The sequence below is a fragment of the Lampetra planeri genome, chromosome 37 (assembly GCF_965212315.1).
Source record: "Lampetra planeri chromosome 37, kcLamPlan1.2.h2, whole genome shotgun sequence".
NCBI classification, from domain to species: Eukaryota; Metazoa; Chordata; class Hyperoartia; order Petromyzontiformes; family Petromyzontidae; genus Lampetra; species Lampetra planeri.
In genome coordinates this window covers 150,192-222,280 of record NC_136143.1, presented here as the reverse complement: position 1 = coordinate 222,280, position 72,089 = coordinate 150,192, and the positions used below count along the sequence as shown (strand labels likewise).

Sequence of the window (72,089 nt, the reverse complement as noted above, 5' to 3'; positions counted from 1 at the left end):
ACGGCTGCGGGTCCTTGCTCTGCCGTCCTCCGTCGATGGTGACTCGTGCGGCAGCGACAAGATGGCGTCACTCCGCAACGTGTTCAAGATGGCGGCTCCCCGCGGTGGAGGGCGTAAGATGGCGGCTTCCCACCGTTCCTCCTCGGCCACGCCCAAGATGGCGGCTTCGTGCCGCGTGGTGGAGAGGGCTGACGGCGTCGGCAAGGCCCCGGCTCGCTGTTCCCTGCTGGGCCTCTCCGAAGTCGTTGCCGGCGTCACGAGGTCGCACAACTGCGCCAACACCGCTTTTAGTGCCTCCAGTTGGGCCGCCACCTGTCGCCATCCTTCGTCGGCGTCCACTTGCGCGGATGGACCCACCGAAGCGGCAACGTCCTGCACCCCCGGACCGTCGCTCGTCCCTGCGTCGCTTCCCCCCTCCATCGTCGGTAGCGCCACCGCTGGAGGGAGGTCGTCTTCAGAAGATGTTGAAGAAGATGGTGCAGGGACGTACTTTCTTCTGAGCTGTTTGACATGCCGTTTCACTTCTGACACCAGTGTAATAAGGGACTCTTTCACAGGGTGGATCTCCGTTGTCCTTTATTTGGGTTCATGTAAATCTCGCTCCCACGGCGTCCTCGCTCAGGCCCACGTCTCCTCCGTCGAGCACTCCGCAGCCACACTGCTGCTCCGCCAGCAGCCACCCTGCTGCTCCGCTCTGCAGCCACACTGCTGCTCCGCTCTGCAGCCACACTGCTGCTCCGCTCTGCAGCCACACTGCTGCTTCGCTCTGCAGCCACACTGCTGCTCCGCTCTGCAGCCACACTACTGCTCCGCTCTGAAGCCACACTGCTGCTCCGCTCTGCCTCGCTCACGGCCAGCCTTCCACAGCCCGCTAGCCCCCCTGCGCCTGGACACCGATGGCCGACGGTGCCGAGTTCTCCCAACACGTGGCGATCACGCCACCCTCCCAGTACTGCCCAGCGTGGCCTCCTCCCGTTTCCACTCCGTCTTCTCTCCCCGATCCCTTCCGGTTCTCTCCCTAAATCCTCTCCCCCACGTGACCCTAACTCCTCCCTCTCCTCACGTGACCCAGACTCCGCCCCCCTCAATCCTTGCTCGCATTACACCCGTATGTCTTCCGTGCAGTCGTCCCATGTCAGTAGACTTCCCAAGTATACAAATTCCTTTACATTTACAATGTTGCTGCATTCTATTATTACTTCTTTCTCAATGTCCTTCCTTGCAAACAACATTTGGTGATAGTGGATCTCCCTGTCTCATACATATTGTTGTTGAGAACCATTCCCCTATTTTCAGTCCAAATATTTACTGCTGACCCAACTCTATAAAACTAGAAACAATGTTTTACTTTACGAGGAAAAGCCCACTGAGCTATTATTCAGAAGCGGCCTAGCAACAAATTAATGAAGTGGCTTCTCGTGTGGAAATCGATAGCAGAAACCAAATACTCTGAACGCATGTTAATTCTAAATAAGGAAGGGGAAACATGAGGATCCACAGAAAATCCATGCAACCACAGCGAGAGAGAACACGCAGATTCCAAATATACAGACATCGTCAGAGTCGGGGTCGAACCCACACACTCCTGCATACAAAGGCAAGGAAGATACCATCTCGCTACCGCAGCTCGTGGGTTTTCTCCGGGCTACTCCGGTTTCCTCTCATACGTGTGTAGTGGGCCCAACTGAGTCGCAGACGTACTTCTTAGAGGCAACACATTTATTACACAAAACGAATACACAAAGGGGTAGCTGTCCCTTTACCAGATAACATCCTATGGTGGTGGACCACCCGGCTAACTACACTAACACACTGGAAGTTAGCTACAACGGACCGGACCCTGGCTCGGGTTCTGGACCACGTCTTGGAGACTCTCCTGGACTAGAACGTAGATCTTCAGATGACGGTAGCAACAACCAACCCCGGTCCCTGCGGGAAACGGCTTATATGCTCCCGGGTCAGGGCCGGCTCCGCCCTTGACCCCGCCCACCTCCGAGAAAGCTCTGGCTCCCTCTCGACACTTCTTGAGACAACTTTGCCGGACACGTGACCACCCCTTAGCCCCCAGCTGGGGCCCCCCCTGTAGATTTTACCAGTCACGTGCTTTCGGGGCCAACCAGAGTGTCATGGCCCAGGGTAACCCTGTCCCTGGGCTGACACTCTCCCACTCCCTCCGGTGGGAGTCCACACTGCACGACACGCATGGTGCCACTGCACTATCCCAGCGCTCACCAAGCCCTCACTATGCTGGTACTACACCCACCTACGGGGTGTCCGCGATGACGGTGCATCGCACGCCGTGCCTTGGAAGAGCCGGCAATACTTGGTGACATGCACGATGCTGCTGCATACGTGGTCCGCGATGTGAGTACATCGCACGCCATGCCCCTCTAGGGCCGGTACCATACAGTGACATCCGCGATGTCACTACACGTGTAATACTTACTCATTGGAGTTGGCCAAATATCCCAACTCGGACAATTTTTTCGCAGCCGTCTTTCTTCTATCTGTTACAAACGTTCTGTCTTCTCTGGGATGCATTCTCAATATAACTTAAGTTAAATAAATAAAAACATGGCGTTTCCAAAGCATGACTGGTTCGGCTGCTTTAGTCGTGGTTTACATTCCAACATGACAGGTCGCTTGCGTTCTGAAATAATCGGATAATTCCAGAAATGTTCATGTGCATATGAATACTGTACTGTACATGTGTAGGTGTGTATAAACATCGCCACTCGGAAGACAAAGGGGGCTGGGCGTGGTGCTGGCCACCCACCCCCTCGTGTGCTATACTTGCCTTCATAGGCGATGCTCGCTAACAGCTCTTGCCCGGACAGCTCGTTACAGGCTATACGGGGGATGTTTGTCTCTGCTTGGGTCAGGTTTGACTCCAGTTTGCTCCCAACATGGGCGGGCAGAGCAGGGGGCGAGGGAACAGGTGAGGCTGGAGATCTGGTCCAGGTGAGAGACTCTGAATGAGATACAGGGGCGTGAGGGGAGGGGTTGTGGAGGTGAGCGGTGCGATCCGGGTGAGGTGAGGCTTCCACGAGGAGTCTCTGAGTCGAACGGCCATGAGAGGCATCTCCTTCCTCGCGTGCGGTAAGAGCAGGGCGATGGTGGTGATCGATGGCGGCGGCGGCGGTTGGTGATGGCGGTAATAGCGATGATGGGGGTGATGGGGAGTGTAGCTGCGCTACGAACCCGGCGACCCAAGTTCAATTCCCGCTCACGGCGAACACCAGTGACAATTATCTGAACCGGTCCAAGGTCGACTCTGCCTCAAATGAGTATCTCGTGCGGTGTGTAAACACAAAGGCGGCCGAGCGTGGTGCTGGCTACCCACCCCCTCGTGTGTTGTGCCGGCCCTCATAGGTGCTCGCTAATAGCACTTGCCCCAACAGTCTGTTAAGGCTATAGGGGGGATCTTTGTCTTTAGTGGTGGTGATGATGGTGGTAATAATGGTAATGGTGGTGATGGAAAAGGTAGTGGTGATGTTAATTCTGCTGCTGATGATGTTGCTGATCATATTTTGTTAAAAGTGATGCTCTTGCTCATGATTGTTGCTGGTTATGACTGTTGCTTCTGAATATGACAATGTTGGTGATGGTGTTACTGCTGATTATTTTTTTGCTGCTAATGCTACTGATGACAATGTTGCTCATGACGATGTTATCAGTTTTCGGGGAACAGGTGGCTGACCACCCCGGTTCCAGGTTCAAGCGGATCACCGCAACTCCGCCTTCTCCTCCTCCACCTCTCCAGCCAGGTGCCTTTAAGAGTCGACACTGGGGGGCGTGTCACAGGGGCTCAGAGTCGTGAGTGGCGGGGTGGCACCCAGAGTGAGAGGGGCCCCCTCTGTAACCTGACCCTTACTGTCAAGGAGGCCGGGGGGGTATACTCAAGCATTATAAGCCACGTCGTTGAGCTATCATTTGTGGCTAGCTCGCTTCTGATAAAGAGGTCATAGTTCTCTGAGCTTTATAGGATGAATTAAAAACTCTTTATTTTAAGAGGACGACTCATCCACGCACACCTGTATCTCCACATTTTGTTTACATCCCATCAGTGAGTGCTTGTGTGCAGCGTTTAGCGCCATGCGCTACGAATCCGGCGACCCGATTTCGATTCACAGCCAATACCAGTGACGATTATTGGAGCCGGGCCTGGGCCTCCCCTATGTCGACTCAGCCGCAAATGAGTACCTGGTACGATGTGTAAACATCGCCACTACAAAGACAAAGGCGGCCGGACGTGGTGTTGGCCACCCACCCCCTCGTGTGCCGTGCCGGCCTTCATAGGTGCTCGCTAACAGCACTTGCCCCTATAGTCTGTTAAGGCTACACGGGGATCTTTGTGTGTATAGAGCAGAGGTGTGGACTCGAGTCATGTGACTTGGACTCGAGTCAGACTCGAGTCATGAATTTGATGACTTGCGACTCGACTTGGACTTGCATAACAATGACTTTGTCCCACCTCTGGTATAGAGTGTTGGGAGCAGTTGTATAGTGGTTAGCGGTTAGCACGCTGTGCTACGAATCCTGCAGATACCCGAGTTCGATTCCCGCTTACGGCCACCACCAAAACACCAGTAACGTTTACCTGAACCATTCCTGGGCCTCCCCTCGGTCGACTCAGCCTAAAGTGAGTACCTGGTGCGATATATTAACATCGCCACTCGGGAGACAAAGGTGGCTGGGCCGGGGGTGGTGCTGGTAACCCACCACCTCGTGTGCCGTGCCAGACTTCATAGGTGCTCGCTAACAGTACATGCCCCAAGAATCTATATAGGCGATACGGGGGGTTTTTGTTGTTTTGTATGTGGAGTAAGTATGTTTCTCCATGTTGTGCGTGGACTTCCTCCGGGTTCTTCGGTTTCCTCCTTTTATAGCTAAACCCACACAAACAGTGGAACCGTGTTATATATGCAGGCTCTTACGACCAATATTTTTATTACGTTTATTTTGAGTTAGATCGTGTAGGTATGTAAAATTTCACTATAAACTAAACATTTATCAGGTAAAGCCCAGTGAGCTATGAGCTCTTGTTAAGCAACGTGGTCACACGTGATAATATCTCATAACAGCAGCAGCGGCTGATATCATCAACACATGGGAATTTATAGCAGCAGCCAAAGTATCTGAACAAATGTTTCCTTAATTTGGATGAGGGCAAAACCAGAAGAACTCTGAGAACGATTCACGTGACCAAGATGGGGACGGAGATCACGTTGACTGCAGACACAGGTTTCCCTCGCTTTGTGCGGTAGATGGGTACCAGAAACAGGCGCACAAAGTAAAACTGTACGAGGAGACTGCTGCCTGCCGATTACTGTGTACGATGACAATTATTCGCCGCATAGCCTCTAACAGGTTGTTGGGTAAAATGCTGTTAGTGAGTAGCAGCACCTATAAAGGCCGGCACAATCCCAATTGAATCATTTGCATGGGATTTATCAGCATTGGGGATGTTGTTTTTGCGATTACCTGGTGCATTGTGGGTGGGTTTAGCTGTGGGAAAAGGAAACTCATCCACTCACTCACAAACTCACCTACTCAGTCACGAAAAAATCAACTCAACATTTGTACTGTGTCAATAGCAACACTGTGTGGCCTTTGTAACAGAAAATATGTTTAAATTGGGCTACGTTTTGGGAAATGAGTAACAGGTAATACATACCCTTCAATAATCAACAACATTACAGTACTACGACTGCATAAGAGTAATTATAATAACCTAATTTGCAATCAAAGTTAGTTCATTGATAACAATCATATTGAGTATTTTCTGTTTTAAGTGTGGGGGGGGGCATACAGTCTCTGGGGATCACAATACAAACATCCCCCCTACTGATGTCTTTTTCAGAGGCTGTGAAAAATCTCTTCCCCCCCACCCCCTTTGAGAATCCGATCAGGGTGACCACATGTGTCGTTATGACCCCGCCAGCGTCAAACCCAGAGAAAACGACAAGCGGAATGCGTGGCCACATGATACGCTCTCATTGTCACTGCATTGAGCACTGAAAGGGGTCGATCCCTCCATGTCAGCCATTATCTTTGGTGCTTTTGGTCTCTGTGTGAGTATCTGAGTCTCTGTGGGAGGCTATTTGTCTCTATGTATGTGTAATGTGAGGTTACATCTGGATGATAATGGATGGGCTCTGCCGGCCTCAGCCCACAACCAATGGGGAGTCGAGCCAGGGGCGTGGCCCTGATGTAATGTGAAGGCTACACCTGGAGGATGATGATTGGCTCTGCTGGCTTCAGCCCGCAACCAATGGGGAGTCGAGTTAGGAGCGTGGCCCTGGAGCTGTACAGTGGCTTCTGGAAAGTTCCATGGATGTGGCTGAGGATTGGCTGCGGGGCATCACGTGGGCCAGGGATTAAAAGGGGCGGAGAAGGACAGCACGTGGTCAGTGTGCGGAGGAACGAAGGGGGAAGCTACGCTGGTGCCGTGGTCCGGAGCCTGCCATGTGGCAGGCCGCGGCAGTCTCTCTCTCCCTCTCACGCTGTCTGCCAACAGCGTGAAGGAGCAATAGGAGTAGAGGAACGGATGTAGTGAGAGCTGTGGACGAAACAATAAAGAATTCTGAATTCCCGACGTCTCAACGGGGTTTATTACATATGTATGTATGTTTAACTTCTTTCGCACCGTATGCAGCAAACCTGGCTAATTGGTGGTGCGTGGGAAGGACAAACTAAACGTAAAGGAGGAGTTCCAGACGGCCGCATAAGTACATCTGAAAGCACGCGATGCAGTGACCGTCTTTATTCGATGGTTAGCCAAAAATCGCTGCAAGAATGACCGGAGTTTGCGTGATGGTTTATGCTCCTTTACGAGATCCGCAAGATTTTGTGGCAAGCACTTTGTGTGTAAAGAGTGCAACCTAATGTATTCGTTCGGCAACCGGAAGTCTATGCAGCTCAGCGAGCACTGGACGGACATGATTAAATCTTGCAGTACTCGTCGCAACAAATAATCTTGTACACGCTGCAGATTGGTAATGTTTTTCGCCAGACGTCTTGTAGAGAAGTGAGTTACAATAATCGAGACTTGTTCATACTATTCTATACGCCACCGTGTTGGCTGTGTCACGATTCAATAGTGGTCGAATGTGCCGTAGAGCCCTGATGTGAAAATTGCAGGACCTGACTATATTCTGGTCGAGTATCATGCCGAGGTTCTTTAGATCAGCAGAAAATTGAATCCTGGAGTCTAAAATTGCCACACCTGATGTTTTCCCACAAATGTTTTCACCTGATCCCGAGTGCCAACCAGCAGAACGTCCGATGCTCCTGGATTAAACTGCATTTCGTTTGGTGCAAACCACACGTGCACCCACCTCCGATTACCACGGTTGGCTATGTAAGGTGTGAAAGAAGTTGAACTTACATACATGAATCCCTCGCGCACAATATTCCAGGTTACCAAAGCTCTCTATATCTAACTATGACTTGACTGTGGTGTACCATTTTCTATTATCAAAATATTAATGGCACTGGATGTCATGCAATGAGAAAATTGGAAGGGCCCAACTAGGCATTGCATAGGCGATGACTGTTCCGTCACCCAGCTCGACGAACTGTGATCGACCATGTAGCTATAACTCAATACACCGCAATGTCATACTCGAACCTTGAAATTAGCCGTCCCATGAGCATATCCCATGGTCGATAGTATCGAAGGCAGCTGAGAGATCAAGGCCAACCAACGCTGCGGCACACTGGTCATCTACGATCTTGTCGAGGTCATCAGATATACTGTATTTAGTACAGCTGTCTCAGCGGGTTGAATCTGGCTGTCACAGTGACGTGGGGAAGTAACCGCTTCAGAGAAATGTGTTGTATGGCTCAAGCCAACTTTTTTCAGAAGCGGTGTTACCGATGCTATTTTGAACCAGACTGAGATACAGTCCTTGCTGAATGAAATATTTGCCAGGTAGACAATCAGTGGCGCAAGCACGTCTGATCATGAGTTGAATCGATGTGTGACCATTGTCGAGCAGTGATGTCTTATTTGGCAGCCGTGCAATGAACATCGTCACCTCCTGCCACCGACCTTGGTGCATTGGTTCCAAGTTATTTAAACTCAGATGGCAGACCTGGAAAATGTTGACTTCAAGTTAGAAACTATCATCTTGATCATCAAGAATAGCAGTGATGTCATTTTCTAAGTGAGCTGCAAATGAATCAACCATCGATGCAGAATCTATACACGGCGATCATGGTAAGATCTACGGATGGAAATCATCATTGTCCAGGTCTTTCCAGTCTCTGTATGATATCATTGTGACGGTCGGTCAAATAATATAATCTGTAATGGCGCTTTGCACATCACGAGCTTGTGATGTGAAATATCCACGTCTTCAATAACGTTTGGTCAAAGTTATGGCATCGGCAGATATGATAGATATGATCTGAGTGACATGATACTCCACTGACGTGCTGGGTTAAACTGACTGTCGATAATCTTGGCGCGATCACTGTGGATTTCACCACAATAACCAATCGGTCAGATCACCACAGAAAATTCAGCGAGACCCAAGTGATCCACAACCTAGCAGAACTGAAAGCTCGGAAAAGAATTCCGAGAGTGGTCGATAGATGACAGTGGATCATAAGCCCTCGCATCCTGTTCGTTGTTTTCACAAGCAGCAGCTCGAATGACGTGATTGTTGAGTGGCTCAGGACTTTCACACGTATTCACAGTGAATCAGTGCTATCCCACCACAATGCGGGCTGCTGGTGCCAGGCTTTTCGCAATGGTGCTGATGTGCAATAGCTTATCCGTTAAGTGCAGCCTCATGCTTAATTACGTCTTGTGAGTCATCATATCCAGGTTTCGGTAACGGCCAATATTTCTAGTCGACAATCGTTGATCATATCGTGTATCCGCGTTGTTTTATTGACCATAGAGTGTGCATTGACCAATCCATAGTTGAGCCCTGGTCAAGGGTATTTATCCATGCCCGACAGCAGTATGGCGATGAAGGTGATCTTACGTGATCGTGTGAATCTAGAGGAGTCGAACTGACGAGACCTGCAGCACAAAAGTGTGCGAGGCATTGCAACGAGTGACGAACAAAGTCGGTTCGGGGTTTGTATTTCCACAGCGGATCGTAGCACAGTCAGTGTGGAACTCGAGCAGTTTGAACCAGAAGGTCGGCAGATCAGCACTCCCATTGGATGCTGGGACAAGTCCGCTAGTGAGTCCCACCACAGTATCGGCGACATTTGGGTCAGATACAATTGGTTCGTCGATCCAAGCCAAGGGAAATTACTGGTATGCCCCCCCCCCATTCTCCAGAGAAGAGGATAGGCATTGCTTGACCAGACCGTTCGGTTCGCTCAACCAGAGTTCCGCAAGTTCAGGACCCGGCCGGAAGCAGCTGGACAACAGCAGCAGAAGTCGCAGTGTTGCCATCGCAAGGTTGCTATTGTTGCTATTGTTGTTGCAGTTATTGCTTCTGTTATTTGCTGTTGCCACTGACGCTTCTGTTTCTGCTTTTGTTGCTGTGTGAGTGTCTGGGTTCCTGTGGGAGTCTATTTCGGTCCTATGTTAGTCTGAGGGTCTCTGAGAGTCTGTGTCCTGAGTGAATTGATGGGTGTCTATGCGAATCAATGGGATGTCTCTGTGAGCCATAGACTCACCCATAGGCATGCTGCTGGCTGACAGGTCTTCCCACCAGTGCTGACAAGAAGCTCGCGTTTCAGCCCGCCGATTCCCATACACGACTCAACGTGCAATGACAGAAGGCATCGCCGCCGCTCGTGCTGACAGACAGACGCCTGTGTTTTTCAGATTCGCGAGGCGCGCAGACCTCGGCTGTGGTGCACGTGCAGGCCGTCGTGGACCCTCTGAGCGGTGCCGCGATGCTGGTGGAGCGCGTGGCGCCTGGTGTGGAGCGCGTGACCGGCCCTTGGCGCGAGCACAGACAGTCCACATTATAGACTGTATACTCTGGAAGTCCACAGTGATTATAAACTAACAGGGCGCAATGTAGATTTTTTGTTCTACTGACAATCCACATTATAGACTGTATACACAATCCACATTATATACTGGAAACACAGTCCACATAGACTATACACTGACAGTCCATATTGTAGACCGGTACACAATGACAGTCTGCACTTTAGGTGAATCCAACATGCCAAGTGTACAGTATTACTGATTAAGCCAGCGCACAGAGCTGGTGATGGAGTGCAATCTCATAAAGTTTTAACTGGGCTTCACTTGCGCTCTGAGCTCCTTTTTTATTGTTGTTTTTATTCTGAAAAGAGCCCGGTACAGAGCACGAGCAATACAAACGGAAGGGGACACAATACCCGTGGGTTTAAGCATACAACGCTGCTCTCGGGTTGGGGGGAAAGGGAGAGAAAATGTGTTCACCACCCCACTTGTGTAGTGGTGATACGCGCTGGGGTAGGGATCGTGTGTCAGCGCGTAGTGATTGGCTGTGTGCCGGTGACGCGCTTGAGAGGGAGTGATCGTGTGGCAGCGCGGCGTGATTGGTTGTGTAGTGGTAACACGCGCTGGGGAAAACGGATCGTAGGAACAGCGCGGCGTGATTGGTCAACTAAGGAGCGATGCTCACGTCGAGGTCCGCATACACTCCGTCTCCCGTAAGCGGGGACTATATAAGGGGATGCGCACAGGCGCACGGGGAAGAAGAGTACCAGCGAAGACGGAAGACGGAGGAAGAGGCGGAACCCTGGGACCCGGGGCCGAACGTCCGTGAGAGAGCCGGCTCGTGGGACTCGGAGGTTGTGGCCCACGCCCAAGCCGGGGTGGGCCTGTAGGCTTCACGGACGTTACGAGTCAAGTGCAGTGTGTGTAGCCGGAGGAATAGAAGCTACACGAGTCAAGTGCAGTGTGTGTAGCTGGGGGAATAGATGCTTCACGAGGCAAGTGAAGTGTGTGTAGCCGGAGGAATAGAAGCTACACGAGTCAAGTGCAGTGTGTAGCCGGAGGAATAGAAGCTACACGAGTCAAGTGCAGTGTGTGTAGCCGGAGGAATAGAGACCACTCGTTGTATAGTGACAAGTCAAGATTTAATAAAAAGTGTGTTACCCGTCAAGGAGTTTCCTGCCGTCATTCAATACTTCAACTGGCGTCAGAAGTGAAACAGTCTTCCAAGCATGGATACAAGGAAGACCCGTCGGACTCACGAGATTGACCGCGAGGATAACCTTGACGACTCAGGCCAGCTGGCATCGGGGGGTGAGGAAGAAGAAATGCCGACGCCGCAGGATCCGCCGAGGGCGCCGGACGAGCGATTGGGGACCGAAGCCGTGCTCCGCGAGGCGCACTCCCGTCTGGCGGAGCTGCTGCTCGCCGCTGCGTCCATCCTGGCGGAGATCAGCACGTCGGGAGGAGCGGGGACGTCGGCGGACTTTCAACAGGGTCGCCCCGCGGATTCCCGCCAAAATGACTGGGGGATTCCCGCCCTTTCTACTGCGCGGCCATCTTTTGGCGGGAACGGCGAGCACCACGTGGCGGCGGTTCTCCAAGCGCGCCCGCTTACGTCATCAACGCGCGCTGCGGACCGCCATCAGACACCCGCCATTGGGGCCGCCATCTCGCACACCGACGGAGCGGCGGAGAGGAACCACGAGGCAGAGGACGCCTTCATCTTTCAACAGCGCCTTCCAACATTGTCAGCCTTCAAGGCGGATGGCGGGGACTGGGCCCAATTCCAGCGCAGATTTCTGGCACATCAGGAGATGTCCGCCTGGTCCGACGCTACGGGCACTGCCTGCCATGTTGGATGACGACGCGCTCGCGGCCTTCACGTCAGCACGGAGGTCGGACCGCTCCACGCTTAAGGCCGCGTTGGGTCTCATGGCCAAGGTCTACGGACCTCCCTCGGCGTGTCGCCATCATTTCTACGCAAGGCGGAAGGCGGACACGGAGACCGTGCTCGCCTACCGGACGGCGTTGCTGGCTCTCGCCGACGCCGCGTTCCCTCGTATGGACGAGGAGGGCCAGGACGCGATGGTCTTGGAGCAACTGCTCAAGTTGGCGCAGGACCTGGGGGTCCCCATCAACACGGCCAACGAGATCGATATTTCTTCCTTGCGGGTCGCAACAAGTATACAGGCGCACGAGGTCCTTCAACGTAAACAGGGGGTCGTCTGCAATGCTGCCGTGGCCTCAGCTCCGGGCCCGGTGGTCACCGAACCCCAGGTTGTCAGCCCACGAGAGGAGGCGTTCACCACGGGACGACCGGGGGACTGGAGGTCGGGGGGTCGTTCGCCTCTGCGATCGGCCCGCAAGCTGGAGCGACCGAGATCTCCGACGACCCTCATCACGTGTTATAACTGCGGCCTCCGGGGCCACGTGGCGTCCGGTTGCCGCGCTCCACGTCAGCGCGCCATGGGACCTCGGCTGGACAACGACCAAGGCCCCAAGTCGTCCCTACTAACCCCGGCAAGTCGCGGCACCTCACATGCTCGGCCTACGTGCACGACACACATGGGCCGTCGCGTTGCGGCGGAGGAGAGCCGGTTAGGGTTCGGGAATTCGGTTCGGCGAGGGGGGTTCGGCCAGGACCGGGGGGACATTAAATGGTCGGAGTTGGGGCACAGAATAGTGGCTGCCTCGGCGGGATCATCCGTCGTTACGGGATTCATTGATGGGGTCGAGTTCAGGGTGTTAGTGGACACGGGGGCGTCGGCGACTATTATATCGGACCTCATTTACAACATTCTCCCCGTCCAATGTCGACCGCTGCTCCCAGTGGACGTGCCATTTTACGCCGCTAATGGGGGATCGTTGGGCATTATCGGTCAGATTAGGGCGTCCATTTGCATTGGAGATATAAAATTGTCGGGACCCGTTTTCGTTTCCTCTTCCTTGGCGGTTCCTTGTCTATTGGGCACAGATTTTTTGGCTAAAATGCCCATTAAAATTATCATCGATCAGCGTTGCATTGAACTACCATCGGGTCGCCGTATTTCATTTTTGACGAACCCTACTGAAATTCGGACGGCGTGCGCTACGATACAAGCGTTAGCAACACAGACCGTGCACGTGCCCCCGGGTTCACAGATGTTAATTCCCCTCCGGTTGTGGAAACCGTGGGTGGGGGAGACCTCGGAACAAGGCATGCTGTTGGGTCCTTCAAATAGGGCTGTCGGGGGTCTTGATTTGTCGGTGGCTCACACTTTGGTTCGGGCTGACAAGGACCCGTTTGTGATGGTTTTAAACGCTGGGTCGCGGCCGACCGTTATTCAGCAGGGCACCGTGCTAGCTCACGCGGCACGGATCCCTGCGGAAGAGCGGCTGGTTGCGCAGGTTGATCCGAGCCCCACGCGGAACATTACAGCGAGGGAGGACCTTGTATGGGTCGATTCGCTGTGCGCGGACTCGAACGATTTGTCAACGGTACAGTTGGGTGCGCTGCGGGCGTTGCTGATAGAGTTTTCTGATGTGTTTAGTAAGCATAAGTATGATATTGGGTGCACGAACCTGTTACGCCACCATATTGAAACGGGCGATGCGGCACCGGTCAGGCAAAATCCCTTCCGACTGAGTCCTACTGAGAAGGAACACGTTCAGTCGGCCGTCAACGATATGCTGGAAGCCGACATTATTTCGCCTTCTTCCAGTCCTTGGGGAGCACCTATTGTGCTGGTTAAAAAGCAGGACGGGTCCTTGCGATTTTGTGTAGATTTCCGTTGCCTGAATAAAATCTCTGTGGCTGACGCGTATCCGCTCCCCAGAATGGACGAGTCCCTCGATGCATTGTCTGGTGCGCGATATTTTTCGACTCTTGATTTATTATCGGGATTCTGGCAGTTGCCACTCGACGATGAGTCTAAACCTAAGACAGCGTTTCGGACTCCAGGGGGCCTGTTCCAGTTTAACCGGTTACCCATGGGACTTCATTCCGCTCCCGCGACGTTTCAGCGCCTTATGGAGTTGGTTTTGTCGGGCTTGCAATGGGATACGTGCTTGATTTACCTTGACGATGTCATTGTTTTCAGTAAGACGTTTGAGGAACACCTCCAGCGATTGAGAGGGGTGTTCTTGAGAATGCGATCGGCTAATTTAAAGTTTAAACCGGCAAAATGCCACCTTCTTCGTAAGTCCGTTAAATACTTGGGCCACATTGTCGACTCTTCGGGGATCTCTACCGATCCCGCGAAGACGGACTGTGTCAGTTCATGGCCGACGCCCACGTCAGTTTCTGACGTGCGCAGTTTGATCGGGTTTGCTTCTTATTACCGCCGATTCGTTGAGCATTTCGCCACCATTGCAAAACCCTTGCACGCTCTAACGGCAAAAGGAATCAAGTTCCGATGGGGACCGGAGGAGGAGGCTGCGTTCTGCTCCCTCCGGGACGCCTTGGTGGGTGCCCCACCCTTGCGTTATCCTGACTTTGCGAGTCCCTTCTTGCTAGACACGGATGCTAGCAACACGGGCATTGGGGGGGTGCTCTCGCAAGTCGTTGGAGGGGTCGAAAGGGTGGTCGCCTATGGTAGCAGGGTATTGTCACCGGCGGAGCAGCGCTACTGCGTCACCCGTCGCGAGCTGCTTGCTATTGTTTTTTTTGTACAACAGTTTAGACCGTATCTATATGGCAGTCACTTTACGGTCCGGACGGACCACGCGGCGCTTCAGTATTCATTGAGGGTCGCCCAACCCTCGGGCCAATTGTCACGGTGGTTGGAAGTCCTCCAGGACTATCAGATCACGACTACATGCCGTAAGGGGTTGCGCCACACAAACGCCGATGCCCTGTCGCGATTGTCGCCTTGTCACAAATGTGCGTGCTTATCGGGATCGGCGCGCTGTAAACCGACAGTTGGGGAAGGTATGGGGGCGTTGGCTGCGACCGCGGGTGCACCAATCGGGGATGTTCCCGCTACCCCTGAGGGAGAGGACTCGCTACTCTCACTGTCGCTGATTGAGTGGGGCCGTCTCCAAATGGAAGATAGCTCCCTGCTAGCATTGCGCCGCAGGGTGGGGGGTCCCGAGGAGGGCCGGGAGCGAACTGGCTCCTGGGTACTTAAGCAAGGCCTATTAATGAGATGGGATAGTTTGTCCCGGCGGCACGCACTTGTGGTGCCTTCCGCTGTGAGGGGGAAAGTTGTCCTGGCCGCACATGAACGCCTCTTGCATTTGGGAGTAAACAAAACGCTTGCCCTGCTTCAGCGTGACTATTATTGGCCGGGGATGGGGAGTGACGTGGTAAATATTCGAAAGGGATGTGTTGATTGTGCCAGACGGAAACCACCGCCCGTGGCATCTAATCCACCGCTGCAATCTATTCAGGTCTCGCGCACTAACGAGCTCGTTGCGCTCGATATTTTGGGGCCTTTTCCAGTCACGCCTAGGGGTAATAGGTACCTGTTGGTGGGTGTCGAATATTTTACCCGGTGGCCTATGGCGTGGCCACTCGCCAACCAGTCGGCGGCGGCTGTGATGGACGCCTTTGTCCAGGGCTACGTCCTGGACAAGGGGGCTCCCGAACGCTTGCTGACCGACCAAGGGAAATTTTTTTCAAGTAAATTGCTGCAAGAGGTGTGCGACCTATTGGGTACTAAGAAGGTGTGTACCTCCCCGTACCACCCACAGACGGATGGGATGGTGGAGAGACTCCACAGGACTTTGAGTTCTATGCTGTGCCAGCAGGTGTGTGAGGCACATGTTGATTGGGACCTGCAGGTCCCGGGGGTCCTCGCCGCGTATAGAATGGCCCCCCATTCAGCAACGGGATTTTCCCCATTCTATCTGATGTACGGTCGGGAAGCCGACCCGCCCATGGAAACGCAGCTGGGCCTGCCCGCACCACGAACAAATTCGAAATTGGCTGAACATATTAAATTTAATATCCATAAGCTGACAGAGGCAAGGGAGGCCGCACGGCTTAATTCGCGGGCTCGCCAAATTGCAAACGAGCGGTTGCGTGCACGGAAGGTGTCCGTGCACGACTGGAAACCTGGTGATAGGGCCTGGCTGCATTGCCCTCAGGCACCTTTGGCTACGTCGCCTAAATTGTTGAAGCCATGGCGGGGACCCGTGGAGGTCGTGCGGGTTGCACGCCCCCAGTGCGTTCAAATAAAATGGGGAAAGCGTCGTTGGTACGTCCACCCCTCCCGACTGAAACCGTTCTCGCCTCCATATGGCCTCCCTTTGTGTCGTGAGGGCCGAGCATGTGACGTGACCGACGACCCAAGGGGGGAAATGTCTCTGCCTGATCCTCACGTGTCTCCGCCTGATCCGCTCCCAGGTGTCTCGGAACTGACAGCTGCCGACCACCGGCGGCCGGATCTTCACGGCGCGACCGGTCCTTCCAGGCCCGATCCGCGCCGTCCGGAGCAGCCGGAGCCACCGGACGGTCGTCAGCGTCCCGTTCCATACGACGGACCGGCCAGGCGGACTCGCGCTAGGTCGCGCTACTTGTTATGATCTACCGATTTAGGAGTCGAGGCGGCCGGAGCGCCTCGTCACTGCATGTGGTCGCAGAGACACTGGACGCGTTCATTTTCTGGAATTCGCTTTTATTGTGTTGTTCGTCGGGCTGTACATAGCTTCTTATCTAGGTGTTGTTGTTGACTTTTATTGCGTTGGTTGTCGATTTGTACATAAGTTGTTGTTGTTGTTGTGTTGTTGTTGTTGCGTTACGGGGCACACTGGGGGGTGGGGTTTTCTTGTGTTGACATTGTGGTGTGTTGTTGTTTAGCAGCCGGGCCGGCTGCGAGCTATGTGGGAGGGGGTGATGTAGTGGTGATACGCGCTGGGGTAGGGATCGTGTGTCAGCGCGTAGTGATTGGCTGTGTGTGTTGGTGACGCGCGCTGAAGGTGGGGGATCAGGGGTCAGCGCGGGGTCATGGGTTGTGTGGTGGTAATTGGCTGTGTGCCGGTGACGCGCTTGAGAGGGAGTGATCGTGTGGCAGCGCGGCGTGATTGGTTGTGTAGTGGTAACACGCGCTGGGGAAAACGGATCGTAGGAACAGCGCGGCGTGATTGGTCAACTAAGGAGCGATGCTCACGTCGAGGTCCGCATACACTCCGTCTCCCGTGAGCGGGGACTATATAAGGGGATGCGCACAGGCGCACGGGGAAGAAGAGTACCAGCGAAGACGGAAGACGGAGGAAGAGGCGGAACCCTGGGACCCGGGGCGAGTCAAGTGCAGTGTGTTTATTCCCTGAGGAATAGAGACCACTCGTTGTATAGTGACAAGTCAAGATTTAATAAAAAGTGTGTTACCCGTCAAGGAGTTTCCTGCCGTCATTCAATACTTCACTTGCGTAAGAACTGCGAGCAGGAGCATGGACTTTTCATAATGGAAATGGAAGGGAAAATGAGCAAAAATAAGGGGGAGAAAAGAGTGGGGGAGGGGGAAGTGTACAAAAACAAGGTCTACCAAATAAAGCAATCGACACGCGCCAAGTGAATTTATCGTCGATATGAATCCCGCTGTGTGATTAGGGGCCGTCCATAAATGACGTCACGCACCTTGGGGGGGGGGGGGGTTAGACATTCTTGACGATGTGTGATGAAGGGGGGGGGTTGAGAAATGTGACGTCACATAAAATGCGCAACTTTAAATAAATAGACAGCACGTTCTACTTAATTAAGTAGACTTTTTAATAAATGTTTTCTACAACATCAGAGTGCAGCGCCACATTAAATACGCACTACAAGGACAATAGTTTAAAGCGATTTGAAGCATGTTTTATTTGGGGGGGGGGGGCAGAGCTTTGTGACTTCATATTTGAGGGGGGGGTCTGACTTTTTGTGACGCCGTGTGACGAAGGGGGGGGGGGGTCAAAAATCGTCCAAAATCGCGTGACGTCATTTATGGACGGCCCCTTACCTCATGTCTATCTGTGGGGTAATACCTCGAACGCTCGTCCCCTCCCCCCGACCTCCCACCATGCGCACCTTCATGCCGGATTCAGGAAGACTGAGGACCATCTGGCCACAAACTCTCGTTTTGCAAGTGCGTTTTAGCTTTAATGATCCGTTCTTGTGAGGGTGAAGAGGGTGTGATGCCACTGCTTCTATGAGGGAAGTTGAGCTTTCAAATTTGCGAGGGTGGTCTTCATAGCAGTACTATTGAAGGTTTGCAGTAATTCATGCTGGTGTTTTGATGCACCGTTTAGTTTCAGACCCCACAGGGTTGTTCCAAATGAGGGTCTAAATCTAGTTACATATTAACACTTTTTTTTATCAGAATATGATTTCCATATATCCGTTCGTTCCTTTTGTCAATCTCCTTGTTGAGTCGGGCGGTCCGGACCTCCCTTTCCCTGGCGACAGACTCTCGCTCTTCCTGGGGACTTTTCAGGCGTTCCCAGGCCAGCCGAGCGACATTGTCCCGCCAGTGTAACCTGGGCCGGCCCCGAGGTCTTCGCCCAGTGGGACGTGCCCGGTAGAGTCTCAGGGTGAATCTATTGGGGGGGCATCCTTACTAGGTGCCTGAACCACCTCAACTGGTTCCTCTCGATCAGGAGGAGTAGCGTCTCTGAGGCTCTCCCGGATTACTGAGCTCATTACTCGATCACGGAGAGTGAATGAGGTTTCTCTGCAACCCTGCAGATAAACCTCATTCCAGCCCCTTATACCCGCGATCTCATCCTTTCGGTAATGACCCAAAGCCCAAGACCATAGGTGACGGTGGGAATGTAGAGGGCGGATGCTTTATGTCTTTGTAACAAACCTGGGAGAGTCAGGCCACCTTCCCTCACAGGCAGGGTAAGGGAGTGATAGTTTATCTTTGCAAGTTTATGGTTTCAGATGAAGGAGGAAATGTGACCGTAGATTTTTAAAGAAGGGTCTTGGCATCAGGGAAGGAATTATTCTTAAGTGTTATAAGAGTTTTGGGAGAACCATCATTTTCACCAGATGGGATGTTGTGGAGAGAAAGGGGGACAATTGTCCATGCCGCAAGTGAGGTGAACTATCTATTCGAGCAAGGCGGGGGGGGGGGATTCTTCCAGGAAAGCGATGTTAGAGAAGAAGAGATTGTCACACCCAGGTATTTGATATGGATTGGGCACCACTTAAAAAGCAACACACCATCTGGGAGTTTTGGGGAGGAAGGGGACAGGGGCATCAGTTCTGATTTAGTTACATTCAGCTTGTATCCCGATGTCCTTCCGTACTCTCCCACCAGAGCCAGAATAGTGGGGATTGAAGCCTCCGAATCTGTGAAGGTAATGAGGACATCATCAGCGTATAATTACATTTTATTCTCCACTGCTCCACAACTTACTCCTGAGATATGCTGGCTGCTCTGGATACACCCAGCGAAGGGCTCCATTGCCAGGGTAAAAAGTAGTGGGGGAAGAGGGCAACCCTGCCTTATGCCTTTACTTAGCGGAAACTTTGAGGATACTAAGCCGTTCTTGACTACTGTCGCCGAGGGGTTAGCATATAGGAGTCTACATTTGTCAGTGAAAGAATAAGGGATGCCAAATTGTTCCATAACCCAGAATAGGAAGGGCCACTCCACCCTGTAAAACGCTTTTTCACCATCTAGAGTAACTACATGTGGCTATTTTTACAGCATTGACCAGGATCTTCATATGACCAGCAGAGTCTCTCTTCCTGACAAAACCCATCTGTGCTTTGCCAATGATAATCAGAAGGGCCCTCTCCAGTCTATTTGCGAGAATCTTGGCAAGGAGTTTGTAGTTTGCGTTCAAAAGTGATATGGGCCTGTAGTTACCTAATACCTCTGCTGGAGAGCCCGGTTTATGCAAGACCAAAATCCAGGATTCATTCGTGGAGTGTGGGAGAGCACCGGAAATACTGGTCTCCAGCCAAAATGCTTCCGAAGTAAATGTAGTCCAACTTTAATAATTCTGGGTCACAAAGAATGAAAATTATGCTTAAAATTGTTGATTGGCTCTAGTTTTCAAGATATGCTACTGGGTCAGTATATACGACCCTTGATTTGAGAATGGCGGAGGATAAGTGAGTTATAAAGGGAAGGGATCTCAATTTAAATCAGAAATGGCTAAAACACATATTTGACTGGATCTATGAATAAATATATAACTGGGTTTGGACAGTATTTGATTTTGAGCAAAACAATGAATAATGCAATCTGAACCTGGTATTGCATCATATATGATATTAATTGCATCATGTTATTCCTATAAGTCATGGATGATGCAATCATAACTCGGCTTATATCTCTCTGCTGAACAAATTGCCCTATATCAGCTCTAGAAATCATACAGTGTCGTGCTCTCTTATTTGTCAGTGTTTGATTTTGCAAAGGGACACATTTTTGTTTAGCCAAAGTGAGCAGAGATGCCTCGTATCTTCTTGGTTCTTTCGGTAAAGTCACGTAGAAGGGAAGTAATAAAATAATAAAAATAAAACATAATAAAATAATTCTCACGACGTTTCGGCCACAATGCAAGCAGCCGTCCTCAGATGAAGAATGAAACACCACCAAGCTTGGAGCGTATATTTAAGCTGGGTTGGAGGGGGGGAGGTGGGAAGAAGAGCGCCTTGACAAAATAATTTGCATATCAAGAGGAATTTAGCATATGGAAAATGCGTAGGAGGTGGGCGGGGGGGTTTTAAATTAATATTATGCCCGTGCATTATGTAGCTGCAGTTACTAAACAACCACGTAAAAAACTAAAGTATAAACTACATAAACAACTAAAGTATAAACTACATAGCATCATCAGTATACTTACTATACTCTACAATAAGCTGAGTTACTAACAGTAAGTAATACATTACAATTCTACGTCGTAAAAATTATATAATATGCTTCCATCTAAACTTTATTCTCTTACATCACACGAGTCTACACCGTACAATATACTGCCATAGACAAACCCAACATTAAATTATATACTGTATTGCTATAAACCACCCTATACCTTATACATTTTAATATAACACTATGTATTATTCTACCCACCCTAATGTGTATCACACTGCTATATGTTTACTATACAATTACGATACTATATATTACTTTGTACATTGTATTAAGCATATAAATGTTATACTATTTGTTATTATACACTGTACCATTGGCCGTCGTGTCAATGGGTGAGTCGTGGGGGGAAACTTGCAGCGGAGAAAATAATCCATTCCCTGCGGAGAATACAATGCCAGTGAGTGGAACACGGTCTGAAAGTCACCGTAAACGTGAACACAATCAATTAAGATCCGAAATGGTTTATTACGTCCTTCCAATGATTGCTAAGCCAGAATCCATGCTTCGTACTTGTGTGAACAAAGCAGATAACTTCTGCTATGTTTGTGGTGAAGTGACTTTTGCATCACAAAAGCGCAGTATAACCACTATGGTTAAGAAAGCCTATCACCTTTATTTTGCCTGCAAAATTGGAGATCAGGACAAGATGTGGGCCCCACACATATGCTGCAACACTTGTGCAACAACTCTTCACCAGTGGTTTAACAGGAAAAGGAAATCTATGCCTTTTGCAGTGCCAATGATTTGGAAAGAGCCAACATCATATCAGCAATTGTTACTTCTGCATGGCCCCTCCAGTTGAGAAAGGTGTGTCAGAGAAGAAAGAGTGGATTGTGTATCATCCAAACATTCCATCAGCTATACGCCCAGTATCCCATGGAGAAGGACTGCCGGTTCCTGATGCACCAGAATCATTTTCACTTGAGTCAGACGAGGAAGAGGATGAAACTTCTGGTCCGGAACCATCAAGGTCACATGACCCAGATTTTCTCCCATTCTCCTCCTCTGAACCACACCTCATAACACTATGGGAACCTCATTTGCCAGTAAAAATATGATAATTGGTTTTTTACCCTTCTATCTGGCAACACAACTGACACCTTTTTACAAGGAGTCATGTTTGCATAGACCGCAATACCTGCAGTCATAATACAAACAAAAGACATAACTCTGATGTGCACTGTCCTTGAAGATGATTGGTCCACACCCGAGACAGCTTTCCTTAGAGCCTAGTCTCACATGGGTTGGACCAGATGACGCCAAAAGGCGCCTTTTGGCGTCATCTGGTCCAACCAAAAGGCGCCTTTTGGCGTCATCTGGTCCAACCCATGTGAGACTAGGCTCTAAGGAAAGCTGTCTCGGGTGTGGACCAATCATCTTCAAGGACAGTGCACATTATCAGAGTTATGTCTTTTGTTTGTATTATGACTGCAGGTATTGTGGTCTATGCAAACATGACTCCTTGTAAAAAGGTGTCAGTTTTGTTGCCAGATAGAAGGGTAAAAAACCAATTATCACACCTCATAACACAAGGTGAACTGAAGGACCTTGCCAGGGATTTTGAACTACCCAAGAGTAAGGCAGAGCTGTTGGGCTCCAGGCTGCAGCAGTGGAATCTCCTGGCAGGTGATGTTAGGGTTTCCATGTTCCGTGACTGTCAAAAGGATCTTGTCCCATTCTTCTTAATGGAAGGTGATCTTGTAGCCTGCAACAACATCGACGGTGTGATGGCAGCCCTCAACATCGTTAATGATCCAGATGAGTGGAGACTGTTCATTGATTCATAGAAGATTAGTCTTAAAGCTGTTATGCTTCATTATGGCAATGTTTTGCCATCAATTCCAGTTGGTCATGCAGTCCATATAAATGAAACCTATGACAACATGAAACTACTTTTGAGGTGTATAAACTATGACCAACATTAATTCTAGATTTGAATTAGTGTCAGCTTTGTTGTGATTTGAAGGTTGTTGCTCTCTTGCTTGGTCTGCAGAATGGATAAACAAAGTACTGCTGTTTTCTCTGCGATTGGGATAGTCGTGCGAGAGATTCCCACAACATCAAGATAGAATAGCCACTCCGACAGTTATTGGTGGATTTTGTTACCACCAATCTTAATTTTAGAACGTTCGTGACTGCAGGAATTATTATTTGTTTCTTTCGGTTAAGTCACGTCTAAAGATAAAATAATAAATTAAATTAAATAATAGAATACGACGTTTCGATTGCAACACAAGCAATCATCATCAGGTATAATGAAATAGCGACATAAAATCTAACCAGAAAACTATAGACAGACATATTAGCAGACAGATATCACCAAGATACATAGCGAGAGCAACACAGGTAACAGAGAGGGGTGATCGTCTCTGTGTGGTGGCCTTAAATAGACAGAGGGGGGGCGGAGGCAGAGAGAGGGAGGAGGGTTAGAGAAAAAATTAGCATATCAATGAGTGGTCAACAGACGTGGTGCTGCGAATGCGATGGCACGGCAAGCAAGCCTGAAAATCAGGAGAAGGAAACACTAAAATTAAATAACCTAGTAAAATATCGAAATGTAATGTAATACAACACAGAGGGTCGGTCAACACACAATTAACGCATAGCCTGGTTGATTACGTATTTCAAAGATTGCTAAGTTAGAATTTAAGTGTGAACAATCTAAAGAGAGGACACAGGCAGAGAAAACAAGTCGCCAGAGAGAGAGAAAAAAGATAAGCTTAAAACTTCCCCGTAGAAGTGGTTCAATCTTAATTTTAGAACTTTCGTGACTGCAGGAATTATTATTTGTTTCTTTCGGTTAAGTCACGTCTAAAGATAAAATAATAAATTAAATTAAATAATAGAATACGACGTTTCGATTGCAACACAAGCAATCATCATCAGGTATAATGAAATAGCGACATAAAATCTAACCAGAAAACTATAGACAGACATATTAGCAGACAGATATCACCAAGATACATAGCGAGAGCAACACAGGTAACCAGGCTATGCGTTAATTGTGTGTTGACCGACCCTCTGTGTTGTATTACATTACATTTCGATATTTTACTAGGTTATTTAATTTTAGTGTGTCCTTCTCCTGATTTTCAGGCTTGCTTGCCGTGCCATCGCATTCGCAGCACCACGTCTGTTGACCACTCATTGATATGCTAATTTTTTCTCTAACCCTCCTCCCTCTCTCTCCCCCCTCTGTCTATTTAAGGCCACCACACAGAGACGATCACCCCTCTCTGTTACCTGTGTTGCTCTCGCTATGTATCTTGGTGATATCTGTCTGCTAATATGTCTGTCTATAGTTTTCTGGTTAGATTTTATGTCGCTATTTCATTATACCTGATGATGATTGCTTGTGTTGCAATCGAAACGTCGTATTCTATTATTTAATTTAATTTATTATTTTATCTTTAGACGTGACTTAACCGAAAGAAACAAATAATAATTCCTGCAGTCACGAAAATTCTAAAATTAAGATTGAACCACTTCTACGGGGAAGTTTTAAGCTTATCTTTTTTCTCTCTCTCTGGCGACTTGTTTTCTCTGCCTGTGTCCTCTCTTTAGATTGTTCACACTTAAATTCTAACTTAGCAATCTTTGAAATACGTAATCAACCAGGCTATGCGTTAATTGTGTGTTGACCGACCCTCTGTGTTGTATTACATTACATTTCGATATTTTACTAGGTTATTTAATTTTAGTGTGTCCTTCTCCTGATTTTCAGGCTTGCTTGCCGTGCCATCGCATTCGCAGCACCACGTCTGTTGACCACTCATTGATATGCTAATTTTTTCTCTAACCCTCCTCCCTCTCTCTGCCTCCGCCCCCCCCTCTGTCTATTTAAGGCCACCACACAGAGACGATCACCCCTCTCTGTTACCTGTGTTGCTCTCGCTATGTATCTTGGTGATATCTGTCTGCTAATATGTCTGTCTATAGTTTTCTGGTTAGATTTTATGTCGCTATTTCATTATACCTGATGATGATTGCTTGTGTTGCAATCGAAACGTCGTATTCTATTATTTAATTTAATTTGTTACCACCCTTACACATCAAGCTGGGTCTGATGAAAGATTCGTGAACTTCTTCGAGATGATGCATTTGACAGTTCACTGCGTGGCAAGGAAAATACGGCATGGAAAGCCTTCCAGTTAGTGACAACAAATTTTATCGGAAACAAGGCAGACAACTACAGGAAGTTGGTGGGAAACCTCCTCAAGGCATACAAAAGCCTTGGTTGAAACATGTCACTAAAGATACATTTTTTGCACTCTCATCCAGATTTTTTTCCCACCGAACTGTGGAGCAGTAAGCGACGAGCATGGCGAGTGATTTCACCAGGGCATTGCAACAATGAAGAAACGCTATCAGGGCAAGCGGAGCTCATCAATGCTTGCAGACTATTGCTGGACAGTGACGAGAGATGCTTCTTGGCAAGCCAAGAAACGCCAAGAAGACAATGAATGAGGACTAAACTATGTACAGTGAGAGAAAAAAGTATTTGATCCCCTGCTGATTTTGTACGTTTGCCCACTGACAAAGAAATGATCAGTCTATAATTTTAATGGTAAGTTTATTTGAACAGTGAGAGACAGAATAACAACAAAATCCAGATAAACGCATGTCAAAAATGTTATAAATTGATTTGCATTTTAATGAGGGAAATAAGTATTTGACCCCTCTGCAAAACATGACTTAGTACTTGGTGACAAAACCCTTGTTGGCAATCACAGAGGTCAGACGTTTCTTGTAGTTTGCCACCAGGTTTGCACACATCTCAGGAGGGATTTTGTCCCACTCCTCTTTGCAGATCTTCTCCAAGTCATTAAGGTTTCGAGGCTGACATTTGGCAACTCAAACCTTCAACTCCCTCCACAGATTTTCTATGGGATTAAGGTCTGGAGACTGGCTAGGCCGCTCCAGGACCTTAATGTGCTTCCTCTTGAGCCACTCCTTTGTCGCCTTGGCCGTGTGTTTTGGGTCATTGTCATGCTGGAATACCCAACCACGACCCATTTTCAATGCCCTGGCTGAGGGAAGGAGGTTCTCACCCAAGATTTGACGTTACATGGCCCCGTCCATCGTCCCTTTGATGCGGTGAAGTTGTCCTGTCCCCTTAGCAGAAAAACACCCCCAAAGCATAATGTTTCCAACTCCATGTTTGATGGTGGGGATGGTGTTCTTGGGGTCATAGGCAGGATTCCTCCTCCTCCAAACACGGCGAGTTGAGTTGATGCCAAAGAGCTCCATTTTGGTCTCATCTGACCACAACACTTTCACTTCACCCAGTTGTCCTCTGAATCATTCAAATGTTAATTGGCAAACTTCAGACGGGCATGTATATGTGCTTTCTTGAGCAGGGGGACCTTGCGGACGCTGCAGGATTTCAGTCCTTCATGGCGTAGTGTGCTACCAACTGTTTTCTTGGTGACTATGGTCCCAGCTGCCTTGAGATCATTGACAATATCCTCCCGTGTAGTTCTGGGCTGATTCCTCACCGTTCTCATAATCATTGCAACTCCACGAGGTGAGATCTTGCATGGAGCCCCAGGCCGAGGGAGATTGACAGTTCTCTTGTGTTTCTTCCATTTGCGAATAATCGCACCAACTGTTGTCACCTTCTCACCAAGCTGCGGAGAAGAACCTGAATAAAAGACAAACGGAGACCAGCATCGCCTGACGGAGTCTTTTATTACACTGGTGTCAGAAGTGGAACGAGATGTCGAAACATCTCAAGAAAAAAAATATACCGGCACCATCTTCAGAAGACGAAGAGGACCTTCCTCTGGCGGTGGCGGTCCCGACCATGGAAGGCGAGTGCGAAGTGGCGGCGAGCGACACGACAGGAGTACAAGATGTCGTCGGGGCGACCGGGCCGTCTGCGTCGATGGCTGGCGACACGTGGCAGTCCAGCTTGATTCGCTGTGGGTCGTTCTGCTGGATTTAGTTACCCTGGTCGCACCAGCGACGATGCCGGATCGGCCACGCGGCGGGCCTTCAAGTGGGGAGCCTTCTGGGGCCGAGCCGTCCACCATTGGGGCTTCTGCGACGCTTCCCGCCCTCTCCCACACGCGGCAGGACACCACCATCTTGGGTGTGTGTGGTCGCGGACGAACGGCGGGAAGCCGCCATCTTGTCGCCGCTGCGGCGGGAAGCCGCCATCTTGTCGCCGCCACGGCGGGAAGCTGCCATCTTGTCGCTGCCACGGCAGGAAGACACCATCTTGTCGCCGCCGCAGGAGACGCCTGCATCGGAAGACAGCAGCTCGGGGACTCGCAGCCATCGCCTGACGACGATTAAAGAATTCTCAATTGGAGGAGATTGGAGCGCATTTGCGTGGCGTTTTGAGTCGGCCGTCCGATCCACCAAGTGGACGGATGCGGAGGCCTTGGAAGTTCTGCCGACGCTCCAGGACGACAAGTTTTTGGAATTCTTCCGCTCCATCAAGGCCGCGAAGAAGGCGACGCTGAAAGGGGCATTCGTCAAAATGGCGGAAGCGTACGAGCCTCCGGACGACGCACACCGCAGATTCGTCCAGAGGCAACGGGCACCCGAGGAATCGCCTGTGGCTTTCCGGGGCACTGTGCTTGAGCTGGCCATGGCCACGTATCCAGAGACGGAGCCCGACTTGTTGGAGCCCTTGATACTGGGTAAGATGTTGGAGCTGTCCAAGGACTTGGGCATTCCGATGCCGATATGCGGCCATGAGCAGCTGACCTCCCGGATGGCAGCCAAGTGCCTCAACGCGCAGTTCAACTTGCGCCGTTGGGCACAGGTGACCACCTGGACGGGGAGCCCGACCGTGGAGGGAGGCGCCGCTGGGTGGACTCCGTCAAAGGCCGTCTTCGTGCCGGACGAGAGGGGGCCTGGCGATCTCTCTGCAGCGGCGGCCCAGTGGGTTCCTCGAGGGGGAGCGGAGTCGCGCTCCGGCCCACCGCTGAGGGATCGGGGGGGGGTCGGGTGGCGGGCCGACTCGTCGTGTTACCACTGCCGGCGTCTTGGACACTTCGCGTGGGACTGTCGGAGTCGCCCTCGCCCGCCTCTTCAGCCGGAGTCCCCGGCCAAGGACGCGATGTCAATGCCGGAGAGTCAACCGTGTCAGGCAAGTCGGAACGCATCAGACACCCGGCAAGGCCTGTCATCTCATGCATCACCGTCGGTATGCGTTCCGGGGGCCTGTTCTAGCGGGGGGACTCTAAGGGATCCACGTCGCTCGCTGACACAGTGGCGGAAATTGGCACGGAGGGTGGTCGCAGCCGCTACTGGGTCGTCGACCGTGCCGGGTTCGATACAGGGGATCGACGTGCGGATTTTGGTAGATTCGTGCACGTCCGCAACTATCATCTCGGACGTGATATTCCATCTCCTGTCCATTCCACCGTCGCGGGTACGACCGGTTTACGATTCATGTGTTGCGGCAAACGGAGAGAGTATGGGCATCATTGGTCAGGTGGAGGCGCGTATTTCGGTTGGGGGTGTGTCAGCTTCGGGGATGGTGTTAATCTCCAGGTCCCTCGCTGTGCCGTGTTTAAATTTCGATTTAAAGCTTTCGTGACTGCAAGGATTCATCTTCTTGGTTCTTTCGGTAAAGTCACGTAGAAGCGAAGTAATAAAATAATAAAAATAAAAGATAAAAAAATAATTCTCACGACGTTTCGGCCACAACGCAAGCAGCCGTCGTCCTCAGGTGAAGAATGAAACACCACCAAGCTTGGAGCGTATATTTAAGCTGAGTTGGAGGGGGGAAGAAGAGCGCCTTGACAAAATAATTTGCATATCAAGTTACCCTTGATATGCAGAGTATTGAGAGCTCGGGGTAAGCATTTACACTATGAGATCTCTTTTACCAGTGGCAAAATATAGTCGTAGGTTTTTACCCTTTTAAACTGGTACAAAACTGACACCTTTATTCAAGGCATCATGTTTGCAATAACCACAATACAAGTAGTCAACAAAGCAAACAAAAAGAAGCAACTCTGATAATGATAATAATATGCACTGTCCTTGAAGTTGATTGGTTATTGCAAACATGATGCCTTGAATAAAGGTGTCAGTTTTGTACCAGTTTAAAAGGGTAAAAACCTACGACTATATTTTGCCACTGGTAAAAGAGATCTCATAGTGTAAATGCTTACCCCGAGCTCTCAATACTCTGATATTGCATTGTGTTTGAGTTGTACGCCTTCTGGTGTCATCTGGTCCAACACCAATGGGGACTAGGCTCTAAAGAATGCCGTCTCGGGTGTGGACCAATCAACTTCAAGGACAGTGCATATTATTATCATTATCAGAGTTGCTTCTTTTTGTTTGCTTTTTTGACGACTTGTGTTGTGGTTATTGCAAACATGATGCCTTGAATAAAGGTGTCAGTTTTGTACCAGTTTAAAAGGGTAAAAACCTATGACTATATTTTGCCACTGGTAAAAGAGATCTCATATTGTAAATGCTTACCCCGAGCTCTCAATACTCTGATATTGCATTGTGTCTGAGTTGTACGCCTTCTGGTGTCATCTGGTCCAACACCAATGGGGACTAGGCTCTAAAGAAGGGCCGTATCGGGTGTGGACCAATCAACTTCAAGGACAGTGCATATTATTATCATTATCAGAGTTGCTTCTTTTTGTTTGCTTTTTTGACTACTTGTGTTGTGGTTATTGCAAACATGATGCCTTGAATAAAGGTGTCAGTTTTGTACCAGTTTAGAAGGGTAAAAACCTACGACTATATTTTGCCACTGGTAAAAGAGATCTCATAGTGTAAATGCTTACGCCGAGCTCTCAATACTCTGATATTGCACTGTGTTTGAGTTGTACGCCTTCTGGTGTCATCTGGTCCAACACCAATGGGGACTAGGCTCTAAAGAAAGCCGTCTCGGGTGTGGACCAATCAACTTCAAGGACAGTGCATATTATTATCATTATCAGAGTTGCTTCTTTTTGTTTGCTTTTTTGACTACTTGTGTTGTGGTTATTGTAAACATGATGCCTTGAATAAAGGTTTCAGTTTTGTACCAGTTTAAAAGGGTAAAAACCTACGACTATATTTTGCCACTGGTAAAAGAGATCTCATAGTGTAAATGCTTACCCCGAGCTCTCAATACTCTGATATTGCACTGTGTTTGAGTTGTACACCTTCTGGTGTCATCTGGTCCAACACCAATGGGGACTAGGCTCTAAAGAAAGCCGTCTCGGGTGTGGACCAATCAACTTCAAGGACAGTGCATATTATTATCATGATCAGAGTTGCTTCTTTTTGTTTGCTTTTTTGACTACTTGTGTTGTGGTTATTGCAAACATGATGCCTTGAATAAAGGTGTCAGTTTTGTACCAGTTTAAAAGGGTAAAACCCTACGACTATATTTTGCCACTGGTAAAAGAGATCTCATAGTGTAAATTATCAGAGTATTGTTTTTTGTTTGCATTTGACTGCAAGTATTGTGGTTAATGTAAGCATGATTCCTTGCAAAAGGTATCAGTTTTGTTTCCAGAAAAAAGGGGAAAACCCCTATTGGTATATTTTGGTACTGGCAAAGGAGGTCCCATGATGTAGCTGCTCACCCCGAGCCCTCATTACTCTGGTAGTGCGTTGTCTTGGAACTGTGCGCCTTTTGGCGTCATCTGGTTGAACACCATATGAGACGAGGCTCCAAAGAAAGCTGTCTCTGGTGTGGACCAATCAGTTTCAAAGACAATGCATAAATTATCAGAGTATTGTTTTTTGTTTGCATTTGACTGCAAGTATTGTGGTTAATGTAAGCATGATTCCTTGCAAAAGGTATCAGTTTTGTTTCCAGAAAAAAGGGGAAAACCCCTATTAGTAAATTATTTATTGTTTTCCGCCCAAATCGTGCACCATTCAGCCCATTGACATCCCCTGTTTTGCCGCGAATGGACAGTCCTTAGGGATTATTGGCCAGATATCAGCAACAGTCTGCATAGGTGATATTCGGTTAATGGGTCCGATACTTATTTCAACGTCCCTAGCCGTACCCTGCCTGTTAGGGACCGATTTTCTAGGGAAAATACCGCTGAAGATCCTTGTGGCTCAAGACTGAATTGAGTTACCGTCGGGCTGCCGAATAGTGTTTTTGTCAATGCCGACTCAATTCCGCATGGCTAATGCATCAGTCCTAGTGCTGGCCAACCAAACTGTCAAAATTCCACCCGGTGCACAGATGCTCGTTCCCTTGCATCTGAAAAAACAACTCGACCGGGGAACGACCATGGAAGGAATGTTGTTGGTCCCCTCAAACAAGGCTGCTCACGGTAAAATGTTATTGTAAGCACAGACCTTGGTGGCAAACGATCAGAAACCATGTATCCAAGCTTTGAACGTCGGTTCGATAATGTATACCCGATTGCTGAGTAGCGTCAACAATGGCGGCCAGATGTGGAGTCGCGGAAAAAATGGCGGCCGGTTGCGGAGTCGCGGAGAAAATGGCGCCCGGTTGCGGAGTCGCGGAATAAATGGCGCCCGGCTGTTGCGTCGCGTCCCGCGAAACAATGGCGCCCAACTGGTGCATCGCACCCGTTGGTAAAATAGCGCCCGATTCAAAAGAGGCGGGAGGCGCGATGATGGAAATCGGCTGATCCCGCTCAAAAAGGTTGATGAGCGCGCGTGACTGGGCACCCACCTCCAACACAATGGAGGTGAGATGCTCGATCGACTGGAGCAGTTGACCGAACTGGTTGAGAAAGAGGGTCCAGCTCTCCTGCGATGGTGAGAGGCTGGCCATGGCCGCTTCCGCCCCCTGCGCAGCTTGGCCGGGCTCCATGGGGCGCATCACCAGGGCCCTAGACTCCGGGGACGTTGCGGGCCCCTCCTCGTCCTCCAATCTCGCCACAGGTGGGTTCTTCCTTTTCGCAGCCGACTATGACATGGCGACGAAGAGTTGCAGTCACTTCCGACATTAGTTATTGAGGTGTAGAACCACGTGGACTCGGAGTTTCTTGTAAGGGCTTACGCCGGTTTATTAACACTGTTAATAATCACACTAACTCACACCAGTGGTAGGTGCACACTACACTCGGTCCTTCCCTTTGACCTCGTCTCTACGCTTGTCCCTACCCTTGGGCTCTCTCACTCGAGTCGGGACGGGGGTTCACCCATCACCGCCCGACCGAGTGAGAGCAACACCCCACTTTTCACTAGCCGGCTCTCACGGACTTTCTCGAGCCTTACCCCCGGCTATCCTGATGGCTCTCCCACTCGTCAAACCCGGACGGGGGTTCAGCCAACTCCATCCGGTCACGAGCAGGAGAGACCTTCCTCAGCCGCTACATAACCCGGGCTCCCGCAACGACCCTGCTCAGGTCACGGGGTCCCCCTTAAGTACCCATTTACAATCCCTGTCACATGACGTCATCCCACTACCCCATGACGTCATCATGCTACTTAACAATTGGAAGGACGTTATTAACCAAGTAAGGGGCCGTCCATAAATGACGTCACACACCTGGGGGGGGGGTCAGACATTTGTGACGATGTGTGATGATGGGGGGGTGAGGGTTTGAGAAATGTGACGTCACATTAAAATGCGCAACTTTAAATAAATATAGACAACACGTTCTACTTAATTAAATAGACTTTTTTTTATAAATGTTTTCTCCTACAACATCAGAGTGCAGCGCCACATTAAATACGCACTACAATGACAATAGTTTAAAGCGATTTGAAGCATGTTTTTTTTTTGGGGGGGGGGCATAGCTTTGTGACGTCATATTTGAGGAGGGGGTCTGACTTTTTGTGACGCCGTGTGACGGGGGGGGGTGGGGTAAAAAATCGTCCAAAATCGCGTGACGTCATTTATGGACGACCCCTAAAGTCTTAACTGACTGTGATATTTCCAACCTACCTGCCTATGTCAGTCATTGTCTATCCACTGCTGGGTGATACAGAATCACCCATCATGAGTCGTGATCTATTCATTGCTAGATACAGAATCGCCGGAATGAGTCAACTTATCCTCTGTTGGTGGGCCTCGCCTATCCGATCTACCAAATGTGAACCCTCCCTCAACGCCTATGACCACTACCATTTCCACGAACGCCACTCTGTGACCACAACTGTGTTAATCCACATTTCCGCGTCTTGATCGCAGGGAGATAGGAGAGCCGCCGACGCCCATTAATCGGCCGAGAAGCAAACTCGCGGTTTCATTTCAGTGCGATTCGCGGCGGTAATTTAGGGGTGGCGAAAAAGTGTTGAAAGTAAGAGACGCGTCACGAGTCGACCTGATTTTCCTAAGGAGTCCTGCAGGAAGCCTGCGCTAGGCCTTCCCGGCGGCAAGTGGACCATGGCAGCGGGGTCGTTACCCAGGGTCGTGTTCGTGTTAGGGCCGCCTGGGAGCGGCAAAGGAACGATTTGCGCTTTGTTGAGCAAGGTGAGAGCGATGGGAACGGCGATTGCGGGTGAGGTTTATGTTGCTTCGGCTGATGTTTCTAATGTTGCTCAAGCTGATTTTGCTGCTGATGATAATCATGTTGCTGCTGTTTCTGCTGCTGAAGATGAGGCTAATGATGTTGGCTGATGCTGCTGCCCAGGTGTTTCCCTATGCTCACCTCTCGGCTGGGTCTCTGCTGAGGGCCTCCAGGTGCGAGGCCGTGCAGAGAAGTTTGAGGAACGGGGACATTGTCAGTTCACACATCACCATCGACATCCTCACAGAGGTGATGGCACCACCATCACCATCGGCAACATCACACACTATCAACATAATCGGTACCACTAATATCGTCAATAAATTCACGAACATTACAAATATAAGCATCAACAAAAACGTTGATTATGAATCAACAACAACACTAACATGATGATCACCAATATAAACATCATAGTCAATGTCATGAGCAGATGACGCCTATCATCTCGGGGTGAAGGGAGGACAATGGAGTCACATGTGGCGTAGGGGGGGGGCACGAAGGTTCCAGTAGGTCCCAGAAGCTTCTTCAAGAGTCCGATTGGGACAGCTCCGTGGGGGGTGGGGTAACTGGGCGGAGAGGGAGTGTGTGAGTGAGATAGCACTTTGCTCAACTGGCTTTTACGTCTCTGTGGGGGATATTTGCCTTTTTCAGAGTGCAGGTCGGTGGCACATTTGTTAGTACACTGTGCTACGAACCCGGCAGAAGCCTGAGTTCAATTTCCGCTGACAGACAATAATATTGGCGAATGTGTGTCAACCAGTCCTGGGCCCCCTAGGGCGATTCAGCCTAAAATTAATACCTGGTGCAGTGTGTAGTATACATCAGCACAGGAGAGACAAAGACGGCTGAGCGTGGTGCTCGACACCAACTCCCTCACGTGTGTCGTGCTGGCTTTAGGTACTCCTCTCTAACGACACTTTCCCCAACAGCCTATTAGGGCTAATCAGGGGACCCTTTTGTCTGATGGATGGAGACCATGCGTGCTTTACAGATCATATGTTTTGTCATAAGGGATTCATAGAGACTTGTACGTTCATATAACAAAAGTAAGCATTTAGTAATACTTCAATACTAATAATCACGTATATATCTAGGGACGCCATGAATTAAGTCCCAAGACTCTTTTTCATAAGGTTCCTGCCAAGTTTGTAGCAGTAGGAGAGTTGGAGGAGCGATGTTGCTCCTGTGTGATTCCCATTGAGTTATTAGCTGGGGATTTCTCAGCATTTGGATGTGGTTTTGGCAAATACCAAGTACATTGTGTTTGAGTTTAGCTATGGGAAGAGTAAACTGGAGAATGTAGAGGGAATCCATGCACAACAGGGGGAGAACATACAAACTCCACATATTCACTTGCACACACACACTATGTCTTAGAGGCCAGCTGGCCAGGATTGAGAAAAACTTAGCCCAATGTTGACTGCAAAACAGGGGGAGAACATACTCCACTCAATCCAGTCATACAGACATATCCTCATCATACCATTTAACAGACTGTTAGGGCAAGTACTGTTAGCGAGTATCTATTAAGGCCTGCACGGTATACGAAGCGGTGGGTGGCCAGCACCACACTTGGCCACCTTTATTTAATCCGTGGCGTTTTTATGCATTGCACCAGATATGCATTTAATGCTGAGTCGACTTAAGGGAGGCCCACAACCGGCTCAGATAATAGTCACCGGTGTTGGCCGTGAGCGAGAATCAGATTCGGATTTCTCATGGGTTTGTAGAGTAGCGCGCTAACTACTAGACTACTGCGCCACCGCTATTCACAACAACAATAACCGCCTTTTGGCACTAAGTCGTGGTGATGTCACCTCAGCCCTTTGTACCAGGTTAAGTACACTTTGAGGCTATGTGAAGTGTCGAAGGCTCACTGTCAGGAGGTCATGGGACAGACCCAGGTGCCATGGGTTGATTGAGATAATTGGTAGATACAAAGATGAAGATCTCCGTATAGTCTTTAACAGACTTTTGGGGTTCTTTGGTTCTTTCGGTAAAGTCACGTAGATGTAAAAATAATAATAATAAAGTGAATAAAAATAATAAAATAAAATTTATGAAAACAAAAAAACGCTAATGTAGACTAGCCTGGTTCTTAATCGGAGTGAGTGTACTGGCAGTATATAATTGTAAACTATAGCCTGGTTATTAAGTTTGGTGAGTGTTTTGGCAGTCTGTAATGTAGACTGTAGCAATGGTTATTGAGCTGGGTGAGTGTACTGGCAGTCTATAATGTAGACTGTAACCTGGTTCTTAACATCGGTGAGTGTATTGGCAGTCTGTAATATTGACTGTAGCCTGGTTCTTAACCTCGGTGAGTGTATTGGCAGTCTATAATGTAAACTGTAGCCTGGTATTTAAGCTTGGTGAGCGTATTGGCAGTCTATAATGTAGACTGTAGCAATGGTTATCAAACTGAGTGAGCATATTGGCAGTCTGTAATGTAGACTGTAGCCTGGCTCTTAACCTGAGTGAATGTACTGGCAGTCTATTATGTAGAATAAGTCTACATTATACGCTCATGTAGAATAAATCTACATTATAGACTGCCAGTACGCTCACTCGGGTTTAGAACCATGCTACAGTCTATACTATAGACTGCCAGTACGCTCACCAAGGTTAAGAACCAGGCTACAGTCTACATTATAGACTGCCAGTACACTCACCCAGCTTAATAACCATTGCTACAGTCTACATTATAGACCGCCAGTACACTCTGATTAAGAACCAGGCTAAAGTCTACATTAGTGTATTTTTATTTTATTATTTTTATTTTTATTCACTTAATTTTTTTATCAACTTGACTTTACCAAAAGAACCAAAGAATATGAATTCCTGCAGTCACGAAAGTTTTAAGACAACATTTAGACTTTTGGGGCAAATACTGTTCGCGTGCACCTATGAATGTCGGCACGACAGACACACACACAGATGCATGTCTGTTTAGCATTAGAATGTTGCACTGTTAAAATGTTGAGAGTAGTTGCTTCAAAGGTGAAGATAGGGAAAGCCACTATGTGTTTAGGAGAGACACTCAGAACTGGGGGGGGGGACAACACAGGTTTGGATGGTAAACCGTTTTGTACGTATTGTCGGTGAGATTAAAGGAGGACCCTGACTCGCGCCTTGGTCAGTCTGTATTCGATTGATGCTTTACCATATCCACAACACCGTCGTCAACGCCGTTCACCAAATTCTGGTGACATCACCACAGGACTTGTGCAAGGCTAGTTATAGAAGGTCATGGGACAGACTCAGGTGCTCTGGGTTGGCTGAGATGACTGACCAGCGCTCCCCACTGTTGTGAGCGTCGCTGCTATCAAGCATCATCAAGACTAATGTCAACAAAAACATCAACATTAAAAGCACCATCATCATCAGCATTATCACTAACATCATCATCTCCCTCCTATCCGTGTCTCCCTCCCTACTATATCCCCACCCCAATGTCTCCCTCCTCCCTCGTCCTTCATCCTCCTCCCCATGCCTCACTCCTTGTCTCCGTGTTTGTAGGAGATGAGGTCCCTTGGTGCGTGGGGTGGATCCCCACATCCCCGTGTCTCTGTGTCCCCGTGTCTCCGGGGGTTTCTGCTGGACGGATTTCCACGGAACCTGGAGAATGCGTGGAGCTGGGAGCTGGACGTGGGGAGATGCACAGAGACACGATTCGTGCTTAGCCTGGAGTGCAGCGCCAAGGTGCAGACACTCAGAGACAAAAGCAGCAGCCGATGCTGTTGATAATGCTGCTGATGATGATGCTGCTGGTGCTGATGTTGCTGCTGGTACTGATGATGCTGCTGTTAATGATTATGATGATGGTGTCGCAGGAGAGCCTCAGTCGATGTTTGAGTCGATCTCTGGGCTCTTCTGCTCGCTCAGACGATGAAGTCGACATCATCACGAAGAGGTAGCAGCAGTAACATTACCATCATCACCATCAGCAACATCATAATCAGTATCATCAACATCGGCATCATTACCACCATCAGCAACATTATCATGAGTATCATCAGGAACACCATCATCGCTCACTCACCCACCCACTCATTTACCCAACTTATCTGGAATGTCCACTGTGATTGATGCATATGGCGTGGAGTTGTAGTATTTTAAATTTCTAATACTACCCATACTGCGGTGTTAACTGGCGCGGCCTGCCGGATTTGAACTGCGAATCCTCCACAATGAGCAGCGAACACCGCTACCACTGAAGCACTACCACTAGGTCACAACACCACCCCCATTGTGCATGTGTAAGGTACCTCTCAGCCTTTCTAGACCACCAACACAATACCACTGGGCCACGTGATCACCACTAATCAGGTGCGAGGAGAATAATAGCTGAGCTCTGACATTGTATTAATGAGCAAGTTAATTAGTGTGTTGTAAATGGGACCTTGCCCCCTAGGTTGGCTCTATTTGAAAGGGAGTCACGGCCCGTGCTGGACACGTTCCATGAGAGGGGGTTGTTGAAGAGGGTCGACTCGTCCCAACCCACTGTTGAGGTGAGGCTTCGCTCCCTTTCCCCAATACCTCTCCCACCTTCCTGCCTCTCGTGTTGGTGATTCTCACATTACACGCCATTGGCTGAAATACAGAAAACCTTTTTGGACACCCGCCTCTGCTCTAGCAGCCCAAAAGATCGACATCGGCCCTCACTGGGAAGGGATCGTGGGCAACTATGGACGTGGCAATAAACAAACACCTCATTGAGGACCCTACTGTTGAAACACTGGGCTCCTCTCTCCCACGACCACTACGGACCTCGTTCGAACACAACATTTGAGGTGCGCGTTCACCTTCCACAAATGGACGAAGATCAGACAATTGCCGAACTGCGAGTTTGGTGAAGTCCAAACCATTAAATGCGTCACCATGAACACTCCATCCATGCAACATTCTGACTGTTGCTGTGACCCTCACAGCACCTACTGCTGCCTCCTTGGATTGGTTTTAAAAACTTCGAATTCAACTATACTTTGCTTAGTGTGACCCCATAGAATGCTGATTCATTATAACACAGCAGCGCTGGTCAAGGAAACATATCCGCCCATTGAGAGTGACTTATGCTTTGAGCTGACGAGACCCCACCCCCCATGATTCGATTATCACGATTTATAGTCATGATTACATTTTTATAAATATATTTGTTTAGCCAGGTGAGAACACACGAGACAAGGATAGAGTCTCAGGCTCTACATAAAATAAACCTCACCACAAAAATTTTGACTCACATCTCTAATTATTAATTATCTTAATGATCTTAGGATCACAGAGGTCCTGGAGCTCTTTGAGAATGACCTGGATTTGGAGTAAAGCAGCTCCCCCACTGCAGCCTTGCAGGAATACAGTAGAATGCGCTTGTTAGTACTGGACATAATACTTACTGATGTTATAATTAATACTTTTTACTCATGATTTATGTTGACTTTCTATTATTAACGCTATTACCTATACCCCAATGAAGCCCTCATATAATGCTAATATGTGAGAAATAATGCCATTCACTTTTCCAGGAATGCATCTTGAGCGCTAAGCGAGGTTTGCCTGTAATAACTCGTTTCAATACTAGCTTTTACCTTCTGCCGTACGAAAGAGAGAGACAGGGCTCGTAATTGGTTTCCTTTTGGAGGGGCCAGATCCTCGTTCGGGTGGTATAATGTCAATTACAGCTGAGAACCCTCCACCACCCTACTGATGGTGTGGACAGACAAATAACACCTGTCGCGCCATGGGCGAATGTAGTAAGGCCTGATGATTATGCTGCGTGTAATCTCCAGCGCAATGTCGCTCACATGGCATTGTCCAAAAAATGTTTTGCTTACTCTTCATTGCAACCAGGCTTCGTCAAGAAACCAAATAAGTTGGGGCACATTTTCCCACGACGTGACAGCTTCATTTGTTTGGCTGTGTCGTTGGGTGGTGACGGGTGCACTGCTGTTCGCTGTTGATTGAAGGTAACAAAAGCACGAGATCAAATACGTTCAGCAGGCAATAGCAGTAGCCTCGCTCAAGTTTCATAGATGCAGCCACAGGTTTAATTGAAATGGATCGACCGAAAACTAGGTGTGGAGTTGCAGCTTACGTTTTCAACGATCTCTCCTCCCATTTAGTCTTATGTCCATTTTTAAATGCATCGAGTTTTTGGCATCGAGTATCAACTCACCTGGTAAATCAGAATACAGACCACCAAACGGAATGAGTGCTGAAACCCGGGTGCTGTAAAGTTGTATATTCATATTACACGTTTGGGTTACCCAGAACACTCTGCCCCCATTGGATAGGGGAGGCGTAGAATGTAGTGAAAGAGAGCATGTTTGCCGTTGACCCAGAGAGAAGGTTCTTCTGCCTAAGAAGTTAGAGATACTGCTGCTGCCCGATGTTCATATCCATTAAGATACAGGTATCCACTTCTGTCTGTTCTGCAGTTGCCGGACTTGTGCCATATCCCTGTCAGTTAGGTATTATCAGGGTTCTTAATATGCCTTACTTTACCCTGTTAGGCTGACTCCTACACGGATACCCATTGCCCAGGTCCACGATGTGGATGAGGGGATGGACTTTTGGAACCCAATTGACATGATACCCATGTGTAATTGTTTGTTATTCTATGCTCTTCAGTTGCAGGAGTGAAAGGTGGGGGTTGTTATGGCCTTGCCCATTCCTGGCCCAGCCTGGCTATGGGAAATGTTAGTCTATGGACAATGTTAGTCTATGGGCAGTGTTAATCTATGGGCAATATATGTCTGGGGGCAATGTATATATATGGGCAATATAAGTCTCTGGGCAATGTAAGCCGATTAGCAATGTTATTCTATGGGAAATGCTAATTTGTGGGACAATGACAGTCTGTGGCAGGGGTCGGCAAACTTCGGCTTTGGAGCCACATGCGGCTCTTCATGGACTCCGTGACATTATTTAAGGGCCACTGTCTCGTATTCACATGAAATATAGATTTTTTTTGGACCGAATTCTAAAAATCTCGCTTGTTATTTTTATTGCTGACCTCTGGTCTGTGGTACAATGTTAGTCTATGGGCAATGTTAGTGCATGGGTGAAAAGTGGTGGAGCTGTGTCCTCTCCCAATCGTGGGCCAGCATGGCTTGAAAAGTCAATGCAGAAACACTATCTGGTCGAAAAGAAACCAATCATGGATCTTAATATTGCTCATAAAAACCTAGCATGGTTAAGCAAAGGGTGTTTTCTCTCTGTGTGATCAGGTCTTTGCAGATGTCACGCGGATCTTTGAAGAGGAGGGATGACGTCATAGCAAGCCTCGTTTGCGAGCCCCTATTGAGATGGCTCTCACCTCGGCTCTGGGTTCTGCTGCCTGCGATTAAACTGGGTTTTCAAGTCTAGTGAGTTGGTGGTCTCTGTGGGCACCAGTGATTCACATAGAGACCCACAGACTCACACAGAGACCCACATACTTGCACACTCTGACAGAGACATACAGACTCAGACAGAGTTGATGGTCTCAGCTGAGTTACCAATGAGTGCACAAAACATCCTGACCACATTAAGTATTTTGCGTAACTTGGCAAAATTACAATTGTGAGAATTATAATATTGGTTTGACTGTCACATGATAAGCATCACTCTCGGCTGCACTGGCTGCACTGCTTTGCGAGATTTACGAATGGATTCTTCGTCTCGTGACGCCGAGAGATCGATCGGGATCAAATTGGGAGGGTTTTTTTTACGAGGGGCTGAAGTGTGGGAAAGTTTCAGATCATCTGTTGCCAATCCAAATTTCCAGGGATAGCCACATATACCTCGATATACCCAGATGCTTTTGAGACACGCAAGAGAACAACACTGTGATGTGGCCCAGCATTCGCCACTTGTTGCAGAGGTTCACAGTTCGAATCCAGCAGGCCACCCTGGTTAATACTGTGGATGTGCATATTAACCGCGAAATACTAATACTTTGAACCATCTTCTTCACTCACAATGGACGTTAAAGACTCCGTGACGTCAGTTGCAAGAGCAGTTTGCCATTTTGAACTGGTGCCACAGTCCAAATTTTTGTACAAATTTGAAAAATGCCACCGCAAATTACTCAATTCGGATTATATCTAGAGTAGCAATGATCACCCCCTACGGACAGCATACTAATGCACAGGGACAGCTGCCACTGAGGGTACCCCTCAGCGAGACCACAACAGCAATCATCTCCCCCTACTAGCATAGTTATGCCTGTTTGCAGGTCTGTTGCGGAGTCACCTTGTGCCTCACAGGGACAGCTGGCACTTGGTCACCCCTTCCAAATGTGTTGAGATAATGAGATGCGAGATATAAGCTGCTTGTTGCGTGTGAAGCTTCTCTGAAGCACCCTAGTGTAAAGGAAGGCGGTTCTTCTCAAACAATCATAGTATGTATTTATTATTAAACATCAGTAGATGTGGTGGGGTGGTTGGGTTGAATTGCACTGGTTCTTCAGTTATCCCCCTCCCCTACTACCCCCAGGTTCCCCTTCCCCCCTCTCCTTTGAAAATATAAATGAAAATCTAATGATTCGTTTTATTTCTCTGTGTTTTCTTCGTGCATGGAAATTGCATGTCTCACAATCGTTGCAGAGGAACTGCAGGCCAAGCTGGAAGGCTTTGTTCCCTGTATATTAAGATGTGTTCAGCCAATTAGTGATGAGTGTTCATTGTACATGTAGCAGGAAAGTGGAGTGCGTGGAGAAACCCCACGCCTTCGAGCGGGTGACAACATTCTATCCCATACAGAAGGGACAGATATCAGTTCACACTTTGCACCTCGATGCCCACGGGAAGGGCGTTTTGCAACATTTGTGTGATCCACCAACCCTCTCCTCCACACTGCTGGATTACAGGCGTGTGCCACCTTCAGCAACGTTTCGTCATTTGTGGCGGTGATCCACCAACCCTCGCTGCTGCCTCCACGGTGCTGCGTTACAGGCCATGTGCAGTCGAGCTACCACCGAAATGTAATTCCCCCAGCACCCCCCCCCCCCCTCGCAGAATATCGACTTGGAACTCGGTGACGTTTTCATTGTGCATTTATTTTTTTGTAATTTCCGGCGTTATAAAATGAAGTTTGCAAAAGGAATAGCATTGGAAATTAACATCGGTCACACTCAACTCTCACCCGTTACATAGAAGCTCTTAGCCTTGCGCTTATGCACGTGAAACCACTAGTTGAGAAGAACTGCCATGTGGTCATATTGTCTTGGCCCACCATCGATAAAGTGAGTATGTGGACGGCCGAACTGGTAGTTTTAGCTTGACTTGCATGGCTGAGGGCTTCGGTACATACGATGTCATCTCTGCCAGTCATCTCAGTCAACCCATGGCACCTGTCTGTCCTATCACTGCCAGCAGCAGAAAACCTTTGACACTACACGTGGCCTCAGTGCACATAGCCTCAAAGTGCACATAGCCTGTATGTATGTTGATCTTATTTCGCACCGTACATAGCCAACCGTGATAATCATCGGTGTGGGGAAGGACAACAAACTAAACACAAAGCAGTTCTCAAGAAATTAGTTTTGAATCTAGATTTGAAAGTGCGTAGCTCCAGTGGCTTCCAAATATCGGAAGGAAGAGCATTCCGGTATGATGGCTAGCTAAAAAACACTGAGGATGACCGGAGATAATTTTGGCACCGTGGTGACGTCACCGTCACTTAGTGGCAAATGGCGGCTGTTAGGTATGTGTTGGAGACTCCGCACCTGGCCAGTTCATTATATCCTGGGGCAGCGATTACTTATGGAACTCGGAGATGCTTGTTCACCAAGTAATCTTCTGCGGAAAAAAGCCTTGGGCAATGAGTGGCAAGGAATGTGGACCAGGGGATAAAAAAGCAGAGCAAAAGAGGAAGGAGTTGTAACTGGGGACATCTGTGGGTCATCTAATAAAGAGACCTCTGTTGAACACGATATGAGCTGAATCCTTTCATATGTATGCCGACATTTTTTTTTCCGCCCGCACTAAGTTGTCTGTTGAAATCAGGTTTTTTAGCCACATGCAGATTTGAATCTCTAACTCTCATACTTTACATCAAAAACTCAATCGCTCTTGGGTTGCTATATTAACCTATAGAGAATAAACAGAGTGCACGGTATAAAAGGTAATACAAGATCATTAAACAATGCAGTACAACGTTCAATGCAGCTAGGATAATCTAAGTTGCAATGAACAATACCTGTCTATTCGTCTAGGTGCATCTCGGTCTCCTTTATACACTATCTCATTTCAGTACATTTATATCTATTAGGAATTTGGAAAGATAGCGACAAGTGATCACCCTCACCTGAGTCCCAGTCTCTTTGAGTCTCAAGACCCTGAGATCCAGTCTCTTTGAATCTCAAGACCTTGAGACGCAGTCTCCCCAAATCACAAGACCTTGAGATCCGGTCTTCCCGAGTCTCAAGACCCTGAAATCCGGTCTTGAGTCTCAAGGCCCTGAGGTCCGGTCTCCCCGAGTCTCAAGAAAACGAGACCCCATTTCCCTGAGTCTCAAGACCCTGACTCTGTCTCCCTGAGACTCATTACCCCGAAACCCGGTCTCCCTAAATCTCAAGACCCCCTCCTCTACCGTCTACATATCGAGGTCGTAGAACCTGCTCGTCCCTGCCAGGCCCAGCTCGTGTGGCGTGGGTAAAATATTTTGGTTGAGGGACACGAGGAGACACAGCCTCCCCACACAGTCCAGCCACAAAGCCCTGCTTAATTTCAGCGGGAGCTTCTTCCTTCTGGTGTCTCCATCGGTCCCAGACCACCCCAGGAGACGCGATGCCACCTCGAGCGCGGCCAGCGCCAGCGTGGAAGCTGGAAATGAGTTGAAGGCGTAGTCTGCAAAACTCAGCTCCAGGATCTGCTCTGAAAGGCAGCTGAGTGCCGAGAAGGAACAAACGGGGGAGAGAGAGGACTTCTCTGTGGTAGTGGAGGTGGTTGTGGAGTTGTGGTTAGTGGGCGTTGTGTGATTGGGATATGGGTAGCGGTTAGGGTTGCTGTCGTAGTTGTATGCAAGAAAACAGCGTACAACTGATCCCTTCGTTGTTGCTGACGATGGATGTGGTGGGAGTGGTGGTGGTTGTTGTGATGTTGGCGGAGATAGTGTGCATCCTCTTTCTGTTGATGGTGTTTGTGGCAGTAGTTGTGGTGATGGTGGTGGAGATAGCGTTGTTGGTGCTGCTGTTGATGGTGGAAGTTTTGATATTGAAGATGCTGCCACTGATGACGATGCTAGTGGAAGCGGTGATGGTGGTGGGGATAATGATGCTTCCATTTCTGCTTCCCCCAGCGCTCTTCCCCGTGCCGCTTCCCCGCGCTCCCTGCTCAAGTAGAAGGAGAGGAAGTCGGCAGCCGTGGGAGCCAGGAGCCGGAATTTGAGACGGAGGAGAACGAGACGCTCCAGGTTTTTGAGCTGCTGGGTGGTGAAAGCTCTGCCGCACAGATCCAGAAGCTGAGAGGCGCGGGGGGCCGTCACCTCCACCTGTGAAATAGTGGAGTTTTGTGTGAAAAATATCCATTCAAGGAGTCTAACGTTCTCACAGTTGGCGTAACATTAAAGTGCAATAATGTGCATATGTGAGTGAAAATTTATTTAGGGTAACAGTCTAACAGTCGGCTTAATGTTGAATTGCATTGATGTATGTGTGTGAACATCCATTCAGGGGGTCTAAGTCTGACGGTCGGTTGAATGCTAAAGTGCAATGTATGTGTGTATGTGAAAATTCATTCAGGGGATCTAACGGTTGAATTGAATGGGGCAGATCAATGTCGCTAAGCCTGGTGACGATGAGGAATGATGGGGAACATCGATGACATTGGGACGTACCTGCTTGGCGGCAATGTGCAGGCACGCGACGCCCAGCAGCTGGAGGCAGTCGGAGGCGAGCGGCACGCGAGCCAGGAAGCGGTCGAGCAGGGACAGCGCGAGCGACAGGGAGTGCAGCGACAGAGACAGGTGGCGCCGAACGGGAATCAGCCACGACACGAGCACGCAGCGAGACGAAGGAAGCACCTACATGGGGGCAAGGGGGGAGGGGTGAGTCACGAGATGAGGGCAGCATCTAGATAGGGTGGGGGGGGCATGTTGCTTGAGAATTAATCAACTTGGGGAAAAATAAAACGCATCCACGTCCCGACTGGCAGACTAATTCCCACTTGCAGGCCGGTGCTGCATACACCACGGAGGGACGGCTGCCACTGGCTGTCCCCTATGTTAGACTGCAGCATGGAAACAAAATGGTTGAGACGAAATATGTAAAATGCTTTGAGATGTTGAAGCATTTTAATGAGCGCGCTGTACATACAAATCCTTGAATCATCCGCCAAAATTATTTTGTAATGAATTATGTGCTATGAAGAAGGGTTGCCAGATATATAACCTATTGCATATATAATGATTAATTATAAAGATTAGAGGCAAAATTATGCCCCAGTAGGTGTTACAAATAGTGCGGTCCCAGTTTTTAAAGATGGGTCCCCCACGAGGGCATCATCCTAATCCTGGGGAACTTGTGCTGTGGTCCAGGCAGTTGTAATGATGTCGCATAGTTACATCTCTGACCGGCGCTTTACCTGGTCTCAGACTCTAGATTGCTTTTCGCACTGCTTTAGCAGATGGCACATCAGACACAGGGAGTGCCTACTTCCTCAAAAATTTGAGATTGTACAGCCCTCACAGGGTTACCCCCACTCATACCGTGTTCAATCTTGGTATCTGGGCTATCTCACTGCTATCATCAATTCTATCACCACCACTACCACCAATACCATCATCACCATTACCTACACGACCAACATTACTATCAAATCCTTACCTGTATTTGCCTCTCCAGACATCTCGTGGGGTGGAATTCTCGCTCCACTTCACGCTGGCTCTCAAACCACTCTATAGCATACTCATCATCATTGACATCATCATCTACAGCAGCATCAGTAGCAGTAGTAGAGTCTCTGCTCTTTATCTCTGTGTCTTCATTTCTCCGCATCCCCGTGTCTCTTGTCCATGTCTCCACATATGTTCCGTGTGTCTCTGTATATCTGTGCTTCTGTGTCACTGTGTTCATGTGTCTCCGTGTCCCGGTGTCTTCGTGTCTCTGTGTTTCCACATCTTCTTGTGTCCGCACTCGTTTGGCTTGAGGACCCAAATCTTCACGTGGACAATGGATTAACATGGCCACTATGAAGACAGAGAGACAGTTTGTGACGGACCGACATGAAGACAGTGAGACAGAGATACAGTAGATCGATTATCCAGCTTCCAACATTATCTGGTGGTCCCAGGCCAGTCCGGCAAAACCAGCATGCAATCCGGCGATCACCGGAAACCACTCCAAAGGAGCATGTGCCATTCCGGCGATCGGCACCATGTGTGTGACAAAAATGAATAGCTATGTTTGATTTTAGTGTCAAACATATACAGTACATACACTACATACAACTTAAACAATGAGCATAATGCACATACTGTATATACATGTTTCATGACTAATAACTTCTAAAAACAATATACAGTACAATTCGAAGAAGAAAACTGCGTGTAATACGGCATTCACCGAAGCACCGGTTTAAAGGCTGCATCAGTCCGGCGATCGTCAAACACAGGGTCATTGAAACAAGAGCGTTGTACTACGTACATCACCACATGCAGAATCTTAGAGATTGGAGTGGTAAGTACGGTACAGCAAAGAAAGACCTTTTACAGCATTTTTGTCTATTTGTATGGTTTTTTTGCCAATTTTATACAGTAAACATTGAAAGAACAAAAACATACCAACAAAAACATGTTACTCAACAATGTGCAAAATAAGCTTTTAAATAATGTGATTATCTGGAATTTAAAAAAAACGGCGCCCCTATCTTCCCCTAAGCCACCGGATATAATAAATAACACTGGTCAACAAAAAAAACGTTTTTTTTCTGGCCTGGTATTTTGCAGCTGGTTTAGTCTAATTTCAGGGTGCTGATTCCAAATCTGATCTCAGATTTGCTCTATCACATCTCATTTTTATGCTATCGGCATACCCCATTTTCATTGATTTTACCCGAAATTAACTTGTCACTTATGATTGCAAGTTGTTGCGAGTCAGTGACTGCTTTAGTGTTAAAATATGGTGCTGTATTTTTAGGATAGTGTGTTTATAATATCATTTTATGTAGATATCCACATTTATTTAATATTTTTCTTCTGCAGTTTTTATTGAAAATGCAATACTTGATATCTCAAAAACCTGATGTGATAGACAAAAACTGATGCCAGATTTGGAATCAGCACCCCAAAATTACATTGAAACCGTTGGAATACCTTATGCCAGAAAAAGTGTGTTGACCAGTGTAATCTATTGTGTATGGATGCAGAGGCAAATAGACAGAACCAGTGATGGAATTATCAGGTAGAAATGTTATGGTGATTATGTTGATGATTTAATAATGGGCATATGGACATGAGAGATGACACTGTTTAACGGGTTGATGTCCAGTGTGTTCAACTAGAATTTTGTACTTACAAAGTAAAGCCCACTGAGCTACTGGCCCTTTTTCACAGGCTACCTGGCCACACAACAGTTCATCGCAGTTTATATCATATGTGGGAATTTATAGGAGCATCCAAATAATCTAAACACATGTTGATTCTAAATATGGCAGGCAAAACTGGAGGACCTGGAGAAAAGATCCACGCGACCATCATGGGGAGATATCATGCGACCTCAAAGTATACAGGCGTCAGGGTCGGGATGCGTGGCCCACGAGAGGTACCAGTTTTGTTAACCACCTCGGATAGAAATGACATCAAATGGGCAGAGAGTGGGATCCGAGGGAACCAATGGTTAGAGAGTCAGCGAATAGCAGGACCTGGGAAGCGTCACACCTTGCAAATGCTAATTACACTATGGAACACGATTTTTGTTCCTGGGTAGTGTTATTTTCTAATTGATTATGCCTCAAAAGTATAGTAAAATGGCTATTATTCCCCACAAACTTTTCTTTTGTGACCAGGACTTTATGTGAAGGAATGACACATGCACACGTTTTCTCATTGAACATAGGTAAATGTAAAAATATCACTGTCCTGGTCACAAAAGCAAAGTTTGTGGGGAATAATAGCCATTTTCTGTACTTTTGAGGCATAAGCAATTGGAAAATTACGCTACCCAGGAACAAAAAAAATGTTTTTGTTACACAGTGAATTAATTATCAGACTTTGGAATTTTTTGGCGATCGGTGATATATTATGTGTTAACGGAGTGCGTACACTATTCGACTGAAGATTGTAGCAAATCTGGGAGCGAACACGATCTAGCAGACACAGGAAGCATGCAAGCTAGTGCAGAAAGAGAGATTGGAAAAAGTTGAGAGTAAGTGAGCACAGAAACGGGAATCACTTAGCTAGGGACCAGCAAGGGAGATAGTGGACGCCAGCGTTAACCATAAGCATACAGAGTGTGAGCTAGGTAGATACTGCAGTATTTTAAGGTTATTTCAGTTTTTATTGTTGGCACAGGTCAAATCTATTGGGCAATGAATGCTAATTTTCGATGGGGACCTGGCTACTATAGCAAAAAAAACGTGAAAATATTCCAAAAACTTTTTACACAACCAATGTCAGAATGGCAAGGGCCATTCAACCAGCACAAACAATACAAGAGAACGCATCGCATACAAAAACATTACTTAAAGTCGACAAAGTAGAGCGATAAGTAGGAGTCAATCAATATCGGTATTTGCGATAACACGAAATCGACACGTAATGTTACACAGACGATACATTGCTGATATCGTCAGGGAGCATAAACCATCACGCGAACTCCGATAATCGCAGCAGCGTTTGACTCGCCATCGAACAAAGACGGCTATCGCATCGTGGCCATCTGAACGCGCTTCCTTCTGATATGAGGAAGCCACTGGAGGTATGCACTCTATACTCTCTGGTTCTTTCGGTAAAGTCACGGAGATAGAAACAATAATAAGAAATTCGTTTACAATCTAGAGTGCATAGAATCTTGATTTGAAGCTTTCGTGACTGCAGGAATCCATACTCTTTGGAAACCAATTTCTTTAAAACTGCTTTTTGTGTTTAGTTGTCATTCCCTGCAACTCCAATTAGCACGGTTGGCTACATTGCAACATAAGTTCAACATAAATTAGAGATTATTATTACACAACATTGATACACCAGTTGGTTAGTACAATATTGACACGCGTTGTTTCAGCCACTATATACATTGAATTGTATAAGATTAATTGTTGAAAGTCGAGCTGGATTCTGGACCTTCTGGATTACAATCACCAGGGGACAGGGAGACAGAGACGTACAGAGACAAGGGACAGAAACACGACAGTCATACATTCACACACGCTTTTCTGGAACCCTAAATCTCACAGAAAGCCAAAGATCCACCATGTAGCTTCCGCGGAATATTGGGGCAAGTGCTATTTGCGAGCACCTATGAAGGCCAGCACTGTGCACTTATGAAGAAGAGGTGGTGTGGCCAGAACCATGCCCGGCCGCCTTTGTCTCCCCCAATGCTGATGTTTACACACCACATCAGTTCCTAATGTATGTATACGTTAGCGTAGGGGAGGACTGAGACCGGTTCCGATATCAATAAACACTGGTGTTGGTTTGTAGCGCAGTGCGCTTAACGGCTGCTGTTAGCGAGCACCTATGAAGGCCGAGACGAGGAGGTGGGTGGCCAGCACCAGGTACTCATCTGAGGCTGAGGAGACCCAGGACCGGTTCAGATAATCGCCACTGGTATTGGCTGTGAACGGGAATCGAACTCGGGTCACCGGGTTCGTTGCGCAGCGTGCTAACCGCTACACCCCCCACCCCCACATAAACAAAGACAAAGGTCGCCCCTATAGTTTTCACAGACGGACGCTTGTGTTGCGCCCGAAACGTCGTGATTGATTTTATACCTACGTGACTTTACCGATAGAACCAACGAGTATAGGAGCAAGTGCTTTGAGCGAGCACCTATGAAGGCCTGAACGGCACACGAGGGGGTAGGTGACCAGCACCATGCTGGTGTACACAGATACACTACTGTATATATACACACACACGTATGCTGTGAGTTCTACTCTCCCATGTACACACACACTACGCGTACGTACACAGCTCAACTGTCCCATGTACACACACTATACATAGTACACTGAGCTCTACTTTCCCATGTACACACACTATACATACGTACACTGTGAGCTTCACTGTCCCATGTGTACACACACACTATACATACGCACACGGTGAGCTTCACTCTTCCACGTACCCGCACAGCACACACTCCACACTTCTCACTTTATACTCGCACGGGGAGGGCTCAGCCGGTCAGGTGACGCGGCAGCGGTCTCGCGCGCGGCTTCCCGCGCCCGGCCCGCGCGGCGTGTTTTGGTTTCCATAGAGACGGGCCATGTGTTGGGTGTGTCAATGTGTGTGTATGTGTGAGTCCAGATCTGAACGTATTTCCATCAGTGAGCTCCTTCGGCGGGCAAGGCTGCGTTGGCTGGGTAATGTAACCCGCATGCTCAGCCACCAAGCAGAATCTGTTTAGCCCAGGGGTCGGCAACCTGCGGCTCCGGAGCCGCATGCGGCTCTTTTGAACCTTGACCGCGGCTCCGGGGCGGATGCTAGCGAGGGGAGGAGGCGCACTGTGACACCTGCTCTGGCGTTGCCGCTGCTGACAGGTCGCCGCTCCGCTCCACACTGCCCGCCCGGTGACAGGCAATAACGTTGCCGTTGCTTTGTCACATGTTTGGAAGAAGTAAAAACCTTCCTGGGCAGCAAAGAGCTCACCTTTGCTGAGCTGGAACAGCCAGAGTGGCTGGAAAAATTACATTTTATGGTAGACATGACAGCACATCTAAACACGCTAAATACAACCCTTCAGGGGAAAGGAGGCACAGCCCTGCACATGCTGGAGGAGGTTTTGGCATTCGAGCGCAAGTTGACAGTGTTTGTCAAAGATTTACAGAGAGGTACACTGTCTCACTTTCCCTCTTTGAGAGAGTTCAAACAAAGTCATGATACGATAAATTTGGAATATTTCAAGTCTGCAATCACCACAATGCAAAGTTCGTTTGGGAAACGATTCTGTGAGTTCAGAGAGGAAAAAACGACATTATCCTTCCCTGTCACTCCCCTGGCGATCGATCCATCCCTATTGAATATGACTGCATTTGCAGGTGTAAGTCAACCTGATCTTGAGATGGAACTGGCCGATATAGCCGACAAAGATATATGGGTGTCCAAGTTCAAATGCTTGACCGCTACTCTTGAGGATGTTGCCCGTCAGAAGGCCATTCTGGCTCAGAATCATAAATGGAGTGATATTGAAAACCTTCCCAAACAGGACAAACTTGTATTCGAAACATGGAATGCCATCCCCAACACTTATATAAACATGAAAAAGTATGCATTTGGAGTCCTGTCGATCTTCGGCTCCACATATGTATGTGAGCAGGTCTTCTCCAACATGAACTATATTAAAAACAAACATCGATCACGCCTCACAGATGACAGCTTGCAAGCCTGTGTGAAAATGAAGGTGACGTCTTACAGCCCTGATGTGCAGACACTGTGCACTGAGGTTCAGGAGCAAAAATCCCATTAACCAGGTAATTTAGCTATTAATTTGCAAAAAATATATTTTACATTGTTAAGTGAAAAAGTCCTTTTTTTATTCAGATTGACAGCTGACTGCACGATCCTGTATATAGCAATAAGGTAAGAAACAATATATGCAGTGTTATATTTGTTTTAAATGTTGCAATGGTTTTGCGGCTCCCAGTTTATTTTTTCCTTCGGAAACGGGTCCAAGTGGCTCTTTATGTCTTAAAGGTTGCAGACCCCTGGTTTAGCCGGTTATAGGGGTCTAAACGGGCGTGGACAAGGGCTGGAAAAGAGATGTACTGATGCGGTGGTACAGGAGGATGTGGAGCCTAGTGTGTTTGTCAAAGACTGGTACCAGCGGTGTCAAGATCGGCCTCTATGGAAGAGGCTCGTGAAGGACGCTACTGGGCAGTTGGAGGTGGCGAATGGCGAGTGTTGTGGCTATAATGTGATGGTTATGGATGTAATGTGGAAGTTATGATTATACTGTGGTTCAGTGACGTGCAGTGAGGTCAATGGCTGGGGAGGCATTGGCTAGTGTCAGAGCCAGAGTTAGGCCTCGGCAAGGTAAGGTAAAAGTTAAAAGGTAAAAACAACGAGCCTACCTTTACCCTACCTTTTACCTTACCACAATACAATCACTACCCTTACCTTTTACCCTTCAGTAGGTAAGGTAAAAGGTGAAAAGCAACAAGCCTACCTTTTACCCTTACCCCATACAAATTACCCGATTACAGCGTAATTACTAGGGGACTACACATCAACAAGGTTTATAACGGTAAATACTAGGTAGAGTGCTTTATTAATGTAATGCGGGCGTAAATGGGCGGGCCGGATGTGACGATCCGAGAGGGAGGAGTCAGGGTCACGTGGGGGGAGATGGTATAGCGGGAAGACAGGAAGACATCTGGGTCAGTCGGGGGAGTGAAGAGTGGAGAACACGTTGGGTGGTCGCCGTGCCTCAGCCTGGTGGCTGAGGGGCTCATGACGGCGCCAGCCAGCGGGGTGGAAGAGAGAGTTGGGGATAGAGACAAAGAGTGGCGAGATCGCCACAGAGGCCACGCAGGGCAGAGGTTGGAGAGTGGCGAGATCGCCACAGAGGCCACGCAGGGCTGAGGTTGGGGAGTGGCGAGATCGCCACACACGGTAAGACTTGGCACCGTCGGCCAGCGGTGACCAAGCACGGAGGAACGACGGGCAGCGGTGGAGCTGCAGTGAGGGCAGCGGTGGAGCTGCAGTGAGTGCAGCCGGAGGACTGTACAGGAGTCTGCAGCGGAGCTGCAGAGGTGTGGAGGCTACGGGAGCGAGGGCAGCTATGGAGCTGCCAAGGGGAGAGCTCTGAACGAGGGCCGTGTGGGAAAAGTGTAAGAACCCGAATAAAGGACAACGGAGACAGACCCAGGATCGAGTCCTTTATTACACTGGTGTCAGAAGTGAAACGGCATGTCAAGACAGCTCAGAAGAAAGAATATTCCTGCGCCATCATCTGCTACATCATCCGACTTACGACGGAGACAGATGGCGGCGCAGCTGGAGACCTTGAAAATCGTGCTGGCGCAACTGTGTGAGCTCACCACGCTGAGGACGGCGTTGGGGGGAGCCGATGGTGGTCTGCAGGCCGACGCCTTGCCTGCGCTGCCAGCGCCATCTGCCACGCGGCACGAAGACGCCATCTTGGGCGTGGCAGGGGAGAAACGGCGGGAAGCCGCCATCTTGTCTTCACCGCGGCGGGGAGACGCCGCCATCTTCAACATCGCGGCGGAGAGGCAGCCTTGCGCTGCCATCTGGTGGTGCCGCGGGGAGAGCAGCCTGCTGTGAGCTGCTGTTTTGCGAGGAGGAGCTGCGAGGAGAGGACGACGACGCTGCAGCTGCTGGGGCGGGAGCTCTCCCGTCCTGGCTCGGGAGCGAGACAACGGAGCAGTCAAGTCATCGTTCGAGTTCTGCGAGGCGTCTCAAGTTACCACCCTGCTGTCCTCTGCTTGCTGCAGCCCCGGGCGAGTCGTAACGATACGCACCCGGCCTTAACACACACCTCACCCATCTTTCGAGGGCCGGGGGGCGATTTTTCTCATGTCTCGAGTGTGCGGAGCGCGGTTCAGGCTGTGAGTGTGTGTGTGTTGAGGATGGACGGAGAGTCTGCTGTGCTTGCTGAGTGTCAAATTGTGTGTGTGCGCTGCGGTGTGGAGTTGTTATCTTGATGGCGAAGTTAATTATTAACTCGGGAGCGTCGGGTATCCTGCGCTGTACCATCTCGTGGGTTACCGTGTGCGATGGGCTTAATTGAAAAATATTTTTTTTTTGTTGTATTGTGCTGCGAGGTGCTATGTGCGATGTGGTTGTTGCAAGAGAGAGAATATTTGTGTTGTTGCTGCAATGTTACGACTGGATTAATGGTGTGTTGGTTGCCTGCAGATCTGCTTGCTATTGTGCTTAAATGTACGCGTGTGATCGCGATATGCTGACTGCATGTGCTGTTTACACCGTTCTGTACGGTTACGGGGTGCAATGCATTGGTTGACTATTGCGTTTGGGAGTGTTATTAATTGTGCGTACCTGTTGGAAAGTGGTAACAAATTCGAGGGGGACCCAAAAATTTGGTTGTATGGGTGGTTATGCACACGAGATTGCGTGTATATTATAGGTAATTGCGCTTTTTGAGAGAGAGAGCGCGCGATGAGGGTGCGCGATGACGCCGTTGTGGGTGGCTCAGATGTTAATGGTGATAGGGCCGTAAATTGGCGCCAAGTGGCGTCGCTCATTCGGTTGATTGCATGCAGCCAGGGGTTGCTTTGCGAGTTGGTGTGTGTAACCAATGTGTTTTGGTAAAATATTGGTTAAAATTTCCCTGAAATGACTGCTGTGCGCAGCAAGCTGGGGCTGTGCGTCTATCATTGGTGGGGTTTTACAACGTGACGGGGGATGCATCTTGTGACCCCCAGCAAAGGGAAGCTGGGGTGCACGCACGGGGAAAACTGGCCACGTGTTCGCACGTTGGGCCGCCATTTTGCGCGCACGCGGGGTATGGCGACGATGCGCTTTGCGCAAGTGGCCGCCATTTTGAGTGCGCGCGAGATATTGCGAGAACGCGCTTGGCGAAGGGGGCCGCCATTTTGAGCGCGCAGGGAAAAACCTCGGTGGGGCAAATATTCCATCTGTTATGCCTGCCATTGTTGATTGGGTGATGCACGAGTGGTGGTCACGTCGGCCTATGGCTGATGGCTGACCTGACAGCCCGGAGGCGAAACCTCCGTGGTATGTCTCAAACTAATGGGCCGTGTGCTCATATGGCTCGGGGAGTCATGGTTCAGTTGTGCGGTGGCAGACTGAACCTGGTGTGCCGGGGGCTCACGGGATTTGGGTTAGGGCGTTATTGTCTCTATAAGAGAACATTACCCCGTGGGGGGGGTCGTTGGTGTCTGGCGTTGCCGAGGGATTGATCTTCCCTTGGCTATAAAGCGGCAGACTATAAGAGGCTGGTGTGTGTCCATCGCTGATGGGATAGTAAGGGAGGAGCATGGCCGAGTGCTGCTCATCCCCGAAATTGCACTAGCCGAGAGTATGATCAGTGGATGTTGCTGTGGTTTGACGACCACGGTGAGGGTTAGGGCGAGTTAAACGTTACCGCTGGGGAGCGTGGCTCTCTCCACGCGAGGGTGTGCGACTGGGGGTTTTGTTGAGAGTGACCGTGGGTACATGCTGTGTACGTGAGATGTCTGTGCTGGTCCTCAAGGGAGGACTGCTGGTGGGCAAGAGCAGGAAAAAAAATGTGTTGTTGTTGTTGTCACGTGTAAATAATATTGTTGTTAAAATGTAAATACTGGGGCATCCATCGCGTTTATTTTGGGTAATTATTGGGGTTTTCTTAAACGGGCCGGAATTACATCATCTCCACTACCCTGGGGCCGGGTGGCTGTCGTGTACGACATGCGGATGTGCGTTGTTGTGCTGTGCCTCAGGGGATTCGATTCTCCTTCTCGTCACAGATCTTCGGCGCCTGCCACACTGGATGTTACCTGGTCTGCTAACTGGATGAGGACTTAAAGGAGCAATTGAGCGCCCGTTCGTCATTCTGCTCTACCACTTGCTCTTTGATGTTGGACTTGAGCCGAGCGGATGGGACAACAACATGGACACGCTCTAAGACACCACATTTCTAGGTTGTGCGCGTGTGCCATTCTTGCATGTCGGTTGCCGTTGTTGTGCTTTGTGCTATTATTATTCTTGTTGTTCTGTTCCGGTTCCTGATCCCTCCCCTTTCGTTACTTGTGTTGTTGTTATAATCTCCGTTGTGTCTGGGGGACTCCTGTTTGTGATGCCTTCGCCCGCATTATTTTGTTCTGTTTCAGCCGAGGACGGCTGGAATTTTCTCTACGGGGGAGGGTGGTGTAATGCGGGCGTAAATGGGCGGGCCGGATGTGACGATCCGAGAGGGAGGAGTCAGGGTCACGTGGGGGGAGATGGTATAGCGGGGAGACAGGAAGACATCTGGGTCATTCGGGGGAGTGAAGAGTGGAGAACACGTTGGGTGGTCGCCGTGCCTCAGCCTGGTGGCTGAGGGGCTAATGACGGCGCCAGCCAGCGGGGTGGAAGAGAGAGTTGGGGATAGAGACAGAGAGTGGCGAGATCGCCACAGAGGCCACGCAGGGCAGAGGTTTGAGAGTGGCGAGATCGCCACAGAGGCCACGCAGGGCTGAGGTTGGGGAGTGGCGAGATCGCCACACACGGTAAGACTTGGCACCGTCAGCCAGCGGTGACCAAGCACGGAGGAACGACGGGCAGCGGTGGAGCTGCAGTGAGGGCAGCGGTGGAGCTGCAGTGAGTGCAGCCGGAGGACTGTACAGGAGTCTGCAGCGGAGCTGCAGAGGTGTGGAGGCTACGGGAGCGAGGGCAGCTATGGAGATGCCAAGGGGAGAGCTCTGAGCGAGGGCCGTGTGGGAAAAGTGTAAGAACCCGAATAAAGGACAACGGAGACAGACCCAGGATCGAGTCCTTTATTACATTAATATAGAATATTCTCTATGATTCCAATTTTACACGCTTTCTATTAACTCACTGTCTGTTGTCGTATCCTCAAATCTTGCAACTCAATTTTTACCCACTTCCTAATGTGCTATACTTATATCATACTGATGACAATACTATATTCTATCATTAAACAAATATATATTTCTTAACATTCATTTTTTTATGTTATGTTTCGGCTTGGGTCTAATTGTCCATGGTTAACTGACGTTGGCTGTAAATCACCACGGTCCCTTACGTTATGGCAAGCTTCGGGGCCACTTCCTGGAGTCGTGGAGTTCTGCCATTACGAGTACATTTAATAAAAGCGTGTTTTTTTTAAAGTTTATTTTTTATATTACTTATTAAATGGAGGCCACGGAATACGTCACAGAGCTTTTAGCGTTAAACAAGGCACCGTATTTACCGGGTAATACTTCACGCTACCTTTACCCTACCGGGTAATTCTTCTGAGCTACCTTTACCCTACCCTTTACCTTACCCCTTGGCATGTCGACACCTTTACACTTTACCTTTACCCTTTTACCCGGTAAAAAGGGTAAATTACCTTACCTTGCCGAGGCCTAGCCAGAGTCACACACTGAGGGGGGCGTGGCCTCACTGAGGGGGCGTGTCTTCACTGAGGGGGGCGTGTTAGACACGTCCCCCTCAGTGAGGCAGATATGATAGCTGCCTCCCCTGGTGCTTTTTCATTGCAGTTTCATGACGAGACCAGCGAGCCTAAATATCTTTATACACATACGTGGAATAAGTTACCTGGAGTATGGAAGGGGAGCCATGAAATGAAGGGGTCTACAAACATTACATTGGTGGCATACTGAGATAGTAACAGGTACGCGCTTATTGCCCACGCTCCATCCAGTTACTGAAGGGTTGCGCAATCAGAGGGGAGGCTGAGCTCGTCCCTGCCTCACCACTCGTCTTTGGCGATTTTGACTATAAAAATGATTGGAATCGTACAGAAATGACATTTATAACACATATCAGTGGAAAAAATCTTAATTAGTATTTTATTCTTTATTTTTTACTTTTCGTACCAGCTATTTTCATTGGAGTATGACAGGTGAGGCTCTGCCTCCCCTGACCGCACGTCCATGCTGTAGTTGTGGTTATTGTTATATTGTCGACTCCTGATTAAAAAAGACACCCAAACCCGATATCGATTCTCCATGCATTACAACGCCAAAAATATAATAAATTCAGGAATCAAATCGTTATTACACGAATCGGTTGGCAGGCTACCGCAACACTGCGGAATCGAGTTGATACCAACGCCGACCAAAATCGTTTCCCACCTGGGGACTCGCGTTGCCATGACAACGAGGACGCATCCTATAGACTCAATACTGGTCATAGCCTTAACATTCCGGATCGCCTTAGCACTGCCCATAGTTTCCATAATATCTGCCGGGTACTCGCCTATTCTTCTGAGTTAATTTCCCCCTGCATCCCCAGCCCCACCCACTCCCCCTCCCGGCCTCACGTCCTCTCTCCCCCGAGCACTCACGCAGCGCCCCCCTCCCCCTACCCCACACCCCCCTCTCTCTCTCTTCCCCCCTTGCCCCTCCCCCCTTTCTTACCGATGTTGAGGAGTGGAGTGCTGACGTCAGATCACACTCGCCTCGGGGGGAATGCCGTCAAGGAAAAGTGATGTCATGCCCCCCGGGGTATATGAGGGGAGACCTGTGACGTAGACGGGGTCTTCGCCATGAGCCAGAGGAGTGAGTGTTAGGGGAGTAGGGGGCTTCGGGATAGATGGTTGAGAGCCAGGCTAAAGGGCTGCTTTACCCGGCTGGCCGAGTTGGCTGAACCCTCGGTCAGTGCTGTGGGAAGAGCCTGATAGCCTGGTAGGGTGTAGGGAACTCCCAGTACCCTTCCCCTGGGGAGTTTAGTTAATAACTCTGTGTTAACCCCTTCCCCTGAGTTAGGCGCAAGCCCTTAAATAAAGAGTTGGCGTCGGCCCCTACACGACTGGCTTCAGCGTCCTTCTTACCACACAACTGGTGTTAGATGTGGCTTCCGTACACGCAGAAATGTCAAAATCAGGCGCGAAACGGAAGACCTGACGTACCTCCGGTGGAGGAGGACGAAGCTGCGGCTGGCTTGGCGGAGACCCCGGAGTTCGGGGCCCCAGAGACGCGCCCCGGAGAGGTGTCCCGGTTGGGGCCGGAGGAGGCGGCGACTGGGGGAGCCACGGCGCAGCCAGCTGATGTCTGGCACGTCATGGCAGCCCAGTTGGAGCTGCTCCAGGGGTCGGTGGCTCAGCTCACCGTCACGCTGGCGGAGGTGGGAGCACGCACACACATCGCGGGTGGGGGGACGCGCGATCATCATGATTTGGCCGACGTCGCGCTTCCCGCCAAAACTCAGGCTCCTGCCACTTTCACACTGGCTGCGCCGGAGCAGGGCGCCGCCATTTTTTCTGCGACGCCGCCGGCGGGCGCCATTTTTTCCGCGACGCCGCCAGCGGGCGCCATTTTTCATGCGTCGCCGAAGTCGGGCGCCATGGTTTATGCGACGCCGCAAGTCGCCACCATGATGCCTGTCATGGTGGCGCCCATGAGCGCCGGCGCTCCATACGTCGCCGCGAATGTCGCGGCGGGCTCGCCGCGGGCCAGGGCGGTGGAGGCGGCTGTGGCCGCCGACGCTGATTGGGGGGTGGCGCTGCCGCTGCCTGCCGGGGCCGCCGGGGCTCCACGTTCGGGAGCGGGGGCTGCGGCCGCGTTGACGTCGGCAACCGCCGCTACAGGCTGCCCCCTGTCGCGCCGTTTGTGGCTAAGGGTGGGGACTGGGCGGACTTCCAGGCCCGCTTCCTGGTGGCCTACCAGTCGCTGGCCAGAGGAGGAGGCCCTACCAGCGCTGCCCACATGCTTGGATGCTAGGGCCTTGCAGACCTTCTTGGGCATTCCACCAGCGCTGCAGGCCACCTTTGATCAGATGGCTGAGGTCTATGAGCCACCATCTGCGGCGCGACTCAAGTTTACTGCGTGCCGGCGTGAGGAAGGATAGTCGCCTCTCGCTTTTCGCTGCTCCCTCCTTGTGCTGGCTCGGGCCGCATACCCCGACGTGGAGGGGGCCGCGATGGACTCCCTGGCATTGGACAGGCTGCTGGATCTCGCGGGGGAGTTGGCCGTCGCCCAGAACATTCAAACTCAACTGGCGCTGCGGCGCCCTCCGGCGATGGCGGCATGTGCGCGGGTGCTCCGGCACCGGCGGATGTGGTGGCGGGCCGGGAGGAAGAGGCTCTCGCGGCAACAGCAACCTACGATCGCCGCGGGGTCGGTGGATCTGCTCGCCGGACAGGGGCAGGGCGTGCGGCTCCTTCCCGTTTGCAAGTCCGGGGGCGGGTCACTTGCTTCTGTTGTGGCCAGCTGGGCCACTTCGAGAGGGGGTGCAACAACGCCCCCGGGGCCTACACCAAGGCCTCTCCTCCTGCAGACGTCCCTCCAGAGGCAGGACCTCCCGGGCACCAGGCAAGTCGCCTCAGGCATCTCACGGGGTTAGGGTCCATCTTCACGGGCCCATCTCTGGGAGGTCCGACTCGGGGGCCGTGGGAGTGCGGTCGACGACTGGCTGGCCCAGACGGACTCGCCAGTGGCGGGCCCTCGCGCATCGTGTGGTGGCTACTGCTGCCGGGTCCTCGGCCGTGCTGGGGCGCGTGCAGGGGGTCGAGGTACGGATCCTGGTGGATACGGGGGCGTCCGCCACCATGGTGTCCGAGGCAGCTTTTTGATCGCTGCCGCGCAGTGTGGGGCCGTTGCGGCCGGTTCGGGGGACGTGCGTGGCTGCAAACGGGAGCAGCCTGGGTATTTTGGGCCATGTTATTGCATCTGTGGCGATCGGGGAGATCGCGTTGCGGGGACCCGTGTTGGTCTCCAAGGCTTTGGCGGTGCCATGTCTATTGGGCACGGATTTTTTGGCCAGAATGCCCGTTCGGATCCAGGTCGACCAGGGGTGCATTGAAATTCCGTCAGGGAACCGAGTGCATTTCCTGTAGTCCCCCTCTGTGCTGGCTCCCTTGGCTGCTAGTGTTTGCGCGCTAACCACAAAATCCTTGACGGTCCCACCCGGGTCACAGATCCTACTTCCCCTGAGGCTGCATGGCCTGCTGATGTTGGAGTCCCCGGAGACAGGCATCCTCCTGTCTCCCTCCAATTATTTTTCAAGGTTCGACAGGCTGGTGGGTGCTTTCACTGCAGTGGCGGCGGGCCAAGATCTTTTTTTGCAGGTCCTTAATTCTGGGCCCATGCCGATCGCTGTCCCTGTTGGTGCGGTGTTGGCTCATGCCACCCTAGGCCCTCCTCCCGATGTCCGGAGGCCGCCAGGAGGGGTGGTAGCGGATGTGCTGCCCGCGGGGAGGGCCAACGCATCGTAGATTGATGCGTTGTGCACCGAAAACACCTCGTTGTCCTCCAAGGAGCGCCAGCGGCTCCATGACCTCATCGTCAGGTTCGCTGATGTGTTCAGCCAGGGTAAATTCGATTTGGGACGTACCACTCATCTTGAACACCATATTGACAAGGGCGACTCCGCCCCTATTCGGCTGAATTCACACCGCTTTAGCCCAGCGGAAAAAGATCATGTCCGCTCCGCAGTTGATGACATGTTGGCGGCGGACATTATCTCCCCTTCCACTAGCCCCTGGGGAGCCCCCATCGTGCTAGCCAAGAAACAGGACGGGAGTCTCCGATTCTGTGTTGACTTCCGTAGGTTAAACAAGGTTTCGGTGACCAATGCATACCCTTTGCCTCGCATAGACGTTTCCCTCGACTCCCTCTCGGGTGCGCGGTTCTTTTTGACCCTCGATTTGCTTTCGGGCTTCTGGCAGTTGCCACTGGCTGAGGCCTCCAAACCCAAGACCGCGTTCCGCACACCCCAGGGGCTGTTTCAATTCAATCGGCTTCCTATGGGTCTTCATTCGGTCCCCGGCCACCTTTCAGTGCCTCATGGAATTGGTCCTGGCAAGGCTGCAGTGGGAGTCTTGCTTAATTTACTTGGACGACGTGATCGTGTTTGGTCGTACGTTTGACGAACACTTGCAGTGGTTGGGGGCAGTGTTCGCCAAAGTGCGCGCCACGGGCTTGAAATTCAAACCCCAGAAATGCCATCTGCTGTCACCATCGGTGAAGTATTTGAGCCACATTGTGAGTGCGTCAGGTGTGGCCACGGATCCGGAATAGACTGCTTGTGTCCGGACGTGGCCGACTCCTACATCTGTTGCTGAGGTGCGTAGCTTTGTGGGCTTCGCATCGTACTATCGCCGGTTTGTCCGGAATTTTGCGACCATTGCGAAGCCACTGCACACACTCTCTGCCAAAGGACAGACATTTCGCTGGGAGAAAGAGGAGGAGGCCGTTTTTGCGGCGCTTCGTAGGGCCTTGGCGGACACGCCGCCTCTGGGGTACCCGAATTTCTCCCGGCCATTCCTCCTCGACACCGACGCCAGCGACACGGGCATCGGGGCTGTCCTGGCTCAGGTTGTCGACGGGGTGGAACGGGTGGTGGCCTATGGTAGCTGCGTTTTGTCCCCCACTGAGCAGCGGTACTGTGTGACCAGGAGAGAGCTGCTGGCCATTGTTTTCTTCATACAATTATACAGGCCATATCTGTATGGTCGCCGGTTTACCGTCCGGACCGACCATGCAGCCCTGTAATATTCCCTCCGAATTGACCAGCCCTCGGGTCAGCTGTCCCGCTGGCTCGAGGTGCTCCAGGAGTACCCCTTCGATGTCATCCATAGGAAGGGGACTCTGCATGGGAATGCGGATGGCCTTTCCAGGCGGCCCTCGGAGGGCGAGTGCGCCTGCACCCTGGGTTCCAACCGCTGTAAGGCCCCAGCGGATACCGCGGTCCAGTTGGTCGCATCGGCCGAAGCGGCGCCCGTGCCAGGCGTGGCATTGCCTGTGGATTTTGGCCTGGGGCTCCCCCGGGAGGTATGGTCCCAGATGCAGATGGAGGAATCCTCTCTGCTGAGGCTGCGACGCCGTGTTGGGACTAAGGCCCGGAGCTCGGCTCCGTCGGCTGCCCCGGAGATCGTCATCCATGACGGCCTCCTCATGCGTTGAGATGCTAAGTTGGAACGGTATTGTGTGGTGGTGCCCATTGGCTTGCGAGGTAAGTTGACCCGGGCCATACCCTGTTGACCCTTAAGCGGGACTACTATTGGCCTGGCATGGAGGATGATGTGGTGCTCATTTTTAAGGGTTGCCATGCCATGACTGTGCGCGGAGGAAGGCCCCAGTTGGTCAGGATCGGGCCCCGCTGCAGTTCACCTGGGTTTCTCGTGTAAATGAGCTTGTGGCGCTCGATATCTTAGGGCCCTTCCCAGCATCCCAACGGGGACACAAATACCTCTTGGTGGGGATGGAATACCTCACACGTTGGCCCATGGCGTGGCCCCTGGTGGACCAATCGGCCTCGCCCATCACGGAGGCATTTGTACAAGGGTATGTTCTCGATAAGGGGGCACCAGAACGACTCTTAACTGATCAAGGGCGGAATTTTTCTTCACCATCCCCAGTCCGACGGGATGGTAGAATGTTTGAACTGCACGCTCGCGTCTATGTTGTGCCATCACGTGAGCACATCCCAATCGGACTGGGACCTGTTCATCCCAGGGGTACTGGCCGCATACAGAATGGCCCCACATGCCTCGACTGGGTTCTCTCCCTTTTACCTTATGTATGGGAGAGAACCCGAGCCCCCGGTGCTGGTCCAACTGGACCCCAGTGCAGGCAAGAGGGGTTCCTCCATTCCCCTTCCGATGAAGGTTGCGCTTGATCGCCTGTACGAAGCACGTCAGGCGGCCTTGGAGAACTCAGCCAGCCGACAGGCGGCCGCGGAGCGCTTGCCTAAAAATAAGGCGAGGGGTCGGTCATGGGAGGAGGGGCAGTTAGCGTGTCTGCACTGTCCTCAGGTGCCAGTGGGCACCTCCCCTAAATTACATCGTCCGTGGTAGGGCCCCGTTGAGGTGGTTGGTGTCCGCCGGCCTCAGTGTGTCCGGATCCGGTTGGGCCGGCGCCACTGGACCGTGCACCCATCGCGGCTCAAGCGGGTTGTTCCGCCCGCCTTCCTTGATTCATCCCTAATTCTGGGACGGCTGGCGGTGGACGCGTCCGATGGGCCGGGTCCTGGGGGTCGGGGGGATGTCACCGTTACCTTGCCCTCCTGTATGCCCCCAGAGGTACCGCCGTTGATGCCGCCATCGTCAGACCCACCGCCGGTTACAGGGATGGACGCCGCAGAGAGCGGTGGGCCGCCGTTGGAGGCGCCTGTTGCGCCGCCGCCGAAGGAATCACCTACGGCGCCTTGCCCTGGCCACGGACCATCTGGCCCGCCACCTCCATGGGCTGATGCCGAGCGCGGGGACGGCCCAGCGGCGGGCACGCGCTCGCGGGGCAGTCGCATATGCTGACGGATAGCAGAACCGTCCTCGGTCATCCTGCTCGTCGCCACTCGCCGTGCCGGGTGGCGGCTACGCCCCGCCTTGTGTTGCACCAGCTTGCCCTAATGTTTGGTTCTTCTAGGAGCTGGTCGGAGTTCGCGTTCTGGGGTCACGAGCGTCGGTCATCATCAGGGCCGCTCGCGGGGTGGTTGCAGCCGGGTCGGCTTAGTTTTTTTTTACGGGGGGGGGGGGTGATGTTGAGGAGTGGAGTGCTGACGTCAGGTCACACTCACTTCAGGGGGAATGCCGTCAAGGAAAAGTGACGTCATGCCCCCCGGGGTATTTGAGGGGAGACCCGTGACGTAGACGGGGTCTTCGCCGTGAGCCAGAGGAGTGAGTGTTAGAGGAGTAGGGGGCTCCGGGATAGAGGGTTGAGAGTCAGGCTAAAGGGCTGCTTTACCCGGCTGGCCGATTTGGCTGAACCCTCGGTCAGTGCTGTGGGAAGAGCCTGATAGCCTGGTCGGGTGTAGGGAACTCCCAGTACCCTTCCCCTGGGGAGATTAGTTAATAACTCTGTGTTAACCCCTTCCCCCGAGTTCAGCGCAAGCCCTGAAATAAGGAGTTGGCGTCAGCCCCTACACTACTGGCTTCAGCGTCCTTACCACACAACAAATACAGTGAGGGAAAAAAGTATTTGATCCCCTGCTGAATTTGTACGTTTTCCCACTTACAAAGAAATGATGAGTCTATAATTTTAATGATAGGTTTATTTGAACAATTAGAGACAGAATAACAACAAAAAAATCCAGTAAAACGCATGTCAAAAATGTTATAAATTGATTTGCATTTTAATGAGGGAAATAAGTATTTGACCCCTCTGCAAAACATGACTTAGTACTTGGTGGCAAAACCCTTGTTGGCAATCACAGAGGTCAGACGTTTCTTGTAGTTGGCCACCAGGTTTGCACACATCTCAGGTGGGATTTTGTCCCACTCCTCTTTGCAGATTAAGGTTTTGAGGCTGACGTTTGGCAACTCGAACCTTCAGCTCCCTCCACACATTTTCTATGGGATTAAGGTCTGGAGACTGGCTAAGCCACTCCAGGACCTTAATGTGCTTCTTCTTGAGCCACTCCTTTGTTGCCTTGGCTGTGTGTTTTGGGTCATTGCTGGAATACCCATCCGCGACCCATTTCCAATGCCCTGGCTGAGGAATGTTGTATATGTCGGATTATGAAATTTTGATAAAAATAATAAAAATTAATGAAATAAAAAAAAATCGTAAATTGCATAAATTATGATAATCACGGAGATAATCATAGTAATTTATGCGGATGCTTGCAATTACGTGAATGTGTGCAGTTATGATAATAAGGCTTAGCTTCGCTATCCAGAGTTGTATCAATCAGGATAAAACGATTATCTTTGATTAACATTTATTGATTATCTTAGTGTGTTTATGTTATGTTAGGTCTCCAAATTCATATCTCAACGCAGGTTACAGTTCTTATGAATAAGACAGTTTTGCATGGACTTGGAAAGAACACTCGAAATACTTCTGTGTTAAACAATTTTAATTCTAAACAAACATATGACACTCTAAGATGCGACTCTCGTGTTCGGAATTATCGACGGTACCATTGGGGAGACTTCTCTCGGTGAGCAATACTCTTAACCATCAAGGCTTGCGTTGTTTCACTTTGGCACGATATTCTCATTATTTCCACCGTGTACCGAGTGCATTCGGCGACAGGCAGAGTTTTAAAACAAGCATGCAACGATATTCATATGACGGGCAATAAAAGCACTTATTGTACCCCGAAGGCGAAGCATACATCAATCGATTCGTCGGCAAGATTATATTTGTTAACGAAATGTTTGAGACAATGGTGGGTGAGGGCGGGTGTTTGTGGGAGAGCGTATTCTGGCTCTGCTTTAATTAATTCTTAGGAGAGACTCTGACAAAGAAACAGGTTTGACACGATATTCTCTCTCTGTAAACGTGTCGATTCGTAATGAGGATTTCAAGAGTTTTAGTTTGCACCGACGAATCTATTTGTAATAATCCTTCTTGAGACGGCTTCGGAATCAGTCCTTTTTATTTCCACTCCACAATACACTTTACTCACTCACTCTCCGTTGCTGGCAGACAATGGAGAGAGGACAGACTTCGCACTAAGTCCCCACCGCGCACGTGGCACCCAGAGCCCCCGTCCGTGCGTGACCCTGCTCTTGTCAGTTTCCAGTCTACTCTCGATCGTTCTCTCTCACTCTCTCTTAATCCCTTCGTCACGTGGTCTCCCCAGCCAATCGTTCATGGACAGCTTCGACCATTCTCGATGGTTCCCTGTCAATCCCGGGACCACGCCCCTCATCCGGCTCCCCATTAGCTGGGGCCCCGAATGGCTAGGCCAATCACTCCTGATGACATGCCGTGATCACGCCTGGGCCATGGTCCCTATCTCAACACTTATTGGCTACAAGCAAGACCGGCAAGCCAATCCCCACGTGAACCCTCTATGGCTGTTATTACATCACCCCCCCCCCCCCCCGGTGAAAAAATTTAGCCGTCTCGGCTGGGAAAAGGGTGAAGAACCAATTCCGCAACATCTTATTAGGGCACCAAGGTGCGTTTAACAATTCGAGGGTGAACCGGCGTTCCCGCGCCTAACAACATTTAAAACAGTCACCCATAATAAAAAAAAATCACGACGTACATTAGGGCGCCCCTGCAGTGCAGTAACGACAGGGAAATCAGCGAACGATCAAACGTTAACGAAACGGAAGAGATTTCGACCGCGTACGCGACGCGGGACCCTCTCCGCTCCCAGCGCAAGGTCGCTTTGCTTCCGGATGGACAGGAGGTGGCAGGCTCGAAGAAGAAGTAGGTTGTTGGTGCTTGGTCACGTCCAGGGCGGGCCCCGTTGGAGGGGGGGCAGCGGGGGCTTCCTCAGCCCTCAGAACCTGTTCATCTGCAGGAGGCACAACACAGTCCCCCTTGGGATCAACGGGCGTGTCAAGCGGCGTAGTCGGCCCGGCAGAACCCGGCAGGTCAGCTAGTGGGGATGAAGGACCGACACGCGCGTCAACATAGGGTTTAAGTCGCGAGGAATGAACATACCACCGACGTTTCCCGTATTGAACGCGGATACTTTGCGAGTTCCGAACATCTACCAGCGTCACAGGCCCCCGCCACGGCCTGTGCAGTTTAGGGGATGTGCCCGCCGGTACCTGGGGGCAGTGGAGCCACGCCAGGTCTCCCACTGACCAAGGCATGCGAGTATGCGATCGACGCGCATACCGTTCGATCCTTGCCTGAGCACGGGCCGTCGCACACTGGGCAGCCTCTCGCGCCTCCGTTACTCATTCAAGCGAGTCACGCACGTGGTCAGGCAGGGAGCGGGACGGTTGTTTACTCGGCGTCCCCAGTTGCACATCGATGGGTGGAACATTTTCTCGGCCATACATCAAAAAAAATGGTGAGTATCCCGTGGACGTGTGCGGAACCATGCGGTATGCCGCTAAGACGCCTGGTATGTGCAGGTCCCAATGGGTTTGCTTGTCACTGACCGTGTGACAAAGCATAGCCGAAAGGGTACGGTTGAATCGTTCCACCATACCATCTGTTTGTGGATGGTATGGGGAGGTGCGAACTTTCTTTGTACCTAGCGCGTCACAAACTTCCCTAAGCAATTTAGAGGAGAAATTCCGCCCTTGATCTGTGAGCAGCCTCTCAGGTGCCCCCTTGTCCATGACATACCCATTCAAGAAAGCGTCGGTGATGGACGCTGCCGTTTGGTCGGGCAGAGGCCAGGCCATCGGCCATCGAGAAAATTATTCCACCCCGACCAGAAGGTATTTATTGCCCCTAGCCGACGGGGGAAATGGCCCCAGAATGTCGAGAGCCACTAATTCGTTGATACGGGACACTTCAATGGAACGCAACGGTGGTACATAGTGGTTCCGAGGCGGCTTCCTCTTCGCACAATCATGGCACGAGCGGACAAAATCATTGATGTCTGCCGTCATACCGGCCCAGAAAAAATCCTTTTGCATCGCGGCCACAGTCTTTTGGACGCCGAGGTGCATCAACTTATCAGCGTGCAGAGCACGGAGCAGGTCGTAGCGAAGCGAAGTAGGCACTACCAAGCGTGGTCGGTCAGACAACCCGTCGGTACACATTAACAATCCCGACTTACCCCGGAACATCTGCCACTTCCAGCCCGCCAATTGCGATTTCTGTTTCCCAACCAATTTACGTAGCGGAGACAGCGAGGCATCGGCCTCCTGCTCGCGCAACCAGACCGCGTGCGGCAGCCGTAAGGTATCATCGGTGTCCACCGACACCTGCTGCTCCTCCTCCTTCGCTTTCGCCCCTGCGTCGTCCTCATTCGCTATCGCCCCCATAACCGGGCAGGGCAACGTGGACGGTGCCGCGCAGCGGTGCGTGCCCATCAGGCAAGTGCACGGAGGAACGGGCGGCAGCCTTGAGAGCGCGTCAGCGTTCGCGTGACGGGCCCCCTTTCGGTATGTTATATCGAAGGAAAATTCCTGTAACGATTCCAACCACTGGGCCAATTGGCCTGATGGCTGATCCAATTTGAGGGAATATTGCAAAGCCGCATGATCAGTGCGGACCAGGAATTTCCGTCCATACAGGTACGGCCGGTACAATTGAACAAAATGGACAATTGCCAAAAGTTCCCGCCTTGTCACGCAATATCGCGTTTCCGCAGGGGATAGAACCCTGCTGCCGTACGCCACCACCCTCTCAACCCCGTCCTTGCGTTGCGACAAAACGGCCCCAATGCCGATATCACTAGCATCCGTATCAAGGATGAACGGCTGAACCACCTCGCCGTGGCGAGGTGGTCCCGAAGTGCCATAAAGGAACTTTCTTCCTCCGCACCCCATTTAAACCTTTGATTTTTGCCAGTTAGAACATGTAATGGTTTTGCCAACGTCGCAAAGTTCTTAACAAAGCGGCGATAATAGGAAGCGAATCCAATAAACCGCCGAACATCACCCACCGAGGTGGGTGTGGGCCACTCACGTACACACTTCGTTTTCAAAGGGTCAGTGGATACACCGTCCGAACTGACAATATGACCCAGGTAACGGACGGAGTGTTGCAGAAGGTGGCATTTCCTCGGTTTAAACTTAAGGTCAGCCGCACGCATTCTTTGAAAAACTGTCTCAAGGCGTTGGAGATGTTCCTCGAACGTGCGGCTAAAGACAATTATATCGTCTAGATATATGAGGCACATTTCCCACTGCAGTCCCGCCAACACCAATTCCATGAGCCGCTGAAACGTGGCCGGAGCCGCGTTCAGGCCCATCGGCAACCGATTAAATTCAAAGAGACCTTGCGGCGTGCGGAATGCCGTTTTGGCTTTTGACTCGTCATCGAGGGGAAGCTGCCAGAAGCCCGAGGACAGGTCAAGGGTGGAAAAGAATTTAGCACCCGATAAAGCATCCAATGAGTCATCCATCCTCGGTAAGAGGTACGTGTCCGCTACCGAAATTTTGTTCAACCGGCGGAAATCAACGCAAAACCTCGTACCACCATCTTTCTTCTTAACCAGAACGACGGGCGTGCCCCAAGGGCTGTTGGACGGCGAAATAATATCCGCCGCCAGCAATTCATCTACTGCCCCACGCACGTGTTCCCTTTCCGCCGGGCTCATGCGGTGAGGGTGCATACAGACGGGAGGCGCTGCACCGGTTTCAATATGGTGCGACAAAAGCGACGTGCGGCCGAGGTCCAAATCATTTCTGCTGAAAACATCAGCGTACCGCAGCAATAGCGAACGCAAGGCGTTCCTATGTTCATTTGACAAGGAAGAATTCTCTCCGCATAAATCTGCGATCCAGCGTTCTTGTGAACGATCATGCGGAGGCCCATCCGCGGGCATCCGAGCGCGCGGCGGTTTGTCACAAGAGGCGAAATCGGTAGTGGCGTGAGCCAGCACCGATCCCTCCGGAACAACAACGTGGTCAGGTCCCCCATTCAAGACCTGTATGAAAGGTGCCTGACCTGGGCGCACGATCGTTTGTGCCGCCGCCAAAGAAAAAGATTTCGATACCGAATTCGATGGGGATAATAGCACGCCCTTCGCATCCCTTCCCATTTGAAGTGGTTTTCGGTAACGCAGCGGGATAAGCATTTGCGCTCCCGATGGAACCTCCACCGTAGCTGCAACGACAGCAGTAACTGCGTTACCTGTAGGCGCATTGGCCAGCAGGGAAGGCAGGAACGCCATCCTACGAACCCCGGCATTTCCAAACAGTCCTGGTCGACCCGTATTCTCAGCGGCATCCGGCGCAGGAAATCCGTACCCAACAAGCATGGAACAGCTAGCGAGCGAGAAATTAACACAGGTCCTGCGGCGGTAATATTTCCGATAGCGATGCTCACATCCACTTGTCCGCAGATACCCATGCTCCCCCCATTGGCGGCAACACACGCATCATTAACCTTGCGTATCCGCGACGCAGGAATGGACAACAAATGAAAAATAACATCAGAAATGATGGTAGCCGATGCGCCAGTGTCCACCAAGATACGGACGTCAACACCGTCGATGGTACCTCGTACCGTCGACGAGCCCGACGCCGCAGCCACAATCCTGCGAGCCAATTTCTTCCACTATGTAGCAGAGCGTGTCAATGGAGCAGGAGAAGTAAAATTATCCCTAGGAGTGTAAGAATGAGTGCGAGTGGATGAGTGATGTGACACGACCTGCTGGGTGTCCGATTTGTGCCGACTCGCCCGAGGTTGTTGCAGCTCCGCAGCAGGTAGAGGAGATGGAGGTCCCCTTGGCGGAAGAGGCGACAGCAGAGGTCGGCAGCGGCAGTCACGGGCGAAGTGGCCCCGTCTGCCGCACTTGAAACACGCGGCCGACGTCGGCCGGTGGTCGGACGACCCGGCCCTCGCACGCGGCCGGCCCGTGTAGTCGCCCCGCTGGTCGCGCAGCCGCCGTCCCGGAATCCTATGCGGGACAGCAGCAGCCAGCATGTCGTCGTCGCCCGAGTCGTCGGAGCAGTGGACAACCCGTCGCGGAGACCACCCCAGAGGCGGCCCGTCGATCTCGGGTTTCCCCGTCCATGCCGCCATCTGGTCCCAACACTTGATATTAAACTTAGCGTCCAGGCAGCGCGCCACCCACCGCGATGAAAGCGGTTCGTGGCCGCACACTGGTAGAGAGATGTTGAGCTCCTGAGACAACTCCAGCATGCGGGAAAGGATGAGCGGATCCAAATGCTCGGTCGTTGCGTCGGGGTAGGCGGCCATGGCCATCGCCATCAACGCCCCCCGATAGGCCAACGGCGATTCCTCCGGTGCTCGGCGACGCGACATAAATTTTCTGGTGGCCGATGTCGGCAGGTCATAAAATTCCGCCATCTCTGTGAACGCATCCCGCAGTGTCTTCTTCTTGGACGCCGGGATGGAGCGGAAGACTCCCAGAGACACATCATCGAGCAGCGTAGGTAGCGCTCCCAGCGCTTCTTCCTCCGTCCAGTTCACAGATCTAAAAGCTGACTCGAAGCGCCACGTAAAAGCACTCCAATCGCCCCCGGCGATAAATTATTTTATTTGTGGAAGGCGATGTCCGCGGTGGCAGGCGCGTGCCGCAGGCGTCTCCGACTGCCGTTCCCGCTCTCCACTCGGTGCAGGCAAAATGGCGTCCGGCGGCCGCGTGGTGGTAGGCGCGCCCAAAATGGCGGTCGACGACTCCGGCGCAGCCGCTCCACCCAAGACGACGGCGTCCTCCCGCGTGGCAGGAGCAATGGCGGGTCCCGATTCCATAGCAGGACCCCTTCCCACGGCGTCCAGCTGATCGGCGATCTGGCGACCCACGGCTGGTGAGGACGCCACCGCGGTCACCAGGCTTAGCAGAATGGCGCGCAACGACTCAATCTGCTCCGCCATCAGCCGCCATTCGTCTCTTGGT

General features: G+C 50.5%; 1 protein-coding gene and 1 long non-coding RNA gene across 4 annotated transcripts; both read left to right on the top strand.

Moving 5' to 3' along the window:
• Positions 1–2,973: 2,973 nt before the first annotated feature.
• LOC144730846 (uncharacterized) lies at positions 2,974–10,233 on the top strand. The gene is made up of 3 exons (XR_013587868.1): positions 2,974–3,099; positions 3,678–3,767; positions 9,800–10,233. It is a non-coding gene; the product is annotated as an uncharacterized LOC144730846 (long non-coding RNA).
• Positions 10,234–32,864: 22,631 nt separating this feature from the next.
• On the top strand, positions 32,865–47,979 carry LOC144730845 (UMP-CMP kinase-like). 3 transcript variants are annotated; one of them, XM_078611617.1, is made up of 9 exons: positions 32,865–33,088; positions 33,249–33,374; positions 36,645–36,827; positions 36,959–37,038; positions 37,540–37,636; positions 41,974–42,087; positions 44,406–44,519; positions 44,964–45,152; positions 47,759–47,979. In XM_078611617.1, the coding sequence occupies exons 1-9, from the start codon at positions 33,002–33,004 to the stop codon at positions 47,879–47,881; spliced, it is 1,113 nt and encodes a 370-aa protein (XP_078467743.1). In that variant the 5' UTR covers positions 32,865–33,001; the 3' UTR covers positions 47,882–47,979. The 3 variants fall into 3 exon arrangements, with proteins under 3 accessions (XP_078467743.1, XP_078467744.1, XP_078467745.1); XM_078611619.1 differs by having other exon boundaries at positions 32,974–33,088; positions 33,299–33,374; XM_078611618.1 differs by lacking the exon at positions 41,974–42,087.
• Positions 47,980–72,089: the final 24,110 nt, after the last annotated feature.

Excerpts from the sequence above, each read along its gene's own strand:
- LOC144730845 (XM_078611617.1), top strand. The coding sequence starts at position 33,002 with ATGGCAGCGGGGTCGTTACCCAGGGTCGTGTTCGTGTTAGGGCCGCCT. Across the intron at positions 33,375-36,644 it reads CCATCGACATCCTCACAGAG|GAGATGAGGTCCCTTGGTGC; the intron begins GTGATGGCACCA and ends CCGTGTTTGTAG. Across the intron at positions 36,828-36,958 it reads GCCTGGAGTGCAGCGCCAAG|GAGAGCCTCAGTCGATGTTT; the intron begins GTGCAGACACTC and ends ATGGTGTCGCAG.